Source organism: Mercenaria mercenaria, chromosome 4 (assembly GCF_021730395.1).
Source record: "Mercenaria mercenaria strain notata chromosome 4, MADL_Memer_1, whole genome shotgun sequence".
NCBI lineage: Eukaryota > Metazoa > Mollusca > Bivalvia > Venerida > Veneridae > Mercenaria > Mercenaria mercenaria.
The window spans coordinates 82,798,974-82,871,062 of record NC_069364.1 but is presented as its reverse complement, the minus strand read 5'-3'; the positions used below and the strand labels follow the sequence as shown (position 1 = coordinate 82,871,062).

The following is a 72,089-nucleotide window of genomic DNA, read 5'->3' as shown; positions in this document are numbered from 1 at the left end:
GGGTTTAACATCACATTTAAAGGTGACTCAAGCTTTTATGGTAGAGGAACACGCCTCCAGATGTTATTTCATTCTTGGACGGGCACCTCGGTAGAACCACCAACCTTCCAAAAGCCAGCTGGACTGGCTTCCCACAGTGGTAAGGGGCAAGTGACTTGAAGTCAAAGACCTTAACTACTAAGCATTGGAGGCCTCTGCGTGTGAGTCTCTGCTCAAAATTCGCTTAAATTCCTTCTCTATGCTTCGCTTTGCTGAGCAAAACAGCCATGCTGACCCTAAATTGCTCACTGCATAAAGTTGATGACAACCGTTTGAACAAATGTGAGCTAGGTCTATGTCAGGTTGCTACAGACTATGTTTGGAGAAGATCCAACAAGCAGTTCATGAGAAAATGTTGCTTTACATTTTTATTATTTTTAGCGAATTCAATCTCTTTGTGTATAGTATTTATAGGTCAATGCACAGATGTTTCAGACCAGTATGTGGTATAGATCCATGAAATAGCTATGAGAAAATGTCATTTAATTAAAAGATTTTTATCATTAGTGCTTGTTGCTGGAGTGCAGAGGAGCAGAACCAAATTGGTACTACAAAGTTGCTACAGACCAGGGCCGGCGAAATCTGATTTTGACTTGCTTGTCCGTTTTTGTCATTTGCTATTTTTTACTTGTCCGTATGATAGTTATATAGTAAATTCGTGTCAATTTTCACTTGTCCGTACAAGCTTTGGAACAACCTGGGCAACACGGACAATTGAATTTGCCGCCCCTGCAGACTAAGATTGGTGAAGATCCCTCTGGGAGTTCATGGCAAGAAGCTGTTTTCCAATCATAAGCTTTAAAATTTATATATGACAATACATTCAAATGTAACTGAGTTTCAGCAATGATGTTCATAAGAAATAGTTGCTTAACACTTAGCCTTCACATTCTGAGAACAAGTTTTCAAACAACACCAAATCATAAAACAAGAGGACCATGATGGTCCTGAATCACTCACCTATCTCCACATGACCCAGTGTTCAACTGAGTATGACATCGTTATTTCTATTATTTGACATAGTGACCTAGTTTTTGAGCACATGTGACCTAGATATCATCAAGATAAAAAATTCTGACCAATTTTCATGAAGATCCATTGAAAAATATGGCCTCTAAAAAGGTCACAAGGTTTTTCTATTATTTGACCTAATGACCTAGTTTTTGAAGGCACGTGACCCACTTTTAAACTTGACCTAGATATCATCAAGGTGAACATTCTCACCAATTTTCATGAAGATCTCGTGAAAAATATGGCCTCTAGAGAGGTCACAAGGTTTTTCTATTTTTCGACCTACTGACCTAGTTTTTGACCGCACATGACCCAGTTACGAACCTGACCTAGATATCATCAAGCTGAACATTCTCACCAATTTTCATGAAGATCCATTGAAAAATATGGCCTCTAGAGAGGTCACAAGGTTTTTCATTATTTATAGACCTACTGACCTAGTTTTTGACCCCACGTGACCAAGTTTCGAACCTGATCTAGATATCATCAAGATGAACATTCTGACCAATATTCATGAAGATCTCATGAAAAATATGGCCTCTAGAGAGGTTACAAGGTTTTTCTATTTTTAGATCTACTGACCTAGTTTTTAACCCCACGTGACCCAGTTTCGAACTTGACCTAGATATCTTCAAGGTAACATTCTGACCAATTTTCATGAAGATCCATTGAAAAATATCGCCTCTAGAGAGGTCACAAGGTTTTTCTATTTTTAGACCTACTGACCTAGTTTTTGACAGCACATGACCCAGTTTCGAACTTGACCTAGATATCATCAAGGTGAACATTCTGACCAATATTCATGAAGATCTCATGAAAAATATGGCCTCTAGAGAGGTCACAAGGTTTTTCTATTTTTAGATCTACTGACCTAGTTTTTAACCCCACATGACCCAGTTTCGAACTTGACCTAGATATCATCAAGATGAACATTCTGAACAATTTTCATGAAGATGCATTGAGAAATATGGCCTCTAGAGAGGTCACAAGGTTTTTCTATTTTTAGACCTACTGACCTAATTTTTGACCCCACGTGACCCAGTTTCGAACTTGACCTAGATATCATCAAGGTGAACATTCTGAACAATTTTCATGAAGATCTTGTGAAATATATGGCCTCTAGAGAGGTCACAAGGTTTTTCTATTTTTAGACCTACTGACCTAGATTTTGATGGCACGTGACCCAGTTTCGAACTTGACATAGATATCATCAAGATGAACATTCTGACCAACTTTCATAAAGATCCCATGAAAAATGTGACCTCTAGAGTGGTCACAAGCAAAAGTTTACGGACGCACGGACGGACGACGGACACCGCGCGATCACAAAAGCTCACCTTGTCACTTTGTGACAGGTGAGCTAAAATGGTTTGTTTCACATAAATTAAACAGCATAATATAAAACATGCATATTACTCCATAAAACAATTGTCAGTTTATTGATATATACTTTGAATTCCGGAAAAGGACTGCATAAAGGGGCCACATTTTCAGACAGTTCAACACCTTTAAAAACTCACCATTTTCAAAGAACTGTTACATATCTTGGTTTTGATGCATTTGCAATAATGTCCCAGTGCTGAAATTTCATATAACTATGCCGAACATAGTTTTCAGCAAGAAACGGCAAAACATGTAGATTGTTTGTAAAGACGTTTGTTTATCAAATATTTCTGTGTTTTGATGATATACTCCTAAACCTCATAATTTTATTATGTTTTTCTACATTTAGCTCAAAAACAACCACTGCTGGCCCATTCATGTAATATCTGTCTGGCAGTTTATAAATTGTTTAAAACTGGTGACACCAGCAGAGCAGAGCAATTTGTACATGTTTTGTCAAAGGTCAACGCCAGAATCATTTTCTGTTGTAGGAATAACATTTATTAATAAATGATTTCTATTTTAAGCTCTACACATCTCAGTTTGCAACAATGAAACTAACTGAAGTTTCAAGAATAATAGGTCAATAACAAGTCTTGTATCGAGCACAATATCAATTTTTACCACCTTGATCCTTTTCGTATAACCCACATTTCACTCTCTTTGCAACTTTGAAATACAGTCTAACCTGTCAACAGCTGTCGACTTAGGGACTGAACAAGAAACGCGGCAATGCCACAAAACCAGGTTTTCAACACTTTTCATAAGAATAAACAAGAGTGCCAGAATGTCACAATATACGTCCGTCACAGCAAATTTCTTTACTCTAGCACCTGTATTTGCAGATGTAATTTTAATTTTGTGGTTGTTTAGTAATCATTGTAATTCTTTTGTTTTTTAAGTCCACAAAAAAACTCCTTACCAGGTAGAGATACCTTAAAATACACCTAAAATTAGAAAGTAACAACTATATTGTACCACAGAAAAGTGGTCTTGGTTTTTCCCTACGGTCAATTATAAAAAAAGTTACAATATAAGTTATTTATAGTAACAACTAAGGGAAGTTAATCTTAAAAAAAAAAAAAAAAAAAAAAAAAAAAATTGTAAGTCCACACAGAAACCCTTACCAAGTAGAGATTGGTCAAAATACACCTCAAAATTGGATGTAACATGCATGTTGTACTACAGAAAAGTGGTCTCGATTTTTCCCTACGTCTAGTAATGAAAAAGTTACAATATAAGCTATAGTAACAACAAAGGGAAGTAATTCTAAAGAAGGGAACTGCGCAAGACACTTCGTCTCATGATGGTGTATAATTGTGCCAAGTTACATCAAAATCCCTCTATGCATGAAGAAGATATGCTCCGGACAAAGTTTTCATTCTTGTATCCTTTGACCTCTAAGTGTGACCTTGACCTTAGACCTAGGGACCTGGTTCTTGCGCATGACACTCCGACTCATGATGGAGAACAATTTTGCCAACTTTCATCAAAATCCCTCCATGCATGCAGAAGATATGCTAACCCTAACCCTAACCTAACCCTATTTTTAGTAACAATGACCTTGACCTTGACCCCAGAAACCCCAAAATCAATCCCAAGCTACAACTTTATATAAGTTTTCTATACACCAAGTTTCATCATGATAGCTCATTCCTAAGTTAAGTTATTGACCAGAAACCCTTTTTCTATTTTAAGTAACAGTGACCTTGACCTTGACCCCAGAAACCCCAAAATCAATCCCAGCCTTTGTCTTGATATAAGCTACATACATACCAAGTTTTATTCAAATATCTTTACCGAAACAAAAGTTATTGACCGGAAACCCTTTTTTTTTTTTTTTTTAAGTAACAGTGACCTTGACCTTGACCCCAGAAACCCCAAAATCAATCCCAGCCTTTGTCTTGATATAAGCTACATACATACCAAGTTTTATTCAAATAGCTTTACCGAAACAATAGTTATTGACCGGAAACACCAGTTTGACGCCACCCCGCCACCGCCGCCGCCGCCCACCCGCCCGACCGACATCTACCCCAATCTAATAACTCAGGTTTTCGTTGAAAACCTGGTTAATGAAAGTGACCATTATAGGCAGGTGACCACTATATCCAGGTTTTCATTTTCAGACTATTAGGTAAACAAAAATCAGAATAAAACTGAATTTTATTAATCCTTTTTGAACCAGGTACATTTTAGAAGTTTGAAACATATTCTATGCAAATTTTAATATTTAAACATTAAAATAAATATTTTTTAAAAATAAAGAAGCATTTTAAAAGTTTATGAATTATTCACTTTTACATGTTTAATATATTTATATAATTCACACGAGATGATATCTGCTGTCTGGCAGTGACCACTATATCGGAAATTTGGGTCATTTCTGCATGCCATTAACCGCATTAGAAAGGGTCACGCTTGATAAAGGTTCATTATATCAGGATTTTAATCCATCAGACTTAATTAAGGCTCGCCATTACAAACAGGGTCATGCTATATAAAGGTGTCCACTAATGCAGGTCAGACTTACCAGCAAAACAATCAAGCTATGTGACTGTCCACTTTTAATTTAACAACTTAACACTTCTAAAAGACTTCAACCATTGCTGTGTTTCGGTTTTTTTCAGGAGTTTAAAGTCACACTGATAATTTAGGTCATATGTTGCCTTTTCAAGCTTTAGAAAGTGGAGGAAGACCCCAGGTGCTCCTCTGGGGATTGATTCAAGCACGGGCAGGCACTCGAGTTGAACCACTGACATTCCACAAGCAAGTCTTATGGCTTCGAACCCATATCAGTGAGGCGAGTGATTCAAAGTCACAGACAACCATTCAGCCAAGAAGGCCCCTGCTGATTTAATACTTACATACAGGACTATCATATATCATTTCAAAACATCAATGTCTGTCAGGCTGTTATCTGAAAAGAAGCTTTACACAACAAAAGTCTTTCACAAAATTTTCACCAATCAAAATAATTAATAGCATGCAAGTAAAGTGACATTAATAAATCCTGGCACAGCCAGTTATGTGTCCACAGAACACTATAAGTCTTGTGTGTCTACAAAACATTTAATTTAGTGCCTTTACATTTATGTTACTTGTTGACAGCACAAGACTAATTACTGCAGTCAGGGAGCTTTAGTCCTCAGGGGAGAAGGGTATGAATACTACAAAACATCTTCAAGTTATCAAGAAATACAAGATAAAAGAAACTGAGTTTGTTTTGTTGGGAGGAGGGGGTGGGGGTGGGGGAGAGGGGAAGGGAAGGGCTAAATCCAAATAATACCACAGATGCGTAACTTCACATGCTGAATGAAATTTCTGTAGTTTCATGACTCCAGGTTACAAACTTTTCGAAACACATTCAACACAATTTTTAGGGCCTTTAATGCCTATTTTCAACAAGGTCAAGGGCTACAACTCTGATCTTGCAAAGTGAAATCCAAAACAAAACCTTAGGTGCACAACTTCACATGCTGAATAATATTTCATGACTCTAGGTTATACCCTTTTTAAGATAATGCAACACAACCTTTTAATGCCTCAATATGCATATTTTTGACTAAATCAATGGCAATATCTCTGGTCTGGCTGACAAAAATCCCAAGTAAGACCCCAGTGCACAACTTCATATTATGAACAACACTCCTATAATAATTCAACACTCTTGGTCAAACAGTTTTTGAGATATGTGTGACACAAACTTTTAGGTCCTTTATGCATATTTTTGACTGTCAAGGGCAATAACTCTGGTCTATCTTTGTGAAATCCCAAACAAAAAAACCATGGTCCCAACTTTACATGCTGAATAACAATCCTAAGAAGCTTTATCACTCAAGGTCAAATACTTTTAGAGTTATGCAGGACACAAATTTGGACAGACTGACATTCCTACCGTCAGAGAAGCCAGCAAATCCGACAGCACCCTCCATGAAAACTCCCAAAAAGGGGGGCATAAAAAAGTACAATTTACATCTATTTACACTGCATCTACATTCACAACAATAATAGTATGTGACCTATGTGTTTACAATTAAACTAACGAATTTCAGACAACTATGATAAAAGAATGCCACTGTTCCTGGAATGGCTGCCATTTCATAATATAATTATGTCCTTTTTGTCTGTGGTCCAGTTCATAATTTTTCTGCAAGCTTCAGTATTTCACCAAGCTTTTTCTAGTAAATTAATATTTCTTAATGTTGCATGAATTTTCCTTTTAAGCAACTGATAACAAGCTCTGTAATTATCTCACCATTAATTTTCTTGGCGGTAGTTCTTGACAACTGAAAGCCAATTAATCTATATCAGTTAGTCTTAAGTTAACAGTTAACACTGCAAGAAAGTTATTACATGGCCTGGTGGTAAGAAATTTTATAAAACTGATGTCACCATCCCCATACCCCATTTTCCCAGTAAGTGCATAACATCTAGATATTTTTCCTCCAGTAACAAAAATAAGCTCTGCCATGTAGGTATATCATAAAACTGTCATGTTCTTTCATGTTATATTTATTTATTTTGTTGAGTTTAACGTCGCACCGACACAATTATAGGTCATATAGCAACTTTCCAGCTTTGATCGTGGAGGAAGACCCCAGGTGCCCCTCCGTGCATTATTTCATCACGAGTGGGCACCTGGGTAGAACCACCGATCTTCCGTAAGTCAGCTGGATGGCTTCCTCACATGAAGAATTCAACACCCAGAGTGTGGCTCGAACCCACATCGATCAGGGGCAAGTAATCTGATGTCAGCGACCTTAACCACTCGGCCACGGAGGCCCCTGATGTTATAACATCTGCAGAATTTCAAGGGATTCCGGGTTCCTGCCCTGAAACCTTAACGGATGATTCTATTGACCTGTAAAGCTATGGTGAACATCTGATGTCCGCATCTAATCTTGCCTTGAGGTACTGTTGCTGTAAGCCATTAATCCATTTAGGTGTGTATCTTGGTCTATTTATGGCCACCAACAGTTTCCTAATATAGACAACTCCTTAAGTTCTGAACAGTTGGAGGGCAGTGTGAAGATATTACATACTACTAGAAATCAAAATAGATGTTAAAATAGACATACGGTAATAAATCCTGTAATGAACTGTAACATGTAACCATGTTCAAAGCCACAATGTACTAATCACATTTTGAATACCAAGTGATAGTTCACTTTATTATCCAGTAAATAAGCTAACTAGATGCCCAAGGGCAACATGTCTAGCCCGCCACCTGTCAAAAGGACTGGGAGTTGAACATGACACTCTGTCTCATCGAGGCAAACATTTATGCCAAATAAAAAAAAGATTGCAAAAAGTTACAATGTAAGTAATTTATAGTAACAACAAAGGGAAGTAAATCTTACCAAAAAAATTCTAAGTCCTCACAAAAATCCTTACCAGTAGAGATAGGTCAAAATACACCTCAAAATTGGATGTAACATGCATGTTGTACTACAAAAAAGTGGTCTTGATTTTTGCTTATGACCAGTAATAAAAAAGTTACAGTATAAGCTATTTATAGTAACAACAAAGGGAGGTAATTCTTGGTTCTTGTGCATAACACTCTGTCTCATGATGGTGAACAATTCATAACTTTATCATGACATCACAGTATATTAGGGGTTCTAACTGACCAATCAGAGAACTGCATTTTCGAGTACCTGCCAGTTTCCACTTGGGTATAACGAAGTATATTTACAATGTACATAATAGTGACTTAAGAAACAAGAGGACCATGATGGTCCTGAATCGCTCACCTCTTCCCACATGATCCAGTTTTGAGTATGACTTCGTTTTTTCTATTATTTGACATAGTGACCTAGTTTTTGAGCTCATGTGACCCAGTTTTGAACTTGACCTAGATATTATCAAGATAAAAATTCTGACCAATTTTCATGAAGATCCATTGAAAAATATGGTCTCTAGAGAGGTCACAAGGTTTTTCTATTATTTGACCTATTGACCTAGTTTTTTAAGGCACGTGACCCAGTTTCAAACTTGACCTAGATATCATCAAGGTGAACATTCTGACCAATTTTCATGAAGATCCATTCAAGGGTATGGCCTCTAGAGAGGTCACAAGGTTTTTCTATTTCAAGACCTACTGACCTAGTTTGTGATCGCAGTTGACCCAGTTTCAAACTTGACCTAGATATCATCAGATAAACATTCAGACAACTTTCATACAGATCCCATGAAAAATATGGCCTCTAGAGAGGTCACAAGGTTTTTTCATTATTTGACCTATGACCTACTTTTTGATGGCACGTGACCCACTTTCGAACTTGACCTAGATATCATCAATATGAACATTCTGACCAATTTTTATGGAGATCCATTCACAAGTATGGCCTCTAGAGAGGTCACAAGGTTTTTCTATTTTTAGACATACTGACCTAGTTTTTGAACGCACATGACCCTGTTTCGAACTTGACCTAGATATCATCAAGATGAACATTCAGACCAACTTTCATGAAGATCCATTGAAAAATATGGCCTTTAGAGAGGTCACAAGGTTTTTCTATCATTTGACCTACTGACCTAGTTTTTGATGGCATGTGACCCACTTTCGAACTTGACCTAGATATCATCAAGATGAACATTCAGACCAACTTTCATACAGATCCCATGGAAAATATGGCCTCTAGAGAGGTCACAAGGTTTTTCTATTATTTGACCTACTGACCTAGTTTTTGATGGCACACGACCCACTTTCGAACTTGACCTAGATATCATCAAGGTGAACATTCTGACCAATTTTCATGAAGATTTCATGAAATATATGGCCTCTAGAGAGGTCACAAGGTTTTTCTATTATTTGACCTACTGACCTAGTTTTTGATGGCACGTGACCCACTTTCGAACTTGACCTAGATATCATCAAGGTGAACATTCTGACCAATTTTCATGAAGATTTCATGAAATATATGGCCGCTAGAGAGGTCACAAGGTTTTTTTATTTAGACCTACTGACTAGTTTTTGACCGCACGTGACCCAGTTTCAAACTTGACCTAGATATCATCAAGGTGAACATTCTGACCAATTTTCATGAAGATCTTGTGAAATACATGGCCTCTAGAGAGGTCACAAGGTTTTTCTATTTTTAGACCTCCTGACCTAGTTTTTTAAGGCAAGTGACCAGTTTCAAAACTTGACCTAGATATCATCAAGGTGAACATTCTGACCAATTTTCATGAAGATCCATTCAAGGGTATGGCCTCTAGAGAGGTCACAAGGTTTTTCTATTTCAAGACCTACTGACCTAGTTTGATCGCAGTTGACCCAGTTTCAAACTTGACCTAGATATCATCAAGATAAACATTCAGACCAACTTTCATACAGATCCCATGAAAAATATGGCCTCTAGAGAGGTCACAACGTTTTTTCATTATTTGACCTACTGACCTACTTTTTGATGGCACGTGACCCACTTTCGAACTTGACCTAGATATCATCAATATGAACATTCTGACCAATTTTTATGGAGATCCATTCACAAGTATGGCCTCTAGAGAGGTCACAAGGTTTTTCTATTTTTAGACATACTGACCTAGTTTTTGAACGCACATGACCCTGTTTCGAACTTGACCTAGATATCATCAAGATGAACATTCAGACCAACTTTCATGAAGATCCATTGAAAAATATGGCCTTTAGAGAGGTCACAAGGTTTTTTCTATCATTTGACCTACTGACCTAGTTTTTGATGGCATGTGACCCCACTTTCGAACTTGACCTAGATATCATCAAGATGAACATTCAGACCAACTTTCATACAGATCCCATGGAAAATATGGCCTCTAGAGAGGTCACAAGGTTTTTCTATTATTTGACCTACTGACCTAGTTTTTGATGGCACACGACCCACTTTCGAACTTGACCTAGATATCATCAAGGTGAACATTCTGACCAATTTTCATGAAGATTTCATGAAATATATGGCCTCTAGAGAGGTCACAAGGTTTTTCTATTATTTGACCTACTGACCTAGTTTTTGATGGCACGTGACCCACTTTCGAACTTGACCTAGATATCATCAAGGTGAACATTCTGACCAATTTTCATGAAGATTTCATGAAATATATGGCCGCTAGAGAGGTCACAAGGTTTTTCTATTTAGACCTACTGACCTAGTTTTTGACCGCACGTGACCCAGTTTCAAACTTGACCTAGATATCATCAAGGTGAACATTCTGACCAATTTTCATGAAGATCTTGTGAAATACATGGCCTCTAGAGAGGTCACAAGGTTTTTCTATTTTTAGACCTCCTGACCTAGTTTTTTAAGGCAAGTGACCCAGTTTCAAACTTGACCTAGATATCATCAAGGTGAACATTCTGACCAATTTTCATGAAGATCCATTCAAGGGTATGGCCTCTAGAGAGGTCACAAGGTTTTTCTATTTCAAGACCTACTGACCTAGTTTGATCGCAGTTGACCCAGTTTCAAACTTGACCTAGATATCATCAAGATAAACATTCAGACCAACTTTCATACAGATCCCATGAAAAATATGGCCTCTAGAGAGGTCACAACGTTTTTTCATTATTTGACCTACTGACCTACTTTTTGATGGCACGTGACCCACTTTCGAACTTGACCTAGATATCATCAATATGAACATTCTGACCAAATTTTTATGGAATCCATTCACAAGTATGGCCTCTAGAGAGGTCACAAGGTTTTTCTATTTTTAGACATACTGACCTAGTTTTTGAACGCACATGACCCTGTTTCGAACTTGACCTAGATATCATCAAGATGAACATTCAGACCAACTTTCATGAAGATCCATTGAAAAATATGGCCTTTAGAGAGGTCACAAGGTTTTTCTATCATTTGACCTACTGACCTAGTTTTTGATGGCATGTGACCCACTTTCGAACTTGACCTAGATATCATCAAGATGAACATTCAGACCAACTTTCATACAGATCCCATGGAAAATATGGCCTCTAGAGAGGTCACAAGGTTTTTCTATTATTTGACCTACTGACCTAGTTTTTGATGGCACGTGACCCACTTTCGAACTTGACCTAGATATCATCAAGGTGAACATTCTGACCAATTTTCATGAAGATTTCATGAAATATATGGCCTCTAGAGAGGTCACAAGGTTTTTCTATTATTTGACCTACTGACCTAGTTTTTGATGGCACGTGACCCACTTTCGAACTTGACCTAGATATCATCAAGGTGAACATTCTGACCAATTTTCATGAAGATTTCATGAAATATATGGCCGCTAGAGAGGTCACAAGGTTTTTCTATTTAGACCTACTGACCTAGTTTTTGACCGCACGTGACCCAGTTTCAAACTTGACCTAGATATCATCAAGGTGAACATTCTGACCAATTTTCATGAAGATCTTGTGAAATACATGGCCTCTAGAGAGGTCACAAGGTTTTTCTATTTTTAGACCTCCTGACCTAGTTTTTGAAGGCACATGACCCGGTTTCGAACTTGACCTAGATATCATCGAGGTGAACATTCTGAGCAATTTTAATGAAGATTTTGTGAAATTTATGGCCTCTAGAGAGGTCACAAGGTTTTTCTATTTTTAGACCTACTGACCTAGTTTTTGACCGCACGTGACCCAGTTTCAAACTTGACCTAGATATCATCAAGGTGAACATTCTGACCAATTTTCATGAAGATCCATTGAAAATTATGGCCTCTAGAGAGGTCACAAGGTTTTTCTATTTTTAGACCTACTGACCTAGTTTTTGATGGCATGTGACCCAGTTTCGAACTTGACCTAGAATTTACCAAGATGAACATTCTGACCCATTTTCATAAAGATCCCATGAAAAATGTGACCTCTAGAGATGTCACAAGGAAAAGTTTACGCACGGACGGACGACGCGCGATCACAAAAGCTCACCTTGTCACTTTGTGACAGGTGAGCTAATAAAAAACCCACTATTATAGAAATCAAATTAAGATTTTTCACTGCATATGCCCCAGATGATGCTACAAACAACAAAACTTGGAAGTTTCATTGAAACATTATATCAATTTAATACTATTATTTTAGTTAAAAGTTTCAGATTTTACACAGGGAGGCTATGATAAAGTCCGCGTAAAATGTAATCAATACCCAAGTGAAATAAGTATCATTCCGCAATGTTTTGGACATGTTAAAATTATGAATTGTGCCAAGTTACATCATAATCCCTCTATGCATGAAAAAGAAATACTCAGGACAAAGTCATTCTTGTATCTCACCTTTGACCTCCCAAGTGTGACCTTGACCTTAGACCTAGGGATCTGGTTCTTGCGCACGACACTCTGTCTCATGGTGGTGAACATTTGTGCCAAGTTACATCAAAATCCCTCCATGCATGAAGAAGAAATGCTCCGGACAAAGTTGTCATTCTTGTATTCTTTGACTTCAAGCGTGACCTTGACCTTAGACCTAGGGACCTGGTTCTTGTGCATGACACTCTGTCTCATGTATAATTGTGTCAAGTTACATCAAAATCCCTCCATGCATAAAGAAGAAATGCTCCGACAGTCATTATTGAATTTGACATTTGACCTCTAAGTGTGACCTCAACCTTTGAGATAGGAACCTGGGGTTTGCGCACAACACTTTGTCTCAGTGAGGTTAATATTCATGCCAAATATAAACAAGATTGCTCCATGCATGTCAAAGTTATGGTCCGGACAAACAAATCTGGACACACGCACGCATGCACATACACCGAACAGCAATTTGGACAACTATGTCTTCGCTTCCGCAAGCTGGCTCAACAAAAAGTGTTAGTGATGCATATTTAATTCGTAATCAAACATATATATTCTTTGACAACCAAATCATTATAAAACAAAGCAATTTTCATTTTTGAACTTCTCGCTATGTACAAATAGATGCATTATCCACAGATGCATGTGTGAAATCTACCAAAGGCAATATAATAAAAATCTTACAGAACTTTCACACGATATAAATTTTTAAAGAAATTGTTGGCGACTTGAAAAAAGAAAACTATTTTCTCACTTTATGTAACTTTAAAAAATTTAGGGTTCTAACTTGAAGACAAACCAATCCCAGGAACATACCATTTGTAAAACAAACATCCCCCCCACCCCCATCACACCTCAACAATAATGGCAAGTCAGTGGCAAATATAATTTTGTATGCCAAGCACTTGAACTTTGACTTACTGACCTTAAAACCAAAAAAGGTCATCTACAGGCAGTTTTTAATCCTAAGTTCACTGTGACCTTTAACATACTTACCCAAACAAGAGGGCCAAGATGGCCCTAGGTCGCTCACCTAAGAAACACTCCATAACAGTGTAAAACATGTTTGACCTTGTGATTTCATGGAAACAAATATACTGACCAATTTTCATTAAGATTGGACCAAAACATTGGTCTCTTGCGATAAAACAAGCATTTTCTTAGATATGACCTAGTTTTTGACCCTAGATGACCCATGTTCAAACTCGACCTAGATTTTATCAAGGCAATCATTCTGACCAAAATTCATGAAGATCAACTGAAAAATACAGCCTCTATCACATACAGAAGTTTTTTCTTTGATTTGACCAAGTGACCTAGTTTTTGACCTCAGATGATCCATATTCAAATTCGACCTAGATTTCATTAAGGCAATCAACCTGACCAAATTTCATAAATATCAACTGAAAAAAACAGTCTCTATCGTATACACAAGATTTTTCTTTAATTTGACCTAGTGACCTAGTTTTTGACCTCAGATAACCCATATTCAAAACCGACCTAGTTTTCATCAAGGCAATCACTCTGACCAAATTTCATGAAGATCAATTGAAAAATACATCCTCTATTGCATACACAATGTTTTTCTTCGATTTGACCTAGTGACCTAGTTTTTGACCCCAGATGACCCATTTTCGAAATCAGCCTAGATTTTATCAAGGTAATCATTCTGGCTAAATTTCATGAAGATCAGTTGAAAAATACAGCCTCTATTGCATACACAAGGTTTTTCTTTGATTTGACCTAGTGACCTAGTTTTTGACCCCAGATGACCCATTTTCGAACTTGGTCTAAATTTCATCAAGGCAATCATTCTGACCAAAATTCATGAAGATCAATTGAAAAATACAGCCTCTATCGCATACACAAGGTTTTTACGTGATATGACCTAGTGACCTAGTTTTTGACCCCAGATGACCCATTTCGAACTCGGCCTAGATTTCATCAAGGTTATCATTCTGACCAAAATTCATGAAGATCAATTGAAAAATACTGCCTCTATCGCATACACAAGGTTTTTCTTTGATTTGACCTAGTGACCTAGTTTTTGACCGAGATGACCCATTTTCGAACTCGGCCTAGATTTCATCAAGGCAATCATTCTGACCAAAATTCATGAAGATCAATTGAAAAATACAGCCTCTATCGCATACACAAGGTTTTTCTTTGATTTGACCTAGTGACCTAGTTTTTGACCCGAGATGACCCATTTTCGAACTCGGCCTAGATTTCATCAAAGTTATCATTCTGACCAATATTCATGAAGAAGAATTGAAAAATACAGCCTCTATCGCATACACAAGGTTTTTTCTTTGATTTGACCTAGTGACCTAGTTTTTGACCCGAGATGACCCATTTTCGAACTCGGCTTAGATTTTATCAAGGTTATCATTCTGACCAATATTCATGAAGATTAATTGAAAAATACCACCTCTATCGCATACACAAGGTTTTTCTTTGATTTGACCTAGTGACCTAGTTTTTGACCCGAGATGACCCATTTTCGAACTCGGCCCAGATTTCATCAAAGTTATCATTCTGACCAATATTCATGAAGAAGAAATGAAAAATACAGTCTCTATCGCATTCACAAGGTTTTTCTTTGATTTGACCTAGTGACCTAGTTTTTGACCCGAGATGACCCATTTTCGAACTCGGCCTAGATTTCATCAAGGTTATCATTCTGACCAATATTCATGAAGATTAATTGAAAAATACAGCCTCTATCGCATACACAAGCTAAATGTTGACAGACGACGGACGACAGACGACAGACGACGGACGATGAGCGATCAGAAAAACTCACCTGAGCATTGCTCAGGTGAGCTAAAAATAAAAAGGGTCATCTCCTGACCAAAGGAAATCATCCACTGAAATTATGATGGCAACATTAGCCCAAGTGCTCCTTATACTGATCCTGATAATGGTCACTGTGATATCAAACTTTGACCATTTTTATGTTGACATCAGGCAATAATTTTATAAGTTCTATAGAAACATTCATTTTTTTCTCTAATTCATAATTTTGTATGCAGAGGACTCGACCTTTGACCTACTGACCCCAAAAACAATAGGTGTCACCTACTGACAGACAATCATCTAGTGAAGTTTGACCATAGTAAGCGCAGGAATTCTCTAGTTACTGATCAGAGACCAACACAATCTACTGACTATATATTATATACCTCACTTCTTGTAAAGGGAAGCATTATTATAAATGAATACCATAAAACTCACAGCCATTGGGACAACATTACCCTCTTAAAGTACTTAACTATCTAATATGACATAAAAAGTCCTACTTACCTTCATTCTCAGACCACAAACATGACTTCCTTATAAAGTGCAAACTCACTACAAGGAACACCATTGGAAAGACTTAAACATGTTTGTTATAGAGGGGCTGTTGCTCTGGAAATGTTCACTAAGAATTTTGTCAAAAATAAGAAATATCTATCTTTGTACAGGTTTTTGTTAGTCATGCGTCTCTTAGAAGTTTTATACAGTATTTAAACTAATGGGTGCATCAGGCAACTTAAATAAAGTAGGTGTTACCATTTAAGTGACAAGTATTAACTAGATGCCCACCGGCAACATGTTGAGCCCACCCTTTGACCACTATCTGTGACCTTGACCTTTGAAATAAGTCAGTCTTATTGAGTTAAACATTCATGCCAAATATAAACAAGATTGCTCAATGCATGTCTAAGTTATGGGTCGGACAAGATCTGACATTACTTTTGACCTCCAACTGTGACCTTGACCTTTGAGACTGGAACATGAGGTTTTGCATGACACTCCGTTTCACTGAGGTTAACATTCTTGTCAAATATAAACACCATTGCTCAAAGCATGTAAAAGTTATGGTCTGGACAAACAAATGAAGACTCACACATGGATGCACGCACATACACCAAACGGCCATTTGGGCAACTATGTCTTCGTTTCCGCAAGCAGGCTTGACAAAAATCAAACCAGAGTTCCTGTACAAAATTAAATAGGGTTAAAAACAAAATGTTTTATCTTTTGATAATACGTCAGGTGACTTTTTTTTTTTATACCATAAATACTTATTGCGATTCTTCGAAATGGCTTACTTCCATTACATGGCTTGAGAATTTTTGCAAGTTTCCTTCTTTAAGATTTTTGTTGGGTTTTTTTTCTTTGTTTTGTGTTTGTTTAACATCACAGGTACACAATTATAGGTCATATAGCCATTTTTCAGCTTTTGACGGTAAAGCCCGTGGGCATTATTTCATAACAGGCAGGCACCTGGGTTAGAACAATCAGCCTTTCTTAAGTCTGGCAGACTTTCTCATATGAAACAATTCAACACCCCAAGTGAGATTTTGAACCCACAGTTGAGAGACACTAGTGATTTAAGTCAGCAACAAACTAAGCCAACAAGAGCTGTCGGATGACAGCGCGCTTGACTATTCGAAGAATTGACTGAAGAATGGGGTCAAAATATTACCACAGATATTCAGACAAATGAAGATTAGACAAACAATGTTCCTGTATTTGTTGATTTCGATAAGTCTTGCACTAAATGGCAATGTGTGAACCAATTTCAAAGTCCAAAAGGGGCCATAATTCAGCCAAAATAGTTGTCAGAGTTATGTACTCTTGCCTACAGATTGAAATCATGATGATAAACAAGTGTTCAAAGTTTAAAAGCAATATGTCAAATAGTTTTGACAAAACGTGGACTTGTATGAAAACAGAACAAATTTCAAAGTCCAAAAAGGGCCATAATTCAGCCAAAATAGATGACAGAGTTATGTTCTCTTTCCTACAGATAGAGACTTTTATACTGAACAAGTGATAAAAGTTTCAAAGCTATATGTCAAACACTTTACATAAAATATTAACTGGTACGAAAAACTTAACCAAGATTTCTAAGTCAAAAGGGGCCATGTACTCTCGCCGTAATAACTGGACATGGTGATGGTGAACAGGAGTTGAAAGTTTCAAAGCTTTATCTCAAGACCTTGTCAAAATATGAACTGGTACAAAAAACTTAACCAAGATTTCTAAGTCAAAAAGGGCCACAATTCAGCCAAAATCCTTGATGGCATTACGTTCTCTTACCTATAACTGGACATGGTGATGGTAAACAAGTGTTGAAAGTTTCAAAGCTTTATCTCAAAAGACTTTGTCAAAATATGAACTGGTACGAAAAACTTAACCAAGATTTTTAAGTTGAAAGGGGCCATAATTCAGCCAAAATCCTTGATGGAGTTATGTACTTTTGCCTATAACTGGACATGGTGATGGTAAACAAGTGTTGAAAGTTTCAAAGCTTTATCTCAAAAGACTTTGTCAAAATATAAACTGGAACAAAAAACTTAACCATGATTTCTAAGTCAAAAGGGGCCATAATTCAGCCAAAATCCTTGATGGAGTTATGTGCTCTTGCCTATAACTGGTCATGGTGATGATAAACAAGTGTTGAAAGTTTCAAAGCTTTATCTCAAAAGACTTTGTCAAAATGTGGACTGGTACGAAAAACTTAACCAAGGTTATAATGACGCCGACGCTGTGGTGAGTAGGATAGCTCTACTTATTCTTCGAACAGTCGAGCTAAAAAGGGCACTTCTGAAAGTGTAAACCTGACTTTTGGTTTCCCCCAGATTTTCAACAGTATTTTAGTAATAAAACAGCAGCCAATCAACCTAACCAGTTTACTTGAATTATGGAACAGTTAACTGGCTTGTTTTCAGCAAATACTGACATCCAGAAAAAGGGATAATCTACATTGTACTCTGTCATATTGTCACTAGAAGCATTTGCATTGCTTGGGGATCAAATCTGTTACCTTTTGGTTGTCTTGTGTGAAAAACATCAAAAACTCTGTATAATGCAATGGTGCAAATTTTAACACAGAGAAATCAACCCAAAGCTTTCATGTAATTGAATGTCATGGTATGACAGCATATTATTTTAAAGATTGCAAATGTGTAACAGCACAATTCGTAAAATCAGGAAAACTCAAATCCCTGCTACACTTTGAAACAAGGCTTTTGGCACTTGACCTTCATGTAAGCTTGCTTTACAACAAGTTTGTCGGTATATGTTATTCAAAACTTAAATTATTCCCTATTTCCATTTCAAAGCAAGAACAATGACACATATATCCAAATGCAAAAGCCAGGATTTTCAAAATGAAATCCTGGTTAAATTTCTTTCTAATGAAGAAGAATAACTTCAAATATTTCAAACTGGAAATGCTGACAATATAAACCTATCAAGTCTTCATCTCTGAATCTGCTCCTATTGTTTCCTATCTACTGGCTAGACCTACTTATGTCATAGCAATGACTGTTGATGCCATGTAGGAAATGTCAAGGAAGCATAAATATGTTTAATATACATGAATACACTGAATTGTGCATTGAACAGACACATTTTGGTCTAGCAGACCTATTTCACAAGCTCTTTCCCACTTTGTAATTAAGACCTTGGCCTCAGTCCTACTAATACCTCGCATGGCAGCATTAATTCAAGTTTTCTCCAGTTTCAGGTCAGACAATCTGTTAGTCATATTGACCTTGAACCTTGAGAAGACTATATCAAACAGGTCGTCACCTCAACGCAACAAAGTCTTATCTCTATATAAATTTATAATAAGGTGTCAATGCAAAATTATACAAGAACAAAGCTATGCCATGAAACCAGGTTTTCAACAATTGACCTTGACCACAGCTGCCCCAAATACAACCCCAAGCTAGGTCTCCTTTGCCGACTAGGATTCAGTGTTGTTATTTTCTGGACCTAGACTCAACTAGGCCAATTGGCAATCCCTATCTTGGGCAACCAATAAGCCAAGTATCAATTTTTAATTTATCAATAAAGTTATTGATGATACAAGATGTTTGACTTTGCTGAAACAAGTCTTAGATGACTTGATAGAGTATTCTTCAGTTACTGCTTTGGTCTATCCACTGTGAGAATGCAAAAAGCATATATGAACAAGAGGGCCAAGATGGCCCTAGGTCGCTCACCTGAGAAACACACCATAACAGTGTAAACATGTTTGACATAGTGATTTCATGGAAACAAATATTCTGACCAATTTTCATTAAGATTGGACCAAAAATGTGGTATCTTGAAGTGTAAACAAGTATTTTCTTCAATGTGACCTAGTGACCTAGTTTTAACTTAAGGTAACCTACATTCAAACTTGACCTAGATTTGATCAAGGCAATCATTCTGACCAAATTTCATGAACCTCAATTGAAAAATACAGCGTCTATCGCATACAAAACATTTTTCTTTGGTTTGTCCTAGCGACCTAGTTTTTGACCTCAGATAACCCATTTTCGAACTTGGCCTTAATTTCATCAAGGCTATCATTCTGACCAAATTTAATGAGATCAATTGAAAAAATACAGTCTCTATTGCATACACAAGGTTTTTCTTTGTTTTGACCTAGTGACCTAGTTTTTAACCATAGATGAACCATATTCTAACTTGACCTAGATTTGATTAAGGCAATCATTCTGACTAAATTATATATATATCCAGTGTAAAATGCAGCCCCTGTTGCATACACAAAGTTTTTCTTTAATTTGACCGGGTGACCTAGTTTTTGACCTTAGATGACCCATATTCAAAATCAACCTAGATTTCATCCAGACAAACATTCTGATCAAATTTCATGAAGATCCGGTGTAAAATGCAGCCCCTATTGCATACACAAGGTTTTTCTTTGATTTAACCTAGTGACCTAATTTTTGACCCCAGATGACACATATTCGTAACTAGCCTAGCTTTCATCAAGGCAATCATTCTGACCGTAATTCATAAAGATCAGTTGAAAAATACAGCCTCTATCGCATACACAAGGTTTTAATTTGATTTGACCTAGTGACCTAGTTTCTGATCCCAGATGACCCATTTTCAAATTCGGCCTAGATTTCATCAACGTTAATATTCTTACAAAATTTCATGAAGATCAATTGAAAAATACAGCCTCTATCACATACACAAGGTTTTTCCTTGATTTGACCTAGTGACCTAGTTTTTGATCCCAGATAACCCATTTTTGAAATCGGCCTAAATTGTATCAAGGTAATTATTCTGACAAAATTTCAAGAAGATCAGTTGAAAAATACAGCCTCTATCGCATACACAAGGTTTTAATTTGATCTGACCTAGTGACCTAGTTTTTGACCCCAGATAACACATTTTCAAACTAAGCCTAGATTTTATGAAGATAATCATTCTGACAAAATTTTATGAAGATCAGTTGAAAAATACAGCCTTTATCACATACACAAAGTTTTTCTTTGATTTGACCTAGTAACCTAGTTTTTGACCCCAGATGACCCATTTTCGAACTCGGCCTAGATTTCATCAAGGTTACTTAATCATTCTGATAAAATTTCATGAAGATCAGTCGAAAAATACAGCCTCTATCGCATACACAAGCTAAATGTTGACAGACGACAGACAACAGACAGACAGACGACAGACACCGGACATCGAGCAATCACAATAACTCACCTGAGCATTGCTCAGATGAGCTAAAAATGTAAGAAAATTGTATAAAGTAACTGCATTTCTTATACTTACTTGTCTATCCAGTGCGAGCACAAATTGTAGATATTCAAAGTTAAAAATAAAGAAACTCAAAAAATTGTTTCTGACAATTTTATTTATAGCAATATCAGCATCTTCAGAGTTGGTACCAAGTTGTCCAGTAAGATGGTACATCCTTCTGTTGATAAGTTGAACAAAGCCTTCTTAGACCATTAAAACAAACAACTGTTTGTTAAACCCCTACGATGAACTGTACCACTTCAATCTTCAGGTCACTGTGACCTAAATCTTTGACTTACTGAACACTTAACAACAGGTTTCCTACTGACCACATGCAATCATCCTATGAAGTTTAGTAACACAGTTAATTATTCCGCTGAAACAGTTTTCAGTGTCAGTCATTGTGACTTTGGCCTTTAACCTACTGAACATCAAAACTGTATGGGTCATCTACTGACCACAGGGATTTGAAGTTACTTGGCAAAAAGGTTCTTTAGCTTCTAAGCAGATACCATTTTCAGTATCAAGGTCATCGTGATCTTTGTCTTTGACTAACTAACCCCCAAAACGGAACGACCTGTCCACTGACCACAGGCAATCACCCCAGAAAGTTTGAAGGTAGTAGGCTGAAGGGTTCTTTAACTGTTCTCAGTGTCAAGGTCATTGTGACTGTGCTGACACTGACCTTTGATGTACTAACCCCACAAAAATAGTGACAATCTACTGACCTCAACCATCATTCTAAGACGATTGTAACCAAAAAGTCTGCAAATCAGTGTATAGACTGACAAACAGGCAAAGAGGAAAATGATAAACTGTGCATAAATATACTACATGCAGGAGTTGCTGCTGTATCCTAGAAGCTAAAATAGAATATAAGCACATCCCAATGATTTATGTTACAAAGCTGCCCTGCCAAAAAACTAACTTGTACAATACCACTGTTTGTTTTTGTAGATTTTTTTATGTCAGCATCAAATAATAAAGTAACAAAATACAATTAAGCTTTACAAAAATTCTTTAAGACATACATTAATAACCCTTTATTGAGCACCATTGTGCACAAGTAAGATTATCTTTAAACTGAAATAAACTTTTATAGATCCTTCTTCTGACTTATTCTCATTTTTATGAGAAAAATTAAATTCGAAACTTGACGACTAACTTATCTTATACCAAGATCAATACTGTATCATCTGTGGTTCAGTAGAAATAAACTATTTTTTCCATGGTACTAACTTGATTTTAAAATATGTTTTCAATTCAGTCCACATCTTTCCAGGACCTGATGCCTGTGGCGTCAATCTCATGTTTTATTTAACTAAATTTAGGTCCCCTCGCAATAGATAAAACCCTCGTTTTCAAAATTTCAATATCAATTATGAAGTCAACAAATGACTCTTTGGGTCCCTTTTCTACATGGAAGCAATGCTGTTTTGGAAATCACCTACTTTTTTATTTCAAAATTGCAAAACAATCCTTTAGGACCATTTTCCTTGTATAAACCCACTCCACTGATGCATTAATTCCTTTCCTCCATGTTACCAATCTGGTGCTTCACAATTTCTTTTGAAGTTACCCAATGGCTCTTAAGGTATGCAAATCTCTATTCAAAAGAGCCTTCAGGTACATTCTCCAAATAGTGGCAATCCAATCACACCTTTGAATTAATGCCAAATTTGTTTTCAGCATCTTTTTGCACAAAGACTTTTTCATTCCTTGCCCCAAAGGTGCTAGAATTAACTTCCCAAACTATCTCCTACGTGCCCTTTCTTCTCAATGGTGCTGATGTAATATTTTCAATTTTTTCCCCTTTCCACCCATGATGCCAATCTTTTTTAAAATTTGTTTAATAGTTACACAACAGCCCTTTAAAAATTGTTTTAAAGTCACCAAACATGCCTTAAGATACCTCTTCTAATGTTTCCAAAATCAATGTCATTTTATGAACCTTAAGGTCACATAAGAATGTCAGGTCCTTTTTCCTTATTGTTTTCAAAACTAATTTAAAAGTCACTCAATTACTCTTCAGGTTCCATTTTCCATTAAAATTATGAAAGTCAATCAATAACCCACCAGTTACCTTTTCAATTAAAATCCTATGTATCAAAAATGTGTTTTAAAATTACTCAATTAACTTTAGTGCTGCCAATATAATTTTGGACATTTGTTTGACCCTTCTTGGTCTTCTTAAATCTTAATGAATCTGCAGCCACTCTATTTCCATGGCAACATAAAACTAATATTAAGGATTTGATCCATTTTAAAATATCTATTTTAACTATACTTCTTCCTTTTTGACAAATATTTTCTCACTTTCTCAAACCAGAATACAGAAAAATATCATTGCTAAATAAATATTTCAGCAGTGTGTAACTGATGCTACTTAAATCAAAATGGTTTCCCAAATTATTAGTCATTTTACTTTAATTTCAAACTGATATAACTTTTTCAATGGAGGTCCAAGTTTAAACATGATTTCAGCATTTTGTTTGTCTGGGAAACAGCTTTCATATAAAACCAGCTCCTGCCTAGGCATTCTTTCCCCTTCTTACTTAAGGTCTCACTCCTCATGGTGAAAAACTTTTTTCTCCAAAATCTGTTGTCAACTGCTGTCACTTTGTGTCTCTCTCCTCTTGGTGCCAAATCTAACATTGTTTCAAAATTTAAGTTATTAGCCTTATGTTTTCAAAACTTATCACAAGACCCTAAACAACTCTTGAAGTGCCTATCTTGTGTTTTAAATTGACTGTGGAACAATTTATATCAGTCTTACAAGTTTGCTTAAAGTCATTTAATGACTATGTTTTAAAATAATCTTTAGGTAACTCAATAAGCTTTAAGTCTTAATTCTCAAAGGTGCAAATCATTAATTTTGCTTTCAAATTATGTTTGACCTTTAAGCCCCTTTTGTCAAATCCAGGCTATCAAAAGACTTCACTTAATTTTTAATTCCATTCCACATTGGTGCAAATCTACTGTTTTCAAAATGTGTTTAAAAATTTTCAGTGACAATTTACAAGTCAAACTTTGTTTTTTAGTCAATCACTGTCTCTTCATCTTTTTATATATATACATGAATGATAGTCCATATTGCATTTTGTAAAGTTAAATAATACCACATTAAATACATTTAATATGCAAAACACACACCCAAGTTCAGAGCAAAAATGTCAGTACTGAAATAACCTACCAGAGGTAACTCTGCTGTAAATGAAAACAAGAGCTGTCTCCATAGGATGACACATGCCCCCGATGGCACTTTGAATGAATAGTTATGGCCGATGTTAGAGTTTAGGACCTTTGACCTACGGACCTGGGTCTTGCACGCGACACGTCGTCTTACTGTGGTACACATTCATGCCCAATAATTTTAAAATCCATGCATGAATGACAAAGATATGGACCGGACACGCCCATCAATGCACTATCATGAAAAATGACCTTTAACGTCTAAGTGTGACCTTGACCTTTGAGCTACGGACCTGGGTCTTGCGCGCTACACCTCTTACTGTGGTACACATTCATGCCAAGTTATTTGAAAATCCATCCATGGATGACAAAGATATGGACCGGACACGAATGCACTATCATGAAAAATGACCTTTAACGTCTAAGTGTGACCTTGACCTTTGAGCTACGGACCTGGGTTTTGCGCGCGACACGTCGTCTTACTGTGGTACACATTCATGCCAAGTTATTTGAAAATCCATCCATCGATGACAAAGATATGGACCGGACACGATTGCACTATCATGAAAAATGACCTTTAACGTCTAAGTGTGACCTTGACCTTTGAGCTATGGACCTGGGTCTTGCGCGCGACATGTCGTCTTACTGTGGTACACATTCATGCCAAGTTATTTGAAAATCCATCCATGGATGACAAAGATATGGACCGGACACGAAAATTGTGGACAGACTGACAGACCGACAGACTGACAGATGGACAGATGGTTCAAAAACTATATGCCTCCCTTCGGGGGCATAAAAACATAACTTAATTACGAGAAATATGACAGAAAATAATATAGGATCTACACTAGTAGAATTTCACTGATCTGTACTACTGGGTTTACTTAGTGTCTGATTGAGACAATATCCAGTAAACTTTGGTGAAGATCAATTCAGTGGTCTATAAGAAAAGTTGTTTAAAGGTATTCCTATTTCTATTTTAAGTTCTAGCCCCTACAAGGGGCCAAAGCAGTACCACTTGAACAAACTTCAGGGATGACCATACAGTAATGTTTCAGACCAAGTTTGGTGAAGATCCATTCAGTGTTTCTTTAGAAGAAGTTGTTTTAAAAGTTTTTTTTCTTTTTTTATAGCTCTTGCGGCCTCTGGGATGTGACCTAGTCTGTGTTCAGACCCTGTGTTTTGTTCACAGGAGATTCCTGAGGCTATTCAAATTTTGTATAATTATGTCCCTTTTCTTGTTCTTGAGGAAAAGCTGTCTAAGTTTTTTTCTATTTTTAACTCTGGTGGCCCCTTAAATGGACAAGGCAGAACCAAGTTTGCTGAAGGTCAATCAAGTTTTTCATTAAAGAAGTTGTTTAAAGGTTATCATATTTCTAGCTCTGGTTACCCCTAAAAGTGGCCAATATGAACTATCTGAACAATTTGGGAGAGGTCAATGCCAAGATGCTACAAACCATGTTTGGAGTATTCTGAACTGTAGTTTCAAAAGCGATCTTTAAGTAAAAATGTTTAAGCAGGATGGACACAAGACCATTCACCCATACTAACAGCTCCCTTTAATTAAGAAAGTGCAGGTGAACAATAAACAACATAAAACAGCTGTAACTGGGTGGGGTGTGAGCACCATGCTAGAGTTATCCGTGATATCAGCAATCAAACAGAGAATATAATTATGGAAAACTGCTAGGGACAACACAAATTGCATGATTCAGCCCTGGTGCTTAACCAGCAACCCTCCAGCAACCCTCAATGAGTGGTGCTTTACCATTTTTTCTCATGATGACAATCTTGTTTTCATTATCTGTTTAAAGGTCACCTAATACACCCAATTACACTTTAGGTCCCTTCCCTCCCCCACCCCCATGTACATTCTTAAAGATAAATAAGGCATCTTTTCCCCTTACAGTGACAATTAAGGTCCCTTTTTCCTACAGAGCCATCAAAGGCGACAATAAAATGTCACTAAAAACCCTTCAAGTCCCTTTTTCCAATAGTTTCAATTGCAATGATCAATAGGGACTCCCTTCTCATAAATTAACTAATTAAATGTCTAAATTCATTCCATAAAGCTTAAGGTCCATTGTCCCAATTGGTGGCAATCTCAATGACGATTTTAGGCCCAGTGATAATTAAATGAAAGCACTCAATATGCGATTATGTCCCATTTCTCTAATGTGCCAATCTTCTGTTTCATCATTTCTTTCTCATGGTGACTATCTTCTATTTTCAAAATACCTTGTAATGTCACTCAACCCATAATACCAATTTCAATGATGTATACAGCCTCTTTTCTCCCAAAGGTGGCAATTAACTCAATAACTCTTTAGACCACTTGTCCCAATAGTGCCAATCATATAGGCCATTTAAGGCATCTATTCTCCAAAAGGTGGCAATAAAATATCTAATCAAGTCAGTCCATAATAATACAGGTCTATCCCATATAGTGCCAATCCAAATGGCTATTTCAGGACTATAGTCTCACAAAAGTACCAGTTTAATGCCTAAGTCACTCAATAACCCTTTAGATCCATTTATTCCCATAGTGTCTATCTCGTATTTAAACATGTAACCTGATGAAAGCAATCTTGTTTTCAAGACAGTTTTTTAAGCTACACAGTAATACATGCACAATGGTTCTATTTCCCTCATGAAGAAAGTCACAATGACCTGTGAAAGGTGCTTATCAAAGACACTGAATAGCTCCATAGGGCCAGTGTCTCAATCACATTTACCATTACAGGATTCCTATCCCTCAAATGTGACCAAATATAATCCCTCAAAGGTGACAATATATAATGTCTGATCAAGTATTCGGTAACAATAAACGTATCCTTTCTTTGGCACCAATCAAATGTCTTAAGTCATTCAATATCCCTTAAGGTCTTTGTCCCCACTGAGCCAGTCTGAACTCTCAATGTTGCTGCTAACCAAATGTCTGAAGTTGCCCAATAACCTTAAACCCCCAACTGCCATATAAAAGCCACAAGATGGTGCTGGGGCAGGTTTTTATATAAATTATGCATGTTTCACATCAGAGAGCCCTTTTTCAAAATTTTAAATAAACCACTGAATAAAAAGTTATGAAAAATTGCATAAATACACATTGAAATATTCTTTATCAGTTGGTGTTTTTATTTTTTAAAACAAAAAATGTTGAAGTATAGTTTCAAAAAATTATTTAAACCTAACTGCCAAAAATTTGAATTTGCCGGGAGGAGCTAATGAGGTCATGAACCCTAGAGGAACAGAGAATGTAAACAATTCCCACGTGGTTAATTTTATCAACAAATCTAATCGTCAGAAGGCTTCACATGTATCAATGGAATTGCATTGCAAACTTTCTCCAGAAAGTGATTTTGAATTTTTAAACCAAATAGAATATCATAGTCATTTTTACAGTTATATTTTTATATGTCATATCATAAAAAATGTTTTAAAGAAATAGGGAACTACTTATTACAGACATACAGTGATAAATATAATTTCAAATAGCTTATCATTTTTATTAGTCCTTATCACAGCAGCACTTGCTAATTTGTGTGTATTGTTCTGCATCTCAGACTTAAAGTTTATTATTTCTACATTTATTGCTAGATTATCTCAATTAATGGACCAGCCAGCAATGACAGAATTTTAGTAAAAGAATGTTTGATTTTGAGTTTCATTGTTAAATTTACATAAACAAGATTAAAAATCAGGAATGCTAGTCTTGACTCAATTTTTCATAGGATTGATACTGATATGGATGCACAATATGGATAATAATAGTTTTTTACCATCAAAACATGCAAACTACTTCAAATTTCTTCTTCAACTGACCATTGTTTACATTTGCCTGTGAATCATTTAAAGTGAGCTATTTTTAGCAAACAGACAGCCTAGAGTAGCGTTGTTATTTGATAGGCTCCTCCTACAAAACTTACTGCCAGGGTAGTAAAAGTTGGGGCTTTAAGTTCCCTATCCAAGTCTAAAAATCATAGTCTAAGTCAGTCAACAACCACTTAGGTCACTTGTCCGTGATGGCCATTTTAGGCTTTCTTTCTCTCAAAGCGAATTAATCAATAACACTTTGGTATTACCAATCACAATGACCATTTATGACATCTCTACTTCCAATCAAATGTCTAGAGTAACTCAATTACCCTTTAGGTCCTTTGTACCGACAGAACAAACTCAATGGCCATTTAAGACCTTTCTCTAGAAGTTGCTTATTAAATGTCTAAAGTCACTCAATAACCCTTTAAGTCTCTGGTCCCAATGGTGCCAATCTCTCGTCTTTATGCCAATTGTGCTACACATTCAATAACCCTTCAGGTCCCTTTAACCAATGGTGCCAATCTCAATGCCAATTTTAAGCCTCCTTTCTCTCCTCAATATCCAATTAAGTCCCCAGTCCTAATTATACTAATTTTCTGTTTACATCACTAAAAACATATGTATTTTTTCAACAAATAATCTCTCAATGTCATATTAGATCCTTCCCCCCCCCACCATGCCAATTGTTTGTTTTCAAAATATTTTAAGTCACCCATTGACCCTCCATTTCTCATTTCCTCCATGGTACCTATCCTGTCTTTTCAAATGTCACCAAATGACTCAGTAAGTCCTCTTCCCTCTTTTTCAAAGGTGTTGAACACTACAGAACTTTCAATATTTTTGCTTCTTGATACAGTACATGAGACGGGCAATCTTTTTTCTCATCTGGCACTTTTTCTCTGTATAATGCCTACGGGAAATGTTCATATTTTGTTAATACCTTTTCAAAAATTTTCTTTCATCATAAGAATATGATGGAAAATTTTATATCAATGAAGTAATCATATATTCCAAATGGTGGTTTTCATTTTATTTGTAGCCACAAAAATGTGCATGATACAGTTGCGTTGCAGTATCAAAATCCCACAGAAATATCTTGAAGTAAGCTGCACAAAAAGACCATTTTCTAGAAGCGATAAAATCGCAAGCAGACAATGTTAATGATTTAATTGAATTATATCCATATGTAAGTATTTATTACTTTTCTGTAATAATTAAACTGAACTTGAATATGATACTTGGTTCACTCAACCTAGGATTTGCTTTATTTAAGACCATCAAAAACAAGCATTTCTGCCTTGCCTCAATCATATATCAAATTTAAATGTTTTTTAACAAAGTAATGATAAACACCTTTGTATTGTATCATTTTTATACAACTATTTATTTTAATCATTTACTTTGTCTGGCTGTGATCTTACTGCCCTGAGAAATCTGTCCAGGTTGTGCAATTTATTTCTTAATATTATAAGTAATTGGGTATATTAGCAAGTAAGTTAAACGCAGCTGTATAGTTATGCTGTTCTTTTCTTTATTGGCAATCTATTAACTTTAATCATTCTCCTTCATTAAAAGGTCCTCTACAAACCTCAATAAATCAAAACACTAAATTCCCATAGCTATCTGAAAACCTTTTTGTAGTATTACCAAACAAACTCTCCCACATATGCTATTCTTCGTCCATATTCAATCAAAACTGTAAAACGAAATATGTTGCTACAATATTTATTTAAAATTTAGACAACACAATGATAAATGTTCATAGGCAGTAAGACATATAATAATTATTTTCTCTTACATTGTTCAAATAATCTTTTTTATAAACTTCACTGTAAAGTTTGTTGTAAAAAAAAAAGTTCTAAAATTATGATACACAGAGGGGGGGAAAATCACACAAAATTACACCAGCATCAACATATTCTACTAATAAAATAATGTTTACTTCTTTCACTTGTTTTTGGTTGTGCAGAACCTACTCGCAACATAAGACAATATGCACCAACTTTTTCCTTCAATCCTAATATATATTTACATTATCAAATGACAATAATAAACAAGGGCAATAACAACACTTTTTTCATATAATACACATTATTTCTTAATGTTAAAAACAAACAAATTAAAAGAAGTTTAAAGTACAATGTTTTAATATTGTTCTCTTCTTATGTCAAATGGTTTCTTCGCTGTTTTATTCATAGGTTTCCTCTGATTTGTTAGTTGCCTTGGAAGCAAGTGACCACTTTTCAAATAAAATAATTACCTTTTAATATAAATAAATGCCTTAGGTAAAGCTTTCCTATTTATTGATAAAATAATCATTATCACTAGATGGCCTTTAACGTAGCATTGAAGCATTACATGATTTGGTATCTATGAAATTTGTACAGCGATGAAATTCGTACAAAAAAAAATTCAAGCATGATTTCCAATTACAAACTCACAAAATAAAACAGTATTGAAAATTTACTCAAACAGAAGAAACTTGTACAAGAAGTTCAAGGCCAAACTTGGCATTTAGAAAATATATGGCATAACGAAAATATATGGCAATCAGAAAATCTTCACTTTGTACACCAAATATGTTCGAGGATAAAGGATGTTGGATATTATATTTTGGTTGAATAAATGTACAGCAGAATTTTCATTATTTCACGGTTTACTCAATGATTTTGTAAAACTTCAAGATAAAACACTGACATACTGTATAAAGATCGCACTATATGCCACTCAGACCCATACCTTAACATTTTGGCTAATGTCACTTACTCATGGGAATAATTAACATGAAGATTTGGGGGGAAATATTATAAAATTCAGTTTAAAAACTCATCTTTTAATACAGATGAAGTAAGGAATAACTCCACAACCTTAGGGGAAGGCAAATAAAACAAGCCTCTACATGTTGATAAGCAGGTATGTGGTTCAATGAGGAAATAAATGATCTACCAATACCCATATTATCTCAGTTGCGTTCATTTTAAATCAAAATGCCTGATAGAATGTTCAGGAGATTCCAGAATGGACAGAAAATGTAGTATATATTTACAATGATATAGATGGATGATAACAAAGAAAATGGAACATGACAGACATAAATGAGTAATATACCATCTCCTACTGCTAAACACTATGTTTGTGGCTAGTAAATTCGAGTCAATCAAGACCGAAAATTATGCCATTAACTTCATAAAATCTGGTTTTCATGCATTACTATTAAACACCATACAAACAATAATATTAATATTAATTCTGTACAAGAAAATATGAATCACCTCCTACTCTCAAATCTGTTCTAGTAAGCTACAGCAAACTCAATGTAGCACATCATTTCTGTATCAAATATTTGAGGAGATAATAACTGAGAGTTTTCATGGAATTCAGCTTCAGCTCTGTGATAGCAACTCAACTGCATGTTGTCCAGTAAAGCTTCTATTATGTCTTCAGTGTAAATGACTAGCATTTGATGATTTAAATCATAGCATGATTCATTGGTCTTAAAACAAACTGTCTTAAAAGTAAATGTAAGTATAGTTCACAGTACACTTTTACGAAATCAGTTTTATCGTTTCAATACCGCCTCATTCTTTTATTATCAAAGTCTTCTCTTCTAACTGGATCTCTTCTATCATTGCCTCTCATATTCTGGCTACCTGGGGGTCCCCCAGGCCCCATATGTCCTGGTGGTCCAGACATTTTGGGAAACATGTTGCCCCCAGGGCCACCCATACCTCCTGGACCAGCACTGAAATTACCTGGTCCCCCAGGAGGGCCCCCTGGGCCTGGTGGCCCTTGGAATCGTCCTCCGGGCTGCTGTCCTTGAGGTCCTGGGCCGGGACGCTGCTGCAGGATCAAATAAGGAAAATATTACAAGACTTTGCTAAAAACTCTTTAAACAGGTAATGATCTACTTTATACCATTACCTTCCTTCACCACTGCTTCCACAATTGTGTCATTAAAGAGTAAGAAATTACAAGTGAAACACATGCAAAACATTTGTCGCACTACTGTACACAGTTCCAATTCTTTTTATTTTCAACCTATACAAGGAAGGAAATTGTTAAGAGTTCAGACATTCTGAAGGATGGGATGCTCTGAGAGCATTTAGCTAATTTTAAGAGAAGGATGCTGCTTCTCTGCTACTAATATCATTATGACTATCAAAACAGTGTGAAATAAAACTCAGCTGGAAACCAAATTATTTAATTTTAGAATTAATCATAGGTAGGTGCAAAAATATGCGACATGCAGCAGGATTAAAATGGCTGTTTAACCAGAGAGTTTGATCCATTATGAAGTAATGACCAGTGTTGGACTGCAAACATGCAATGAAATCTACATACTTCAATATTATGAATTGGAACTTGATATGTTTTACCACAGTTATCAATAAATCATAAATAATTCACATGGTATTCAATGTGACACAAACATAGTGTGGATTAACCTGCTGAATATTATCTCAAATCTGAAAATCAATGAAGAATTAATCATGAAACAATACAAGATCGTGTCCATATGTCACACAGGCTAATGACAACTCAATACATTACCCAACCCACAAGAGTTTACTTAAAGTTAGATCATGATTTTATAACTACATATTTTGTTCACCTTGATACAAGACATCAGTTTGTACACTAAATGGTATCTTTGAAGTTTATTGAGACATGTAATATGTCTGCAACTGTTTAATTCACAAAAACTGTCCACATGACAACCTGCACGTAACATGCATTTGACACAAAATATTGTCAAAATGAATGTTAGTCAGGATCCCAACTTTTTTCTTCCTTTGGCAATAGCATAGTCAATTACTAAATAGAAATCACAACTATATGGTGACAATATAAATAGATGGTATTCTTGACAAGTTTTTAAAATATTTCTGGTTTTATGTAAGATATGAATGGATGAAAATCCTGTCATTTTTATTTCCTTCAAAACTGCTTTTAACGAGACCTCTTCAACTTCTCTGCCATTTATCAACATGACCATACCCAACATACTATTCATCTCAAATCTGTTTCAAATTTAAGTAAAAATACATTTTTTCATTTTCTTTCAAATGTTACTTTAAATATAACTTAGTTGAATTATTCAAAGTGCTATGTAAAATGTAAAATTAATTCTCAAGGAACCTCATATTTATGAGAAAATTATGCACATTTTCATCTCTCATAAACATCTAAAGCGCAGATGGTACCAAAATACAGTAACAGCCAGTTTTGGTTACACATGCTATCATATATAGTTATAAACTAATAACTGCTATTCAAAGTAACATAATTTTACAAACACAACACTGTTCAAGTGGATCAGTATCTTCAAATCAGGCTAATATTTGTTCTGTTACAAGCGAAGGGCAATAATTCATTCATATTCACGTAGTAACGTTAGATAAGTTAACACTCTTATATAACTCTCAAATGATTACAGTTGAGACATACAACGCAAAAATTCGCTCGATTTCCTTTCTTGCCAAGAAAACTTTAGTGAACAGTGGACTACTTTTATACATATTTCTAACAATATTACCATAAGATGAAAATGCACTCCGAAAATGAAAACAAAACAAGACATATAAAACTGCAGCATTAACGGACAGGGTTCTTAGCAGTCCTAAATATATGCAGCGAAGATGTTTACCTTATCAAAACATAGCAACATCTTCATTTCAACTCAAGGTCTTATTCCATACAGTAAGTTTGTTGATTTTTTGTCAGCTCTTCATTTTTTCTTAAAAGAAACTTCCAGATTTGGTGGCAGTTAATGCCACAGTTAGGAAGACCTGACATTGCAATAGGAAGGAAGACCTGCCATTGCAAAGTAAGGAAGACCACATTTTTAATTGTCAAAAACTGCTATATCCCCCAATTATACCACTTCTACCCTGATACCACTTCAACCCAGTAAATCTGTCATTAGCCTGGTAAAAGTGACTGGACAATAAAATATAATATAAATGTAAAAATGTATGCCATTTTACAGAGTGCCAACAGGATGTCATAATTTTATGGTCATACTGCAATGACTTCTGTAATCAATCTCCAGAAGTACTTAGTAAAGCTAAGTTTTTTTACTTCCAGCATGCTATTAGAAGATATATGTTTAATATCCCATAAAAAGTACGGCAATGCATCATACTGCTTTTCAGTTACACTTAAATTTGATTAATAAGTTATAATTAGTTTCAAGTGTTTATAGAAAATAAAACTTTTATACTATAATCACGATATTATTCTCTCTGGTACTCTAAGTTACCAGTGGCATATAATCAGCATCCCTTAGGTCTTGTTGGTCAAATATTTGAATCTTTTACCAGTTACTTATTTATTTGCTCATTATTATTGTGTTTTAAAACCAAACTGAGTAAAACCAATTTTGCAGACTTCAGCACTATACAATCTAAACAATATGTCAACTATATGCTCAAAGCAAGCCAACAGTTCCAGACTTAATAAGTTTCCAGCTACATACAACAATCACTGATGTTATTTTAAAAACACTATGATGAGTCAGGCCAGAAAAAAAATGTAGTTAGGGTTACCTGAATTCCCACTCAACCCCAACCCTACCATCCCACAAAAGAGTAGATCGGGAGGCAATGACTTCTCTTCTACTTTTGTTTTAACTTTAATTTTAGCTAAAATTTATAGTTGGTTTGGATAACCCTGAATTCATTCATCAAGAAGAACATTAATTTTGTATTTGAAAAAAAAAATCAAGGATGGTCTACAACAATATTTAACAAGAAACAGAAAATGCAAAAAAACAAGAGCTGTCTCCATTGGATGACACATGCCCCCGATGGCACTTTGAATGAATAGTTATGGCCGATGTTAGAGTTTAGGACCTTTGACCTATGGAGCTGGGTCTTGCGCGCGGCACGTCTTCTTACTGTGTCACACATTCATGCGTAGTTATTTTAAAATCCATGCATGAATGACAAAGATATGGACCGGACACGCCCATCAATGCACTATCATGAAAAATGACCTTTAAGGTCTAAGTGTGACCTTGACCTTTGAGCTACGGACCTGGGTCTTGCGTGTGACACATCGTCTTACTGTGGTACACATTCATGCCAAGTTATTTGAAAATCCATCCATTGATGACAAAGATATGAACCGGACACGCCCATCAATGCACTATCCTTTAACGTCTAAGTGTGACCTTGACCTTTGAGCTACGGACCTGGGTCTTGCGCGCAACAAGTCGTCTTACTGTGGTACACATTCATGCCAAGTTATTTGAAAATCCATCCATCGATGACAAAGATATGGACCGGACACGCCCATCAATGCACTATCCTTTAACGTCTAATGTGACCTTGACCTTTGAGCAACGGACCTTGGTCTTGCGCGCGACACGTTGTCTTACTGTGGTACACATTCATGCCAAGTTATTTAAAAATCCATCCATCGATGACAAAGATATGGACCAGACACGCCCATCAATGCACTATCCTTTAATGTCTAAGTGTGACCTTGACCTTTGAGCTACGGACCTGGGTCTTGCGCACGACACGTCGTCTTACTGTGGTACACATTCATTCCAAGTTATTTGAAAATCCATCCATCGATGACAAAGATATAGACCGGACACGAAAATTGCGGACAGACCGACAGACGGTTCAAAAACTATATGCCTCCCAAGGGAGGCATAAAAATGTTCAGCTAATTGGCTTTTATAAGGAGTTTACGGTCAGTTTAGAGTATGTCAAACAATGTTGATATATGCCCGCTTTGATTAATGTACTGGTTTTCCACATGCTAAAACTAGAACTTTTTCACTTGGCAAAATAGAGACAGAACATTCAAGATGTACATCTAAACTAAACAATTTTCTAGCAGTTTTCTATTTGTTCCTTGTACAGTAAAACACTGACCACCAGAGGACGCCAAGGGGAGAGAAAAATACTCTAGTTATCTATTGTTTCAAGCAATTAAAGTACAGAAAATGAAAAACAAGCTGCTGCATTCATCCATGTGGCTAATGCACTATCTATAGAATCTTTAGAACAAAATACATCTCTTTTGTATCAAACCGTTACAGAAATAACAGAAAATTTTACAAGCTAATGGAACATTCCGCATCTTAAAATTTCTATATCACAAGGAATGTCCAGAAGTTATAGAATAACTACTTCATATTAGACATTTTGATAAAATTGTAGAGAATGTTCTAGGAAAAAACTTTATTAATATATACATATAATTATATGGAAATACTTTTCTGACCTGATTATCTCTTGTATTGGGTTGAAGTTCAAAGCTTTATAAATCAGAGTTGGTGAAGTTATTAGCTGATGGGCAGAGTTGAAGTTCAAAGCTTTATAAGTCCGAGCTGATGAAGCTATTACCAGAATACTGGATTTAATAGAATTATATTTCAACAAATTGTACCTAGTTTCAGGTGTTCTTCTTCAAAGATCATTCCCAATAATTTTATTGTTATAAAATTTGTTTCTTGTATTTCTTTGTTGTTATACACTAACTCAGCTTATCTAAATCAATATAAGGTCCATATTCTGAAAAATGCATGATTGGTGTCTTATGAAAAGAAGTTTAAAACCATATCTGGATGAAATTTTCTGTACTGCACCTCAACTCCACAATCTTGCCTAAGATTTTTAATTTAAGCATATTAAGTATACACATTCTGTCTACAGAATCACTTAAAATAGAAAACATTTACTTAATTTGTAACCCCAGCACTGCATACCCCCATCTGCCTGTGCATCCCATGTTTACATTAAATTACCTTCTTTCAGTGTTTGTGGTCAAATACCCAGATTTTGTATTTCATCTGAAAATATCATGAATTAAGAGTTTGCGACATAATAAGCCTCAAACCACGAATAAACCTAGATAAAGCCAATAATGCTTCAACCATTTGCTAATGACTTTTTCCAATTGCTTAACAAAACAAGTCTCAAAACATGAGAAACACCCTGTACTGTCCATTTTCAAAATTTTAAAAACACATTACCTCAAATTATATTTAAAAAATCATTCAACTGATTATATCCCGAAAACAGACCTAAAAATAAATTATTCTGACAGCCAAGTGCTAGCCTACAGAAACTTTTTAATAAAACCAAATGTAAATACTACACATGGTAAAGATTGCAGAAAAAAATCCTTGTACAGTCTTGATAATACTTTAGCCAAGCCAACCATCTTTAACAATATTCCCCTTTTATCATACTATATAATACTTCTGAAACTTTACCCAAGCCAACCCTATTGCCTTTATCTGTGATACCAAATTTTGTCTTATTTTGTGCATCTGGTTTACATTATATGATTTAATCCTTTGGCAACATCTGCTAGGCAATAAAAGATCAATATCTGTATCACAGCATATATATGTTTCTGCTCCTGTAAATATACTAGTCAACATAGTTAGGCATTTATCTACAACAATAAATAAATCACAACACAGTTAGGCATCTAAATAAAATATCATAAAATACTACAGCACAATCAAAAGGTATCAATTTTCTGGAGTGACACAAGTTTTTTGTTTCTAATTTCTTTCATGCTGACAAAATCAAGGTATACTTGTATATCAATACACCTTTTGTTTTACATTTCCGATTTCATTTTCCAGCTACTTCTCCCAAAATGAGAGAGTTTACAAATAAACACATATCACAATAATGTTTTTTAATTGTGATATACCAACCAACATTTTTCTTTTCATTTCTCTCCATGAAAGTTCCACATCAACAGATGATTTTGACCATGTGCTCAGTGTGTTTTGCTTTAAAAAAAAATAGTAACAGCATTCTTCAAATTCAATCTCTTCTAAATCATCATAAAAAGCAAGTCCATTTGTTGTTATAATAGCACTTAAGGTAAACTGCACATTATATTACCTGTTTACCAACAGTTTCATATACTTTGGCATAAGTTTCAAGTAAATTTAAAATTTTAGTTCATTATCAATTCAAACCCACATACATGTATATGTGAGTGAGTGAATTGGGTTTTACGGCGAATCGACACAAAATGGTCATATATGGCTGAAGTCGCCTTGTGACACAAATGTTCAAATTACATCTTAATTCAACAAGCTTTCTGTTCACAAGAACTTTCACTGTTATATGCAAGGAGATGTTTTACATATAGAAAAGACAGAAGCAGAAAAGAGAAAAACAACAGAAACAATGAGTGCTATGAAGATGAATAGTCACAAGAGTAATGTTAGTATGTTTTACAAACAAGTGTGTCCCTACAGTCATCAGTGTATATGGTTTTCGACAGTCACAGGGATAATACTCAACACATGTCATATTCAAATTGATACAATCATACCACTCTTGCTGTTTCAAGTGCTTTATTCAGTCATAAATTTGTCACTTCCAAACATATTTCAACATCCACTTCACAGGTCCACAAATTCATTAACACTTCAATACTAACTAGAATAGGAACTAATTTTTAGCATAATGTAGTCACAATCAAAATATCAAACCATAGAGGCATCTTTCCAGTGGTAAGGACTTCAATACATATTTTCCCTCTGATAACAGAACAAAGTGCATTTGGTTTATTTTATATCTCAATAATACCTAAACTTCATAAACTTAAAAAAGTTCTTTACTTATCAAAATGAAAAGAATATTTTTCATGGACAAAGACTTGTTTCATTTGGAAACTCAGTGGTACAAATTCAAACCATTTTGCAAGTGGGTTAATTAACCCTTACCCTGATAAATTTCTATAATGAACTTTTCCATCTTTAAATTTTGACAGTATCATTGACTGTTAAAAGGGGTGCTTATCAAAAAGATACCAACTGAATGGCAAACACAGCAGGTCATGATCAGACTGCATGGATGTGCAGGCTGATCATGATCTGCACTATTCGCATAGGCAGAATCAGTCATGTCCAGCATGATAAGGGTTAAGGATCTTACTATGTATATACTCAATTCTAGAAAAAAAAGGCATCACAAAAATGCTTCAAACACCAAAATCTTTAAGTGTACCAATATCTGAACAAATGAAAATTTAAGATGCTCCGGAACTAAAAGCTTCCAATCAATATACTGTGTATGTACGAGTGTAACTTTTGAGATGAACCAAGAAAATGTCTGAATTTTTTTTCTCATAATTTTCAGAAATGTTCCTTCATTTACAGCAGCAGTAATTAAACTGAATCTTCCAGAATTCTGAAGCTCTAAATTGCCGACTACTTCCACAGATGAAACTTCTGGCAGACAAATGGACATAATATCTTCTGCAAATAAACTGAAATTCTACTTCTGCAAGACTGAACAGAGACCTTAAAAATCTCTAGATTAACTTGTACACATCAGAACATTTTGTACTGTACTCACTACAGAGGAAGAATCCAACAGTCTGTGAACAGAATGATTTAAATTCTGCATAAATGCACAAAAGAACATACAATGACATGGTGAAACTAAACGTGCTCTCAATATAGGAGCTGAGAAACATTTTGTCTAGCAGAACTGAAACGAAATGTCCAGCCAACTTCCAACAAAAATAGAGCAACATCTGTGACAAAAACATTCCAGTTTTGTTTTCTATTCTACTCGTATTTCAGTTATCACGTTTACAGAGTACTGTAAAAGCAAAACACACTGAGACACAGTTTCCAGCACATTTCTCTCAAAAGTTCTTTAATCATTTTTGGCTTTTTTCTTTTTTGGATTTCACTTCTTCAAAATCATCTGTTTATGCTATCTCTATTCCATCAAATATTATCTACAGATGTAATGTATTCCCAGAAAAGCTGTGTCTCTGGGGAGTTCATCTCAAAATTTGCAAATCACAAAATATAAGACATTGCGCAAAGCATTAAACTTATTTTCTCTTGTTTGTTTGCATCATGTACACCAAAAATATATATCTTCCTGTGGCTGCAACACAGTTGCTCAACAACAGAACCATGGTTACACAAAACATATTGTGTAATTTCACACAATTCATCTTTATTCTCTGTCTTCTATATAATGGGGCAATCCCCATAATGCATATAACAGTTGAATCTTAGTTAGGCACAGTAGATCATTCGCATGTTAAATATCTAGTTGCTGGAAACATTCAACTTGTTACGCACTTTTCAGCATAAACATTTTTAATAATTAGCAGACTAGTCCATTTATGTCTTCAAACGTTAAATATAATATTATGTATTCAAATAGTTTTAAGAAATAGTTTTACTTTTTTTCATAGCTCTATCTCCTTTATGTGCAATTTCCAGCTGTACCTGGATTTCACACCAGTGCAACATTTTCTGCCACAAGTAACTTACAACTTTCTCAATAGACATTGTGGAAAAGTAGAAAAGATGCATTGCTATTAATAAAACTGGCATAAACTTTCATCTGGCCATTGTAGTTTGTATTAACTGACTAAATCTCTGGTCATACACTCGGATTTGTGAAACGCTATTTTAATGGTGGTGACATCAAATGTTTAAACTACAGAAAAAATCTATTCTTTTTTACTAATGTTTTTTTTTTCAAATACAGTATGATACTGCAACCTTGTTTTCTGTCAATATTTAAGCAGGCATTGCCATGTGCAATACACAAGTACGAGGGGTGTTCATTAAATAAATTAGATGCTTTTATTTCTTCAAAGTCATCAAGAATCAACTTTTATATTATGTAAATAAGGTAAGTTAAGCTGGTATATAAAAATCAGTTATTCTTTGGACAAATGAAAACTGACAGTCAATATCATAACATCATGATTGTGATGTCATCATCTTTTTTCTATTCTGCATTTGGTAAAACATTGTAATTTACATATTTTAAGCTTCATTTTCCAAAATCGGATGAAATTTAAGTGAAATGTAAGATATTACAGGCATCAAATTATAAATGGTTCATTAAATTGTTTGGCTGGTATATTATGCTAGTCTCAAGTTAGCAGAGTTATATTTAGATAAGCTATCGCATTGTGTTTGAATTTCAAAATCAATGAAACAGACAACTACAGGGTTTATAAAATATGGTATTCAATTAAGTAACTTTAGATATGTTTTAATCAATTGTATTTTTAGATTTCAGCAACATTGAATAACAATTTAAAATTAACCTGCACTGTTTTTACACCCCTCATACTTTCATAATCCTTATTTCTCTTATGCAAAATTATTTGTTGTGCAATCAGATTTTTTAAAATTGTATGGTACTTCAAAAACCTTATACAATTAATTCCTTTGAAGATCTGGTTATTTTTTTCAAAAGTAAGTCAAAGAGTTGCGCAACCTACAAAGGTCACAAAAATCAACCAATAACAGTGAACTTTTTGCTAGTTCAAATCCAATCAGCATAGATGACATTCACATCTTCTTAAAGAAAGACGTGTTAACAAGAAATTAGATGTCGCATTATGCAACATATCTCAAGCAAATTGAACTACGTACCATTGGTTCTCCTTTCATGTTGCCTGGCATACCCGGTGGCTGTCTGTCCATGTTCTGTTGGTCCATTCCAGGGCTCACACCCCCTTGTCCGTATCTGTCCATGTTTCCACCCTAACCAACAAAAGATCCCTCCAATGTTTAAAATTAGGTAATCACTATTTAACATTCACCCCTGCATATTTAAAAGCTGGCAAGAAAGACCACATTAGCTTATCTATTTTTGTAAGCTGTAAAGCATGTTAAATCTCTGTAGTTAACTACGATAATCATATTTTGTTACGAACAATTAAATTTTTAATGTTTCATCTCAATAAACATCTTTGAATTCAGAAAATCAATGGCTGTAAATTGCTTAACATGTAAACTCTATTTAAGTCTATTTGATAATTAATATGCACTTATTGAAACAGTTATCCAGTTAATAGTCAAAACTATTGCCTGAAGTTTGAGGGCCAATACTTCTACTATTGACTGTTGAGCCAATCATTGTTTCATTACAGGACATCAGAAATAAATTTTCTTAAATTCTGACTTAAGCCCAGCAAAATTTAGTGTTTAACTACAAACTAGCCAATAACACAAGTTATTGACCGGGAATTTATATAAGGATTCTTGTAATAATTCAAATTATTATTATTTATAAAGCATAATGACGAAAGTTTGAAAGTAAAAATAAGTTGAACTATCAGATAATTGCTACACTCATAGCTCTTTCTAGTCAGTAGTTTCATTGAAAATGTTTCAAGAAGCCATAAATTAGTCAGTTTCACTTTCACACTGTATATTTTAAACAGTTCAGAAGTATATTGAATTGTCTTTTTGAATACTATTTTTGCCTTTAATAGTAGCATAAAGATACTAAAATGTTAAGTGGTATAACAAAATTATCAAACTTCTAATACAGTGCTTAACTCAATGATTTGTGTTCCTTCTGAATGCTTATGGAGGATGCATTCTACGAGACTTTTGTTCTGTTGTTTCACTTGTTTGTTCTTTTCTCAAGTGACATTGATACAGTTCAAGTAATATGTCGACTGGCTTTTATGGTGGAGTCAAACCCCAGATGCCCCCGGGGATATTATTTTAGTCAAGGATTTGCAGATAGGTAGAACCATCAAAGTTCTGCCACCCAGCTAAGTGGCTTCCTCGCATGGCCACTCCAGCATGACTCAAACTCACAGAGATTAAGAGCAAGTGATTTGTAGTCAGCAACATTAACCACTTGCCCAGCATATTACAATACTATGTTTTTGTTTTGTTTCAAAATACAATATAATCTTCACCTTTGAACTAATCAATGAGCGCATCAGTCTCAAACCAATCTATTCAATTAGTATTCTATATGTTTTTAAGAAAAAGAAAATAGTGCGCCTTGAAATGTTGAAAATTAATGATGACCATATAATAAAAAAAATTCAAACTTTCTTCTACAGTTCACTTCGCTATTTATCATAGAATCAACCTTCTACTTAATATATATGAAGGTATGATGTGTATAGCAAACAAAGTGTTTTATATAACTTCCTTAACTACTGATACTATTTCATGTACATATAAAGTAAAGTACAGAGCATATTTTACAACTCTCACACAGTAATCAGTCATTTCATTCACTCGAATAAACAGCCACAGCTGACACATTTTCTAATGCCTCTTCACAAATATTTCTCAATCAACCTTTTGATATAATTTTGCATTTAACAAACATACAGTATAATTAAACAATTCTAATCGATACACATCAAGACCAAACCAAGTGCAATGTTTATAGATGTAGATGTTATTAGACACAATTACTTTTTTGAAGATGTCTACACCAAATCACACAAAGGACTTTCTTATTTAGAACAAATTTTTCTTATCTCATTTTAAAATAATTTTGTGAATAAAGTAAAGTAAAGTAAATGAATCATTAGAACAAAGAGACTGTTGTTTTATGACCATTATATATAAATACACATCTGCCTAATAACATGCCCCTTCTCTTACATAATGACATACACCTTAAAGTTCTCCCACAAGATTCAACATGTCTTGATTGTTAAATTCACTTAACACCTAAATACTGTATGTCTTTACAGACTAACAAAGTTCATTAACGAATAATCACTATATGTATTTTAATGAATCTTTTAACCAAGACAGGTTAGATCATTTTGGTATACACAGGTACTTACGCTAGTCCTGTTCTGGTCCATGTTCATACCAGGTGGTACTGGGGGTGGGGGCATGGGTGGTGTGCCAGGACCTCTCTGGTTACCTTGGTTATCTCTCATACCACCTGGCCCACCTTGACCTCCAGGCTGTAAGGACAAAAGAAGATGTTCTTAAAATTAACTTCATAAAAACTTCCAATCAAACTAACAGAATGTTATTCATTACTAACCCTACGTTATGAATGTCTTACTTGAACCATAAAACTCAATCTATGTACCTGTGTGACTTTGAAATAATGAGTTACCACAAAGAAATACTTTGTCTGTGAACAAAAACCTAAGCAGGCCTCTAAACCTGAAGTGTTACCCGCCTGCTTAGCTCAATAGGGAGAGGGCAGAGCTACGGATCTCGGGATCATGAGTTCGGTCTCAGTGCAGTTTGATAGAAGACATTGGGTCTGAAATCATTCGTCCTCCACCTCTAATTCATGTGGGGAAGTTGACAGTTACTTGTGGAGAAAAGGTTTGTATTGGTACAGAATCCAGGAACACTAGGTTAACTGCCCACCGCTACATAACTGAAATACTGTTGAAAGACGGTGTAAAACCAAAAACAAACAAACAATAAACTCAAAAGTGATGGGAAAGTGAATAGCTACCATAACCACTCTTTCAATGTGACCCATATTCAGTACAAACATGAACAAAATAATAAAAACAAGAGCTGTCACTAATGGTGACAAATGCCCCCGCAGCGCTTTGACCTTCGACCTGGTGACCTTGACCTGGTGACCCCAAAGTCAGTAGGGGTCGTGTACTCAATAAGTACTATCAGCATGTGAAGTTTGAAGGTCCTGGGTGCAGTGGTTCGCGAGTAAAGTGTCTTCATGCAAAAAGTTAACACTGGCCCCTGGTGACCTTGACCTTTGACCTGGTGACCCCAAAGTCAGTAGGGGTGGTGTACTCAATAAGTAATATCAGCATGTGAAGTTTGAAGGTCCTGGGTGCAGTGGTTCGCGAGTAAAGTGCCTTCATGCAAAAAGTTAACGTTGGCCCCTGTGACCTTGACCTTTGACCTGGTGATCCCAAAGTCAGTAGGGGTCGTGTACTCAATAAGTACTATCAGCATGTGAAGTTTGAAGGTCCTGGGTGCAGTGGTCGCGAGTAAAGTGTCTTCATGCAAAAAGTTAACGTTGGCCCCTGGTGACCTTGACCTTTGACCTGGTGACCCCAAAGTCAGTAGGGGTGGTGTAGTCAATAAGTACTCTCAGCATGTGAAGTTTGGTCCTGGGTGCAGTGGTTTGCGAGTAAAGTGCCTTCATGCAAAATGTTAACATTGGCCCCTGTGACCTTGACCTCTGACCTGGTGACCCCAAAGTCAGTAGGGGTGGTGTACTCAATAAGTACTATCAGCATGTGAAGTTTGAAGGTCCTGGGTGCAGTGGTCGCGAGTAAAGTGTCTTCATGCAAAAAGTTAACGTTGGCCCCTGGTGACCTTGACCTTTGACCTGGTGACCCCAAAGTCAGTAGGGGTGGTGTACTCAATAAGTAATATCAGCATGTGAAGTTTGGTCCTGGGTGCAGTGGTTTGTGAGTAAAGTGCCTTCATGCAAAATGTTAACATTGGCCCCTGTGACCTTGACCTCTGACCTGGTGACCCCAAAGTCAGTAGGGGTGGTGTACTCAATAAGTACTATCAGCATGTGAAGTTTGAAGGTCCTGGGTGCAGTAGTTCGCGAGTAAAGTGCCTTCATGCAAAAAGTTAATGTTGGCCCCTGTGACCTTGACCTTTGACCTGGTGACCCCAAAGTCAGTAGGGGTGGTGTACTCAGTAAGTACTATCAGTATGGGAATTTGAAGGTCCTGGGTGCAGTGGTTTGCGAGTAAAGTGCCTTCATGCAAAAAGTTAACGTTGTGACGAACTAACGAACGGACGGACAGTTGAAAACTAATATGCCTCCTTTCGGGGGCATAAAAACAAGAGTGCCAGACTGTCATAAAATACACCCTAACTGAACTTGGCCTAATTCAAGGGTGATAATCTAAGAGTGCCTGGGGCGATTTGGGTGGTTATTGTACTTGGCCGCGATATTATGCCCACAAACATGCTAAGTTTGGTGAAGATCGGATAGAGAGCGAACAAGGCTAAATTCGCAGTTTTTCGAGTAATTCAAGGGCCATAATCCAAGACTGCCTGGGGCAATTTGGCTGGTAATCGAAACTGGCCGAGATAGTATGCCCACAAACATTGTCAGCAAGTTTGGTGAAGATCGGATGAAAACTGTTCGACTTAGAGAGTGGACATGTTTTGGACGTTGACCGCCCGCCACGGGTGTTCACATAATACACTCGCTCTTTCAAAGACGGGCGTATAAAAACAGAAAAGTTTCTAAAATCTATTAACTTACCCCTCCTCTCATCATCATTTCATCTTGTCGACCACCAGGTCCTCTATTTTGTCCTGGGGGTCCCTGGCTCATGCCTCCTTCACGGTCTCTGCTCATTGCACTGGATGCACGCATCATCATCTCTCGTCTACGTTCTTCCTCCTGTCTCATTATATTGTCACCCATACCACCCTGCATTTGTTGCTCTCTTCTCCTGCAATGCAATAGGTAGGTGTAAATACAAAAAAAAATGTAAATGAAGTATGAATAAATAATAATCACCTCAGCAGACAGCTACACAGAAATATAGAAAGATTATCTAGTTGTTTTGCCGAGGTGACAAAATGTCTTTCAGTGTTAAGCACAATTCTGACAGTAGTCCAGATATGTAACCAGTCTGTTTTAAAACAAATTCTTAGTTCGTACATCCTAATACCAGCACCTACATGTTCTCTGCAAGGAACTTAATTTACATAAAGGAATAGATAGTTGTAAATATTAGGGCTGTAATGAGTACCTGAATATTTCGATATTCCCTATCCTCTGGCCAAAAATTGTGTTCGAATACTTATCTCGGACATTTTTGTAGAATTGTGACCCTTATGGTCATTTAGGAGATAAGAAATAAACTTATTAGAAATGTTATTGTTACAAAGGTCAGAAACTAACATTGTTAGTAAAAAAATTATAACCTATTTGCATTGATCCCCATTTCAACTTTGATATTTTTGCTATACAACTGGGAAAAAAAATCTAGGGTAGGTCTTTGCTATGTAGGGTCAGGGTTAACTTACCCTAAACAAGCAATACTTTTTAGCCCTAAGCATTGGTAGAGGTTCTGTTACCACCTCTCTCTTACCTCATGTCCATTTCTTGTCTACGTCTCATGTGCTCATTTTTCATTTCATCCAACCTCTTCAATTCTTCTTGCTGTCTCATCAAATCTGCAAAATCATTGTGCAACTTATAGCTTAAAATCAGGTAAGACTTTCTTTTCAATATCAATACCTTTGTGTACTGACAGTAAGCAACCTCGAGTTTCTGTTTTAGAACCAGTCAAACAACTACTTCTAAAAACAAATCAGAAATTGAACTATTCTAGTAGCTGACAACAAATGGAAGATTACCTCTGCAACAGAAAAATTAATGTTGACTTCAAATCTTTCTTTGTAATCAAATTTTCCGCCTTAGGAAAACCAATTACTTTAAATTTGAATTTATCACTTTTTGTTGCTGTTTGTTGTGCTCATGTGCATGATTACACCTGTAAATGTACCTTAAAGGCCATTTTTTCATCATTTTAGAAATGCCACCACACAGGCAGAACAGGGAAAACATCTATAAATTAAGGTAGTTCTGCATGTGTGACACACGGGAAGTAATGGTTTAACATTATTTATCCGGATAACATAGAATTAAGCCTGGACTTGGTACACGGAAATTAAAATCAACTGATTATTGACTGATTTTAAAACGACAAGATTCAATTAAGCCATATATGGCCAACAAAATTTGGAATATTGCGGAAATCACAGATTTTTGAGAAAAATGGGAATTTAAGTTCAGAACTGGGAAAAAATATTTCTTTGAAACTGCCTCCTTTTACCAGAGGGGTCTTTATAGGGAAAAGCCCAGATTGAACAGACACTTGTATAAATCAAAAATAATATATCAAGTCAAACAGTCAGTTTAAAAGCAAATATGCAAGTTCTATTCTCCAAAAGTGAGGTAATGAATTCGATAAGACAGTGAAAATTAATCTGGACAACCGACAGCATGAACAATGAATTCTCACGAGATGCGAATTTTACTTCTACAACACTGTCTTACCTTGTCTGATTTGATTGTGGTAATCTGGCTGTATCCCAACTAGCATGTCTCTTTCCGATTGTCTCGTTTTCCATTTCTTGTTTAATTCTCTCATTTCTCTCTTTTTCCATGTCATCAATCTGCCTATGTTTCATGCCAAATTCAAACTCGAATGATCCGGGCGGAGCAAACCTTGGTTCCTTTTCTCTGTCTTTCCTGAACCCATCATTTCTTTGAACAAATTTTTCAGTGAGACCGTCCTCCTCATCTCTTTGTTCAAGCATCTCAACACGTACTGGTCTTGGATATCTATAAAACAAAATCAACTTGAAATGAATACAAATAAATTAAAGGGATGTGCTTTGCAGGGCCTTTCCTACCTGTCCTAGTAAAGGGGTTACTATTTGGTCCAACTCCCTATGCCAATCAACATGTCTCGCCCAGCAGCTGTCAAAAGGACTGGGAGTTGCACGCGACACTGTCTCATTGGGGCAAACATTTATGCCAAATAAAAAAAGATTGTTTGCGTATGGCAAAGTTACAGCCTGGGCAAGCTCTTAACTGACCTCTGACCCCCAAGTGTGACCTTGACCCTTGAGATAAAGACCTGAGGTTTGCGCACAAGAAGTGAACAGTTATGCCAAAGAAAAACAAGATAGCTCCAATGTACTATTATTTGGTCTCCATGGTAATATAATGTCTTGTAAGCTGCTTGTTTAAAAGTATCAACTAGTTCAAAAAGATTTTCATGAATGTATAGATTTGAAAGTTTTTTTCAAGTTTTAAAACAACTTACACCCATTCTTATTCAAGTGAGATGCTGACTCTTAATATAAAACCCCTTCATCCTACCTTAATACAAGATATAGCACCAAAATGGTTAGAAGAAGGGTAAGACTTACATTACAGCGTAAGCTGGAATTTTTTAGAACATCTTTTTCAGAATTCTATATTAAACCAATAATCACTGCATGGGAAATGATGTAACTAAGAAAATGAATGGTCACAGCAATACATTTTATCTAGAATAACCAAGAAAATTATAGCCATTTTGGAATCACTAACAAGATTTAATGTTGGAGTAGAATAAAATACTGATGCAGTCTCCCCACATCTTACCATTTAAGTTAGCCCTAAATAAGTTACTTTTCCCAAAAAATTGAACCCAGCTTGAGCCCTGTACTATGTATGATACTTACGCTGACAACAAGAAAACACCCTCATTTATCCTTTTGAGAGCTGACTGTGCACCAGGTTTTCTGGCAAACTCCACTATTCCTTCCCCGCAGGATCTGCCTCGATCATCTACACATACAACTGCACGTTCTACTTCACCAAACTGAGAAAATGCTTGTTCTAGAAGTTCATTTGATACAAATGGAGACAGATTGAATACTTTCAGAGCAGCTCCATGTGTGGCAAATCTCACTCTGAGTACTCTGTTATTTCGCATCTGCCCATCCAATTCCATCTTTGCTCTCTCAGCATTTATTCTGAAATCCTGTTAAAAAATATACATGTATAATCATCAAAATACTAATTATTTCAATCATCTCAAATAAGTTGCCAGGAGGATCACTTGTTAATAAGGCTTTGCTTACGTACTTTTGCAAATATTTACTTATTAGACATAAAATTTCAAACACAAAACAATACCGATTAAACAGCTTTCAGTAATGACTCGTGTTGTCTTTTGCCTTCTATAAGGGACACACACTATCACAAGTTTAATGAATACAACTTGACAGTTGCACATAAAATGTAACCTACAGATATCTGGAGAAATCACACATGTGGGTCACTCACTGGTGATGATCATAATACAAATTATCAACTATCGTAAATAAACTCTTTATTTTTATTAAAAATGTATCAGCATCATACCCAAAATATGTTTAAAAATTTGGAGCACTTGCACTTTAGCGGCCCCTATAATAGTTTAAAAATATCTTAGAAATCAAAAGTTCATCATCATCATCATCATCTTTGATAATGGCAAGCAGTCCTGTTGGACTATAATGGCCATGCGTGGGGGTTAGTAAAGTGAAAGATTATCAAGCCTCCCAAGCTACTCAATCCACCCAGGAGGACATTGACAATGTGATAAAAAATAGTGCAAAAACCTACTCAAGCCCTTAAAGCCTATACATTGCATAATCTACTATGTACATGGTGAAGAAACAAGAGAGTTAGTACTGTTAAAAGATAAAAGCATATATGTACTGTCTAGGGGATGTGTGGTAACACAGTCAGTCCCGACTTAAACACAGCGTTTGAGTCAGCACTGACTAAGTGCACCGGCAGTGAGTTCCATTCAACTATTGTCCTAGGGAAAAATGAGTACTTTATGTAGTCAACTGATGAGTGTGGTATATGATATGCTAGTTGATGGTGATGTCTGGATGTTCTTAATAGTGGATCCATATATTGTAAAGGTATTATGTCAACAAGCCCATAATGTATTTTATGGAAGAGGCTAAGACGGATGTTCTGTCTTCTGCGCTCTAAGGACTCCCATTGTAATTGCTGTAGTAATTGTGTTACAGTACCCGGCGACTTTGAATAGTTGTTGGTAACAAACCTAGCGGCCCTCTTTTGTACATTTTCTAATTTCTGCTTGTCATTTAATTGATAAGGGTCCCAAACAGAAGCACAGTATTCCAAGGAAGGTCTGACTATTGATTTGTAGGCTGCTGCTTTAGTTTCAGGTTTGGTAGAATGTAGATTTCGTTTTAAGAACCCAAGATTTTGACTGGCCTTATTTGTTATTTTGCTAATGTGTGGAGACCAAGAGAGATTAGATGAAAGTTCCACACCGAGATAGGTAGCTTGTTTGACCTCAGACAAGGGTTGGCTGTGAAGAAAGTAGTCAGTCATGACTGGTTTAGATCTAGGTGGGGTAATGTGCATGATGTGGCATTTGTCTACGTTGAAGGCCATCCTCCACTTCCTCTCCCACCCTGCCAGTCTGTCCAGATCTGCTTGAAGGGTATGTGAGTCCACAGCTGAGCGTATTACTCTATAGATGATACAGTCATCAGCAAACAGTCTCACATCCGAACGAACACTGGCAGGGAGGTCGTTTATGTAGAGAAGAAATAGAAGAGGCCCTAAGACGGAACCCTGGGGGACACCAGAATCAACTGTGGCTACAGACGACATAGCACCATCAACAACTACTTTCTGCGTTCTATTACTGAGAAAGGCTTTTATCCAGTGATGAGCATTGCCTCTGATACCATAAAATTTAAGCTTGTGGAGGAGTCTTCTATGGTCTACTACATCAAAAGCTTTACTAAAATCCATTATAGCGACATCAACCTGGCCTTCCTTTACAGACTTGACAAGATCATGAACAAAGCCCACAAGTTGGGTCTCACATGATCTACGTGCTCGAAAGCCATGCTGATTGTCAACTATAATATCATTTGCATCCAGATGATCAAGGGTGTTACTAACTACAATGTGTTCAAGTATTTTGCATGCAATGCACGTCAGTGACACTGGCCTATAGTTGCTAGGTTTAAACTTCTCCCCCTTTTTAAAGACAGGGGTGACATTTGCCTGATTCCAATCAGATGGTACGAGTCCGGACTGTAATGACTTATTGAAAATGAGAGTGAAAATTGGTGCTATTTCATCAGCACACTCTTTAAGAATTCTAGTTAATTCTAGTTAAGTTATAAGGGGTAACTTTATTTTTAGATGAATATGTTTGGGGGCTGTTGCCCCAACACCCTCGCTTTACCCAACACACACCAACTTGCTACATATGCTCATTGTTAACTTCAGGGGAGTGCTAAAATGCATTGTTGCAAAAAATTTACCAAGCGGATGAATCCAAAGCCTCTTGCAGCATTTACAAACACTTCTGAAACTTCACCAAATGGTGTGAACATTTCTTTAAACTGTTCTTCAGTCACATCTGGTGTGATATTCCCCACAAACAGTCTGCACCTGCCAGTAAATTTTTTAGGCTCCTTTGGAGTTTCGTTCTGCTCGCCATAGAAATCCCCCATGGGCTCAAACGGATTTCCACTGTGACCGTCTCTAGAAGCATCTCTTTGTTGATTTGGACCTCGCTGATTGAATCTTTGGTTCTGATTCCTACCACCTCTGCGATTCTGAAACCTATTATCATTGTTCTGAAATCGATTTTCACGATTTTGATTTCTATTTCTGTTGTCTTGTTGTTGCGGCCCTTGATTTTTTTCGTTCTTTATCTCTTTCTCCTCAGATTTTCTTTCATTCTGATTCTGTTTATTTGGTGTTTCTTCTTTTACTTCTACTGGGGGTTTTGGTGGGGTTTTACCAACAGCTGAAGCCATTATTGAAAAAAAAACTATTCCTAATTATCTCTTTCTTTTTATGGAAGATGGCGCCTGAAATATCGATTTCCGGTGGCGTGCTTCGTAAGTTTCCGGTTTTGGAATACTTAAACACCAACAAGTATAAGAATTACCACAAAGAAAAATAATAAGATATATAGCGTGGTAATAGTAACTATATTTTTAATTTATCAAAATATCGCCAAGAAGAAGGTTCACTTTTGCACAAAAATGACTGTAAAGCTAAAAGTCTCTAAATTGAGTAAAGAGCAAATTATCTTTCATCCAGAAGTATTGTTTTCAAATTGTGTAGGTCATATAAGCCTAAGTGAACCTTGTCCACATTTTTGGTCTAAGAAAAAGGCAACAACAGCACAAAAAGGACGATTCTGACTGGGTATTTTTCATAGTTAATTTCACCCATTTTTGACACCAAACGTTTTAAATTTGTAATTTAGACTTTAGGTCTTGGTGGATTGTTATAAAACTTTCTATATAATGAGATCTAAGTTAGCATTAAAGCAGCATTTCCGTGACACAAACAATTGTAAAAAATTCTCACAAAAAATCAAAATGGTGTTTTTGCCAGATTTCCACAATGGGAAATTGCAATTTTGGTTACTTATTCATGATATTTCTAGTATTTAAAAGATCTTACCGCCACCCTCGGGGACCTTTAGAATGGTGTATACTTTGTATAATTTATGGTTATCTTGGTCTTGCAAAATATAGCCACAAGTCACACATAAACCTGTTACAATAGGTAGGATCAAACAATTATATTGCTAGTCCGTGGATTTAACCACACAGTGGATAAACTGATAAGACCGTTTAAAGTGAATCAGTATTAAAAACTCTCTAACCTGATTATTCAACCATATGGTATATGTTTCAAATAAGAAAAGAGAATTTAAATGATTGGAAACTTGCGATTTTGTTGTTTGAAGACATATATTCCTTCTTGATTTTAGAGTATTTTGATACATAAAACAAGTGATCTTTAGTCAAACATCAATGCGACGAAATTGGAGATAATTCCCAAGTTAGATAGGATGCAACGACAGTTGCATTTTAATTCAGAATCGGGACATAAAAACATGTATGCGTATATTCCCAGCCCTGCTGACAACCGTTTTTTTTTAAATCAGGCTTTGAAAAGTCAATGAATAAAGATAAACTGATTCAAAAATTCGTAGCGAAAAAATCTCAAATTATGGTACCAATTCTTATCTCTTCTTTTTTTTTAAAATTTGTGTATACCTTTTGTTATAAAGTGGCAAGTAACATATATTTAAGAACATTGTAGTGTTGAGTAACTACCATATTTGTAAAGTTAACGCTTACAGTCAAAGCTGGTGCGCCAAACATATATACTTCTCCATTTCTGACATCAGGAGGACAAATGTTGTACAAAGCCATGGGCGGATCAGATGAATATTCTATTGGTGTGTTGAGTCATGATTATTTCCCAGCTCTAACAAAAGACGTTTTACCTGTGAAATTTTATTTATTTCAGACGGAAATGTTTATACAAGATATTAAAGAATTAGGCCAACGTATCCGTGCAAATAGGTAACACATGTACACATTCTACGTTTATAGATCCTACTTGACAGGTGTTAAAGAAAATACAACCAAATATGTTGTCAGGGTTTTTTTGTCATGTGTGTAGAAATAGATATTTATAGCTTCAACTCTTTTATGTACCTTTTTTCTGCTACGATTCTTACAGGAAAGGTTTTATTTGCTGAGGAACTTGATATTTCTTTTAAATATTTAACATGACACAGTTCACCGCTCAAAGGGGTTTAATAGTCAACAACACCCCTCTGAAAATGTTCCCATGAAATTTGCTGTTTAGCAATTACACGTATGCTGACATTTTTTCAATGAATACAACTAAAGCCTGGAAATTCAGTACAAAAGTGGTCTAGATTATTTCTCAATAGAATGGTCACAACATATAGGTCTCAATGCAATAAGCAATAAAGCTAAAAAAAAGGTAATATGTAAGGGTAGATTTCTCGGAAGAACAGAAAACCACAAACACAGCCTCAGAGCCACGCATTTGCAAAGTAGACCCACAACAAAAAGAAGCTGTAACGGAAAAATATTATATATGGGTTGTTTCGAAAACCCAACAAGTACATTTTAATTTTATGCAAAATATAGACAGAGGGGGAGGAAGGGATAGAAAGGGGGGGGGGGGGGTGAAGGGAAAAGTAGAACAAGCCCAGCCAGCATGACTATATCGACCCGATATAGGTATAATGTCGGAATGTCGGCAAAATATGCCGATGTAGGGCCGTTGTAGTGCCGCAAAATATTGAAATCGGTAGATCGACATCAATCAGTGTAACATTTCGTACGTCGGATTGACATCGAGCCGATATTGGATTCTCTAATATAACTATATTTTTCAAAATATTACTGATAAGCGTGAAAAAATAATCTAATTGTTGATATGTGCTGAGTTATTAAGCAAATATGATGTATGACAGAATTAATCAAAATAGGTTCCAAACAAAATTTGTAGACGGTATTTATCAAAATTTTGTGTAATAAAGGGAGATAATAATTAAGATGCATTTTTATTTTTATGTAAAATGCCGCCATAGAAGTATTTATATTTACAAAAAGTTGAAAATATAAATATGTTTTAAATTCTAATCTAACAATTTTAATAGTGTTAAGAATATACAGAAAGCTTACGTAACTGTATAAAACATGCAGTATATAGTTGTGAAAAATAGCATATCAATAAAATCAAATAAGCATCATACACATGATGCGAGACACATTAGTTCTCGAGAAAATTACTCTGAGAATATATAATGTGTATATTTAGGTCACCCACTGCTATTAATTTTTCCATAGGCTTACATTGTAAGAAATGACTCTGTAGGACCCCCTCAGAACTTTTGTTGACACGTTATGTGCCATTTACCCTGTCAAATAGCCTTCCAGACACCAAAAAATAACATTTTTACATGGGCATGCGGGATCCATATTTTTTCTATTTTCATTCAAAGACAACCACCCTCAACTGTGCATAGAATTTAGTGGTGAACTCCAACAAGTACTTACTTCACTAAATTGCTAATTTCAGAGTTAATTATACTGAACAGCAAAAAAAAAAAACTATCCAGTTGTATAACTGGTATATTTTGAAATAAAAATTAATTTTTCAAATTTGAATTGTCTCTTCATACCAAAATTACACTTGAAGATCTTCACGTGATCAATTTTTAAAAATCAGTCAGCCGTGTGGTCAGTAGTCCCACAACAGCCGTTTGAAAGGCTATATCTTCTGCGCGTCAGTTGCATTGTAACATCCAAATTGGGCGCTCGCGCTAAATTTGATTCAGTCGTGCGGTGCAATCAACACTATATTTTAAACTTTATGCTGTTTTTCGAGTTAGCCAATTATCAATATTTCCAATGACAATAAAATTTCACAAAGAAAATTGTTAATTACAGGCGCACGTGAATTTCATGCAAAACGGCTATTGTGGGGTTACTGACTTCATGGTTGATTGATTTTGTAAAATTTTTACACGTGTAGTTCTTCAAGTGTAATGTGATATGAAAAACACAAGTGAGTTATAAATTAAAGTTTTAAATAAAAAATACCCCAGTTATAAAACTGGATAGTTTCTTTTGCTGTTCAGTATATATAGCCAGGCAGCTATAAAATACTTCAAAATGCACAGAAAACATTACATTTCCAGATTTAAGGATATTTTCATGATTCAAAGCAACACATTTTTAACCAATTAGCTGAAGTCTCATTGAATGCTACGTGTTTCCCTACACATTTTTCAACCAAATCGAAGCCGGCAAATAATAACAACGTTTGACCTTTAAAGAAAACTTTGATAAAGCACTGCGTGTCACACTATTTCGCGACCACGATATGATCTGCCAATATCGGACCGATATCATTTTGACGTTAGCCAAATATCGTTTGCCAATATCGGACCGATGTCATTATGATGTTGGCCCGATACCGCCTGCTGATGTCGGACCGACATCATTCCTATTTGCAGCCGAAATTGAAGCCGATATCGGGCCGTAATAGACAACGACGTCTGTTTGATATCGGGCCGATATAGAATGCTGGCTGGGAGGATGAATATACAAAGGGAATACAGTTACACTACAACGTAAACCACAGTAGCATAGACATTCATGTACCAAAGACAAACACACCCACACCCACACACAACTAACTAACATAGATAAGCAGACAAGTAAGATAAGATATAACAACACTTTAGGGAACCACCCAAGACACACAGAGGCACAAGCACACAAACGCACACATATAAGCAGGAAAGAAACAACAATCGGGCGCCGCCTTAGGATTCCGGCAGCCAAAATTAAGGTGGGCACGAAAATTTACTCATAGTAAAGGGGGAGAGGATGCCAAAACAAGGGAGCGCAAGGGAAAAGGATGGGGGCGATAGGGGGAGCGAGGAGAAAAAGGAAAGAAACGCTAACAACAGACACGAAAACATACGCAACACGAAATACAAGAAAGACAGAAAACTAGTTGAAAATAGGGGCACCGTCTTGGAACGGTCAGGAAACTGAGGGTTTAAATGCGTTTAGGGCATGCCAATCTCGCACTTACCCTATTTTCAACAAGTTACACAACACAATGTAAATAAAATCCCCGCTGAGAAGGCTCTAACATTAGCGAAAAAAACCCAGATCATATTAAGTAAAACATAAAATTAAGGCAAATCTAAGGCATAATTACACCAATGTACTCAACAACTTGTCTGAAGTCAGAGCACCAAGAGCCTAACATTTAAGGATACGACTAAGAAAGCTGCAAGACAAAATTCCACTCCCTCCGTCCGTTTTATGTAGGATTTAAGAGAAAAGCATCATGGAGTCAAAAATAGAACTACCACGCCCTTATATGCTTCATAATACCATATTCCGTCGACAACTTGGAACTACACTTTGGACTACTTTTTTCAGTGTTGGACTACAGTTTTGTTGTATTTTCTGGTCCTTTAGGATCATGGAGTCAATTCAACATATGTGTGAAAGTGTTCCACTTAAGCCGGTGCTAGGGGGCGCGAAAGGTGTGGCACATTTCATAACCTCTCATGAACAGACTCAATCAAACCGAGTCTGCTATTATTCTTCTTGGTTGCATTCTTTGCTTCCAAAGGATCTTTTTACAGATTTTATTCACCTGTAACACTGAGTAGTTACTTCCTATTTGTTGTAAACAGTCCATGTAGGGAAGAGCAGAACAATACACTCAATGACTTTTCTAACTCCACACCTGGATTTTTGTTTTATCTCTGCCAAATTTTGACAGATTTGAATGAAATTTGTACACAATTTTTAATGATTATTTTATCATAATAGAATATAACAACGATAAAAGTCTGAAGTAAACCCATTTAACCGTACGGGTAACAATAAGGTAACCCTTAAATCAATAGTCCTTGCTTGGTTGAGAAAATTATGTAAAAGTACTTCTTGATTCCACGTCATTCATTAATGTGGTGCCATTAGTGACGCCACAAACCTGATATGAAATTAACATGTTGATATTGAAAATATTGACGGATTTTCCATTTCAAGTTAACAGAGCAATTCAGTATATAATAATTTGAATTTCATCAAATTCATAGGTTCAAAGTGTATTGTTGTTATTTTGAATTTAGTAATTATAAGCACAATATGTATGATTTTATAAGTAAAAATGAATATGCAACAAAATGATGATAAGCTTTGCATCGAGAAATATGCACTCGTGTTTTCGTGGATTAATATTGCACCGCTGATGTAGTGCAAAATCTCAACTGCAGAACTCGTGCATATTTCTCAATACAAATCTGATAATCTATTAATGCACACTAGGAGAATAGTATCCTATGTCGAGATAAGATCATATTCTATCCCTGAAAGATTGTAATGTTGGCCGCAAAATTGTTTAATCTCACAAACGGCACTGCTTGCCGCATAGAGACAAGCACCAAGTTGCATTCATTTTGCGCCTTTTTGTGCCCCCCATGAGTGGTGGGGGCATATAGATTTGGTCTTGTCCGTGCGTGCGTGCGTCCGTCCGCCCGTCCGCCCGAAGTTCGTGACGCGCCTAGCTCGAAAAGTATTTGATACAAATTAACGAAATCTTGCATGAGTGTTTATCATGATATGAACTTGCGCATCTTCTATTTTTCGTCTGGCTCCGCCCCCTATTTTCAGAGTTATGGCCCCTGAAATAGTCAAAAATGCACATTTTCACCTTGTGACACGCCTAGCTCAAAAAGTATTCGATATAAATTGATGAAACCTTGCATGAGTCTTAATCATGATATGAACTTGCGCACCTCCTATTTTTCATCTGGCTCCGCTCCCTATTTTTAGAGTTATGGCCCCTGAAATAGTCAAAAATGCACATTTTCACCTTGTGACATGCCTAGCTCAAAAGTATTTGATATAGATACATGAAACCTTGCATGAGTCTTGATTATGATATGAACTTGCGCACCTCCTATTTTCATCTGGCTTTGCCCCCTATTTTCAGAGTTATGGCCCCTGAAATAGTCAAAAATGCGCATTTTCACCTTGTGACACGCCTAGCTAAAGAAGTGTTTGATATAGATTCATGAAACCTTGCATGAGTCTTAATCATGATATGAACTTGCGCACCTCCTATTTTTCATTTGGTTCGGCCCCCTATTTTCAGAGTTATGGCCCCTGAAATAGTCAAAAATGCACATTTTCACCTTGTGACATGCCTAGCTCAAAAAGTATTTGATATAGATTCATGAAAAACTTGCATGAGTCTTAATCATGATATTAACTTGCGCACCTCCTATTTTTCATTTGGGTCCGCCCCCTATTTTTAGAGTTATGGCCCCCGAAATAGTCAAAAATACACATTTTCACCTTATGATGCACCTAGCTCAAAAAGTATTTAATATAAATGGTTGAAAACTTGCATAAGTCTTTATCATTATATAAACTTGCATACCTCTAATTTTTTGGCTGGCTCCACCCCCTATGTTTAAAGTTATGGCCCCTGAAATAGTAAAAATATGCACGTTTTCCCCTAATTATGTGCCTAGTTCAAAAAGTATCAGATGTAAATCCAGGAAACCTTGCTGGAGTCTTTATCGTGATGTGAATTTGCACACTTAGCATTCCTCTTGAGAATCTTAGCTCTTATTACAGAGTTATGGCCCGTTAAATAACCAAAATAGTGGATTTTTTGTTTGTGATGCTCATAGCTCAAAAAGTAAAGGGCCTAGAATAATGAATCCTTTCAAAAAATGATTGTTGAGGCTATACCCCATTAAGACTGCAAACATTTGAATTATTGGCCCTCATTTATGACAAACATACCAGTGGGGAGCACACCCTGTGTCCTACAGACACATTCTAGTTATTTTATGGATACCGTACTGCAACTGTCATGGCTCAACGAATATACGTACAATTGATATCACTGTTATGCTTTATTTTACTGAACTGATCATTAAACAATGTGTCCAATTTTCATTCAAATATGTCATTTGGCAGAGATAGAAACAAAAAACCAGGTGTGGAGTTAGAAAAGTCTTTCAGTATATATATGATAAAAGAGCTTTTTCTCATACCGGTAAGATACCTTACTTGTTTGTTATTTTTGTTATCTTCATTTTACATTTATGCAGTGTGGATATCATTGTACTTTTACCTAAAGCAGCCATGCTTTTACACTACAGGAATGGCCGGGCATTTTTGATTGACTATATTCTGACCGCCTTTACAAGAAGCCCAGCTCCGAGTAGTTAATGTCGCTGACTTTGAATCACTGCTGGTTTACAACCTTGCTTCGAGTGTAGAGTTCTTTCATGCTAGAAAGCTGCTGGGAGTTCTGTGGTTCTTTTAATTCAAGTGCTCGCCCATGCATGAAATAATGCCAAAATCTAGAAAATCGCCATGTGACTGACTAAGTTTAATTCTACAGTATGGCGTTAAATATAACACAATCAAAACAAAGAGACATGTTAAAGAATTCGACCATCCCGAGGAAGAATTTAACCTCAAGACCGTGGGCAGATGGTCAAAGCCAGCGATTTAAAATAACAGGGCACGCTGGCATAAAAGACCATCTGTAGAGCTAAACAAAACAAAAATGTGATAAGCTCTATTCACTCATTTCATAAAGCAAACTGTTTCTTGTGAACTTTTATTTTGACTCAATAATTTGTTACATTCAAATTTCTTTATACTATAACAGTTAACAAGCAAACAATGCTATAATACGTAAAACGCTGTTATTATATGCAACAAAACCACAGTTCTTACGTCACAATTATTACGTCATAGCGTCTAACGTTATAGGGACTAAGCAAAACCACTCGCATTTATACATGCAGTATAAGATATTTATTAACCATTTATCAGAATATTTGAGTATGACTAAAACAAACAAGAAAACTTGAATCTACCAAAACATGACACAGACACACGCAAAGACAAAAAAACCCTAAATAAATGTATATATTTTATCGTATAGATCTAGATTCTAAGTTTATTAAGGATTTATAGATCTATTTGTATCTGTTTGCCTTGTTTGCACCATTATGCATGAGCATTTTTATATTAAATATACCAAAATTTATTGAATTAATGACTGCAGAAAATGTTAATATAAGAACTTTGCGATGTATGTACATAAAGCTTTTGACATTAGAAATCAATACTGTTATTATTTGAATTGATAGAAAACCTTTCTTTCCTCACGCTGTATACATTAAACATAATATATGAATTAATATGTATATAAATATTATATAGCAGTTCCTAATATTGATGTGCTATTGATATTACAACTTATTCTATTAACTGATGCTTGACATTGTAACTATTTGTAAATATATATTTATGTTTGCATGTATGCTCAGGGACCTATGGTCCATGCATAAATTAATAAACTCTTAAACGCTATATTCATGCGTAGTTCTAAGCAAATTTCTTATCGTTTGTATATTGAAGACGTGTATTCTGTAGAACATTTTTGAAATCGTATAGCGTCTAGTTTACATTTTTCTAACTAGATCTATTTCTAAAGGCGATTACAAACCCTCAGATGCCGCTTTGATACAGAGAATTTAAACCTTTGACATTCAAAAGTGACCTTGAACTAATGACCTCTTTTGTGCACTCTGCATGTCATTATGATGAGATTAACAGGTTATGCTTTTAGTAGTTTAGAAAATGTAGAACGGACACACAAATTTAAGCTACCTTATCTTCGACTATACGGGTGTCTCTAGCGGCTGGACTGCACACATTGCGTTTCCTCCGGACGAGGTTAACAACAGATGCCAATTCTATCAAATTCTGAATCCGGTCTTTGAATGTATCTTAGACACCTTAGTAAAATTTTGTTGGAAAATGAGTGCATGGTTCAGACGGAGCTTATCAGCTATGTCACACACTTTGAGAGAATTTATTTTTTGTACATACTAAACAAATCTTCGAAAGGACATTTATATGGTATTTATTTTGTTACAATGTTCCCATATTGCACGGACGTACGGAGGACCGAAGGACATGCGTGACACATATTAAAATTTTGTAACTTGAAGTATTATGATAATAAAAATAATGATGATGATAATATCAATAATAAATTTGCTATTTATATGCGCTGTGTATGGGTAAAGTGAGATTCAACATAATAACATTATGATATAGAGAGGCCTCCTTTTGTAAACAAGAGGGCCAAGATGGCCCTAGGCCGCAGTCCCATATTCAAACTTGACCTAAATGTAACAAGCGCAATCATTCTGAACATAATTTCTGAATTTCATAATTGGACAAATACAGGCCTCTATCGATAACATAGGTTTTTCTTTAGATTATGACCTAGTGACCTATTTTGACCCAGAGACCCATATTCAAACATTCTGACCTAGATTTCATGAACAAATATTCTGACCAAATTTCATGAAGACAATTGAAAATTCAGTCTCTATCGTTAACAAGTTTTTCTTAATTGACCTAGTGACCTAGTTTTGACCCCAGATGACCCATATTCAACTTGACTAGATTTTTCAGCAATCATTTGACAAAATTTCATGAAGATCAATTGAAAAATACAGTCTCTATCGCATACACAAGGTTTTTCTTTGATTTGACCTAGTGACCTCCTTTTTGACCCAGATAGACCCATATTTCGAACTTGGCCTAGATTTATTAAGGCAATCATTCTGACAAAATGTCATGAAGATCAGTTGAAAAATACCGATTCTATCGCATACACAAGGTTTTTCTTTGATTTTACCTAGTGACCTAGTTTTGACTCCAGATAGCCCATTTCGAAACTCCTAGATTTATCAAGGTAATATTCACAAAATTTCATGAAGATCAGTTGTAAATAGCCTCTATCGCATACACAAGCTATGTTGACTACGCGACACGACTTTGACACAGACATAACGAACTGGCGATTCACAAAACTCACCTGACATCAAATGTATAAAGGAATTGAAAATAGGTCAATCGCATCAAAATTTGTGATTCACCTTTGACCTAGAATGTTTATTATTGCTCTCAATTGAAATAAAAATTTTGCTCGAGCTCAAAAAAGTAAATAAAAGTGCCCTAACTCTTGGACTACATGTATTGCAATAATAACTACAAATTGACTTTGACAATTAGGAAGTACAAACAATGATTATTGTTATCGATAAGTATTCGGTAGCTGATAACATCGCGTATATAAGGAAAGGTCTTTAATGGTCCACATGTCAGTCCGATTTATATCTTAAATATAACTGTAATTAGTTAAATGTTTTCAAGAATGGAAAAAAGTATGTTAAACGTAATTGCAGATACAAATGTTAAACAGTATCAGGAATACGAAAGTGAACATTCCTTATTCAGTGTGAAAAGCGTTGACACAGTATTGTATGACTGTTTTGTAGTACTGTATACTGCATATGTTTGTATGGTTATAAAGTACATTTCCCTAAATAAGTGAAGTTAAAGACTATCGGAATGAGAACATCCAATGTACCTGTAGATATAATGAAACAACAAGAAACAGAGATTCCTTCGACGAGGTAGGTAGTTTTACAGTTTGCAAATTGGGCACAGATAAACACAATGTTTTTCAGACCTTTGTCTTATAATGGACATAAATTCAATTTACACATAAAGTTAGGTGGATAAGATTAATAATAAACAGTAACTTCTTTTTTTATGAGCTGACTTTACCGTAAACATGGGTTATTAAGGTCCTTAGTTTTGTATCGAGAAATATGCACGAGTTCTGCGCGGCTTAGGAGAGCAATATTATTCCACAAAAGTACGAGTGCATATTTCCCGATGCAAAGGTAATATATTTTTTATTACATACGCATGTACACACATTGATACTATATAGACGTTATAAATTTGTTCAATAGATTAAATAAAACTGACATAGATAAATAATGTAAAATAAAGACACGATTTCGAAATTCAGACTTCAATATGGGAAAATACTGACGTTTCCGATGCCATTGTATCTAACGAGTATGTAAAAATAGCTGCTATTTTTCAGTCTATTATGAATACGAAGTGATAAACAAAGAGTCATAAACAACCGGTCATGCAGCTATTGGACAAAACGTTTTTTCCATTTATCTACAACTTTTCCAACACCGCTATCCCCGAAGAGCTTTTTTTTCCCGCCTTGAGAAAGCAGTTTATCAACAACATTTAAAAACATATCTATAACATTTGCTTTTCCTTTAAGCACTTCTTGAAAGAGACCTTCTAAAGAATTTACTTCTGTATCAACACCAAGCGTGTCAGCAATACATTCATCCTTTGACAGCCCGCGTTCATTGCACGAGTTTATCACATGGCGGAATGGTGAATGTTTTGCATGGTCGTGTTCGGTCTCGCACTGGTCCCCATCATATCCAATTTTGCAGTTACATGCAGTATTTTGACCATCAGGACCACTGTAGTCACAAGAGCTGGTTCCTGGCTTGAAACATGCATTACGACAAGGTCCATTATCTGAAAATACAGATAAAAAAGGGGTATGGAGTAAATGTCATCTAAACTCAAAATAATATTTGTTGGAACCTTTATACGTTAATTTACTGAAATTAATTATGCACAAATCTATCGGTTTTCTAGTAAGAAAAGTAAGTAAACATGACATTACCTAGATATAAGGAATGTAAAGCTACTATATTTCAATAAAACATTGCTGGTTTTGCGAATGATTCTACATATTTTTACTGAACCATTTCTTTGTGTATTTACCTTTCTCGCAGTTCTTTCCACTGTACCATTTGTAAGAACATTTACATGTATAGCCATCTTCGTCTCGGATACACTTGCCTTCATTTTTACATGGGTTAGGGTTGCAGTGGTCGAATTTTGCTGTAATATACAAATATACAAAACTATATATTTGTTGTGTTTGCAATAGTCAGCTCCCGTGTTTTAGAACTATCAATGAAAGTTTGGACAAACTGTGGACATCCTGCAGTGTCTTAATTATGACGTAATATTTTGTACGTTTGGCTTTCTGGCAGCTATACAAGCTCTGTATCGCAGTAACTACGACACCGTAACGGGACTAACAAAGTTAGGTTCTGCTTCTACATAACAACATTGAAATTATTATAATAACTTGCATTTCCCATAAATTATGTATAGAAATGTGAGTATATCAGAATAGGCTAAACTTACGAGTTTGTGTCTTTCCTTGTGTCGAAGTGTACGTGTCATCATCGGTGGAATCAACGGAAGTATCATCTTTTTTATTATTCAGAGCACCAGGTTCTTTTTCGTCGTTTTGATTACTGTCTTCCTGTTCGTTATCTGTTTCACTTTCTCCTGATAAACTATTCGAAAAATCATCTTCTGGTTTTCTGTTCTCATCGGCTTCTCGTTCAGTAGATGTGTGAATGTTACTTCTTTGGCCTATAACTGAATTGAAAATGTTATCAGCAGCAGTAAAACGTTGAAGCTTTTTATCTGTATTAATTGGCTAATGCTGCATTTTTGTTGGATATTAGTTGGTTTACGACGTTATACCGTTGTATCGTAATACCGACCCGTCGAGACGGGACGGGACCGAAGAAACAAAGTTATGGATAATTGAATATTGGTTATTCCTAACCCTTATCATGCTGAACACGATTATATTCTGCATTTGCGACCAGTGTAAACCATTATCAGCCTGCACATCCGTGCAGCACCCCCTTTGAACAGTTAATGGTACTGTCCAAATTGAAATTTAGCAGGCTAAGGGTTAAGTCCAAGTTTCAGATTTTAAACGTTGATGAGCACGGGCCAAGGTTTTAAAAATAGACCAACGGCAAATTATCATGCCGTGTATGATGGTCTTCAACAAGGTTTTATAGCATTGATACAGTGTGTACATACGTATTATCTTAGCAGAGAAAACTTACTCAATATGTATCGTTCCAAATAGCTTATTGTATTGGTGATAACGTGATAGAACATTTATACATCTATAATATCTAGACGTTATGACTCAGACATTGTATGTATTATATTACCATCAAACTGGTGGAATCTTAGTAGATTAAGGGCTTCATGCATCTGATGTCTCATAAAGAGGTTCTCAAGGTCCTGCAGAGTGTATCCACTCTCGTCCAAAATGTCCATAAATTCACAACCAGGTTTTGGCGTATTCTCTAAAAACATTGAAACATGTTTTAGATATTTCTTTTGAAACTGTAGACATTATCAATAAATACACAAACTGTGTTAGCTACTATCATTTCCAAACGAGGACCGTGCTACAACTGTAACATAAATTGTATCAGTGTGAACCAAACAACATCATTTAGGTCCTCAGTGTTTAACTGAGATATACTCATATTATCCTAAACTCACTACCGACAAGTCTGTGAGAAAAAAGAATAAATTATATGCTTAGAAATATAATTTGCATGCGCAGTTGAAACAAATATAGCTAAATGTCATGTACAAACAAAACTAAATACCTATATTTCTTTGCTGCCTCCTATTTATATCAAGGCCATTGTCATTTAGTATCAGATAATTCCACCATGGGTCAGATCCGTCATGTGTATTGCGGTTTTCCAAAACGCCACCAAGCTTCTGGTACACTCCAGCCCTCAAGTCCGATATGGGCACATCTTAGAATTTATTATTATACCTCACATAAATATCCAATGCAAATTTCCCATTAGTTTAACTTGAATAATATATCATATTCCCCAGTAATTTTATATCTCATGCGCAAAATCGTTATTTTCAGTTTCTGCACATGTGATATGATACATAATTTCATATCACCTGCGCAAAAGCGCTATTTTGTTTTTCTGCGCATGTGATATTATTTTTTCATATCTCCCGTTGAGTAATTGATACTTTTGCACTGAGTAAAAGACTGAGATGTTAACTTTTCAGAAGATGTGCTTTTATAATTTAGGATTAAATTTCTTTCATTTGTGAACCCGGCCGATTTTTCTTTTATTAATGATTTGTTCTACGTGCCAAAAATTTCGAAAACAACTTTTTATCAAATATTGAATCGAAACTATTTCCATGAGATTGGAAATGATCTAACTAAGAAAATAAGTGCTCACACATATATGTTTCGTTTAGAAATAATAAAGTTATCGCCGTTTTTCGAAAGTTACTGTTAGCGATTTCAGCAGCGTCACAATGTTTAAATGATAATGCGCATAATTTAACATAGGATTCAGCGATATGCAAACGTGTCGACTAAATCTACAAAAAATGTCTTATTACACAGAAGAGTTGCCATCCGAGTGCTAACAAGTAAGCACTCCTTAATTCAGTCTCCATTATTTGGTAATTCATTTTTAACGTTAGATAAATCATTTAAAACATTATGTTGATTTTACAGTAAATGTTTTGACCTTTAATGTCATTTCGGTATAATAAATATAATATTTGCATTCCTGAGAGGGTGATATGAAAAATGTTCACCCTCGAAATATGAATATAGACCTCGGCTGGCGCCTCGGTCGATATTCATATATCTCGTGGTGAACATTTTTCATATCGCCCTCTCAGGAATGCAATATTTATATAATGTTGCAATTTATATAACTCTTTTTTTCAGCAACCTCTATGGGTAATAGTTTTTCGGTTTAATAGGGCTGAGCTTTTAAGACGTGAAGAGATTACAGAGTAAGGTTATCAGAATAAAGGTACCCGAGTAAATATTTCGTTCTTTAGTTGATAAAACCACGAAAACTCACATCAAGTTCAATATTTTCAATTAAAAAATAATAACCATACTTAACAATGCTTATTCGAAAATATCACTTTAAATTGCTTAACCAGATCTAAAATTCAGTAGTAAAGGATGATGCAAATTCAAATATAACAGACATAATTGTTTCAGCATTAATACGTATGTACCTGCAACGCTTTGATCCAGCTGTGATAGTCCAATATCTTCGATAACGCAGGTGTCATCTGAATAAGAACGTAATAGTGAATGCTTATTTGAATTCTCTTGTAATATTTTTACAAATGATGATGGATTTTTTTTGTCAAAACATGAAGTGGATAGAACAATAGCTTTTGTTTATACCAGTAAACAGTTGTTTACAGGGATTTTGAGAATATTCGGGATGTTGTGCTAAACCACTTCATTTTCATTTGCAAGAATGTCATGTCTCCATATATTAGAATCTTAATTAAATTTGTAACATATTCCTATGTCTTACCCATGTCAGGCAACAATTCTTGTACAGAAGGTCCTGAATCTTCTAACGGATTGTTATCTTTTATTGCAGCTGTGTTGTCGGGTTCTTGAGAAGAACGGTCTTCTATCGATTCAACGAGTGTCTCCCCTTGTTCTTTATCATCTGTTAGGTCATTCACTGAATCACTTATATCTGCATTCGTGTCATCAGCTGACGTCCCTGTGGTAACGGAATGCGAAACAGGTTCGCCGGTATTGTTGTATCTTCTTGCAGAAACATCCGCAACAGAGCCTTCGCGTCCACACCTAGAATCTTCCGTGCAGAAACCTGTTGTATCATATGAGGTCGCATGCAGTGGGCTTTCATCACTGTCATTAGCTACAGGCAGTCTGTAGCCACTTACTGGAGGAGCAAATACCACTACAGGTTCTGTTGAGTTTTCGTTCTCAATGTCTATAGATTGTTCAGTATTCGGAACTTCTTTGAGACGTTTATCAGATGCATCTGCTAGAAGCAGCTGGCAAGCAAATATTAGGAGGAGGCGCGACATGGCTATAAAATGCACATCATTATAAGATAAAAACATGTTTTATATGTAAAAATTAGCAGTAAAAATCTCAGATATGGGTAATTAATTAATTATTAACATATTCTTAAGCATAAATATAGTGTACCTAATTGCACTGTAAAACCGTTTAACTTGATCGACAGCAATGGTTAATATATATATAAATTTTAGTACAAACAATGACGAAAACGAATTATCTGGTGGAACATTCATGCTCATTTCAGGATAATAATGCTGTGTCATATATTTTAATAGATCTCTATGCAATTTACTGAAATACTTTGAATGAATAGTAAATAATATCATTTCATCCTGACCTGAAAAACTTACAAACCCATTCATAATTCAAACCGAAAGTGGAATCTCTGAAGATACTCAGCTTTCTCGCTAATACACACCTGACGGAATATGTACAGACAAACGGACGAACATGCAAACTAGCGCCATTCCTATTCGAAGAAGTAACATGACCTTAAGGTGTATACTTTACCAAGAATTACATGTAATGACGTCTTAGGTGGCCTTTACAGTTAGACAATCTCTGTGTAACATTGAGTGGGTCTTGTCTGTGGAAAAAATATTACGTAATACTCCGTTGGGTTGAGATAAATGAAACAACGCAAGATAAACCTGAAAATGTTTCTCAAATGATTAATTTTATAATTGTAAAAATTGAATTGGTCTTACCTACCAGTTTTTAAAACCGAAAGTAGATTTTCCAGTGAGTCATAAGTATTTATAACAACTGGGCAATCGATGACGTTTAATTAATAATTGAAAACTGCTAGCTATTTTAATAAACATAAACTGTCTCCCAGATTAAACATGAAATATAGTGAAGTTGGCAGTAGTTTTAACTGTTCAGAAGTATATGTTGCATTGTTGTTTTAAAATTATGACGCAAATCAATAAATCGTGCCGATAACCCATAAAACGAATACATTTAGTTTGTTTTAGCATGGAACATGCATTTTACGGCGAAAAGGTCTTAATAATTTAAGAAAAATGACAAAAGAAATATGCATGACTTTCTTACATTAAAGAACCCTGCACCCGAACGAGCTTTCTGCTCAGGCATTTTATTTGCGGAGTGATGACCCTCAAATGACATTTTTAATTCAATTTGGATGGACCCATACCATTAGTGGCATTTAAATGAAACTGTATCGGAATGGTAAGTGCCATGTCTAGTTAGGAAAATATTACGTAATTTACGTGAAATGATTTTTCACTGAGTTATACTCCATTGATATTTTACATAAAGCGATTCTTAATGTTAATCTAGTTTATGTTAAACAACAAAGCCGTTTTAGCAAAAAGGTCAAACTCAAAGGATTGTTTTACAATTAAAGTAGCTGTTTAGCAATAGTGATGATGTTAACCATGTTCCTTTCATGCAGCAAGTATATCTGTATATGTTTGTTTGTTTTGGGTTTAACGCCGTTTTTCAACAGTATTTCAGTCATGTAACGGTGGAAAGTTAACCTAACCAGTCTTCCTGGATTCTGTACCAGTTCAAACATGTTCTCCGCAAGTAACTGCCAACTTCCCCACATGAATTATCAGAGGTGGAAGACGAATGATTTCAGACACAATTTCTTTTATCAAATCGTCACGGAGAACATACGCCCACCCGGGGATCGAACTCGCTACCACGTGCGCACGTGATAACTATCACGTTTTCTCATTGGTCTGCTAACACGTGCGAACGTGAAAGTTATCACGTGTGCACGTGTTAATTACCACGTTCTATCACGTTCGCACGTGTTAGCTGAGCAATGAGATAATGTGATAGTTTTTACGTGCGAATGTGATAGCTATCCCATGCGAACGTTGTAATTAACACGTACGAATGTGATAGCTATCACATGCGAACGCGATAGTCATCACGTGCGCACGTGTTAATTACCATGTTCGCACATGGAGCTAACACGCGCGCACGTGATGCTAACACGTGTGCACGTCATAAATAAAATATTTCCTATACCCACTCTATGCCACCGTAGAATTGATTTCTACAACTGAATTTAAAACTTATATTTAGGTATTAAGATATACTTTAAACGCTTTCGCCTGAATTGTGTTTAAGTTAAAGCGAATTGCATGCCATATTATGCAGTTATGTTTGTGTCAATTAAGATGTGAGATAGATATGTTTTTGCCAGAGAGGTACAGTAGATTTCGAAAAATGATGGAACCGCTGTGCATTTGTCCAATCTGGTATCACCTGGTACATACTTTTTCAGTCATTTGCCGCATCACTGACGAATAACTGTGTTTATTTACAGCCACCTGACGCGGTATCAATGTACACCAAATTTGCGTCTTTTTCTCACGGCTCGTCACATATGCTTTTAGGACTACATACACAATGACTTTTTAAAAGTCTTATTCTATCGAAATAGTTTATCAGACTAGTTTCCCAAATCCTCATATTACTGATAACAATCCATATCTGGGACTATAGAAAATATCAATATAACAGGGTAAAATTTCCTGCATTTTAATGTAATAATCAAGATAAAAACCATAAAACTAATTAAACTTGCATAACAGCTTATAAGCGGATACAGGTAAAATTTAAAACGAAAATATTTTCTTTCCATTAATCATAGGCAGCTATTTATTTTTATATAAAGAAATTTCATATAACTTGATACATGACATAAACTGAAAAAAACGCAAGATAAAAAATATTTCAACATAAAAGGTAGTGACGAATATTATATATTACTATGGTAACCTCTGCAAACAAGTCATGGTGACGCTTATTAAAGCTGTCACGTAGTGTCTGCGTTATATTCACATTCTGCCCGTCTGTTCCATTGGAAAATTATTCATTTTGTGTCGATCTTAAAAGAAAAAGTGCCAATAGGGTTATGATAACGCCATTTTGTGACAACATGCCGCTGCTTTGACCACACCCGCGTGTAGATCGCTCCTTGAATATCTGTCTTGCGAAGGACATGGCCAGTATACAGACTGGCAAATTATCATTAATCGTTAGTGCAATTCATGGGTTTGCCGATCATATTCTGCGATTCATTTCGCGTGAACTATGAAAAAAATATGAATGAAACCGTATATATATCTGGTCATTGTTTTGTTGGTACATGTATTAGCTTTATCTTCAAATCTATACTAAATAATATTACGTATTTTCTAAATATTTCTTTTGGACAATAACACCGTCAAAAAGAAATATCGGTCCATTTTCTACAGCTAAGTAAATATGATCTTGATCAAATAAATAAAGACGCCACAAGCAACAATATGCACTGGCATTATTAGGGAACGGTCAATCTTTCCTACTGAAAGGAGAAAAAGCACATAAGGGAGGAATCTACAATAAGATCGTATAAAAAGGATATACATGAACAAGTTTTGGGAACACTGGATATGAACTGCTAAAGTTTGAGACTGGACACCATCAATTTTTACTACTTTGTGTAATTCAAGGGCCATAACTCCATAT

General features: G+C 35.7%; 2 protein-coding genes across 6 annotated transcripts; both read right to left on the bottom strand.

Moving 5' to 3' along the window:
* Nucleotides 1-29,951: 29,951 nt before the first annotated feature.
* On the bottom strand, nucleotides 29,952-52,408 carry LOC123552314 (paraspeckle component 1-like). Its single transcript, XM_053541824.1, is given in 8 exon segments — nucleotides 29,952-32,082; nucleotides 41,657-41,767; nucleotides 43,834-43,959; nucleotides 46,221-46,413; nucleotides 47,059-47,162; nucleotides 48,020-48,317; nucleotides 49,208-49,509; nucleotides 51,836-52,408. Coding segments are annotated over 8 exon segments (1,908 nt in total). The 5' UTR covers nucleotides 52,337-52,408; the 3' UTR covers nucleotides 29,952-31,809.
* Nucleotides 52,409-63,779: 11,371 nt separating this feature from the next.
* On the bottom strand, nucleotides 63,780-69,432 carry LOC123552313 (uncharacterized). 5 transcript variants are annotated; one of them, XM_045341868.2, is made up of 8 exons: nucleotides 69,306-69,432; nucleotides 68,068-68,598; nucleotides 67,757-67,813; nucleotides 66,343-66,498; nucleotides 65,893-66,030; nucleotides 65,057-65,296; nucleotides 64,625-64,744; nucleotides 63,780-64,372 (listed from the first exon to the last, which is right to left on the bottom strand). In XM_045341868.2, exons 2-8 carry the CDS (start codon nucleotides 68,594-68,596, stop codon nucleotides 63,963-63,965), a joined length of 1,650 nt encoding a protein of 549 aa, XP_045197803.2. In that variant the 5' UTR covers nucleotides 68,597-68,598; nucleotides 69,306-69,432; the 3' UTR covers nucleotides 63,780-63,962. The 5 variants fall into 5 exon arrangements, with proteins under 5 accessions (XP_045197803.2, XP_053397796.1, XP_053397794.1 ...); XM_053541821.1 differs by having other exon boundaries at nucleotides 69,302-69,377; XM_053541819.1 differs by lacking the exon at nucleotides 69,306-69,432 and adding an exon at nucleotides 69,013-69,076.
* Between the last annotated feature and the right edge of the window lie 2,657 nt (nucleotides 69,433-72,089).

Coding starts and splice junctions, on each gene's coding strand:
- LOC123552313 (XM_053541819.1), bottom strand. CDS start 69,061: ATGGCGCTAGTTTGCATGTTCGTCCGTTTGTCTGTACATATTCCGTCA. Junction 68,599..69,012: donor GTCTGTACATATTCCGTCAG/GTGTGTATTAGC, acceptor TGCATTTTATAG/CCATGTCGCGCCTCCTCCTA. Junction 64,373..64,624: donor TGGAAAGAACTGCGAGAAAG/GTAAATACACAA, acceptor CTGTATTTTCAG/ATAATGGACCTTGTCGTAAT.